Source organism: Neoarius graeffei, chromosome 7, assembly GCF_027579695.1.
Source record: "Neoarius graeffei isolate fNeoGra1 chromosome 7, fNeoGra1.pri, whole genome shotgun sequence".
In the NCBI taxonomy this organism is placed as follows: Eukaryota; Metazoa; Chordata; class Actinopteri; order Siluriformes; family Ariidae; genus Neoarius; species Neoarius graeffei.
The window spans coordinates 97,798,684-97,870,772 of NC_083575.1; the positions used below are offsets into that span (position 1 = coordinate 97,798,684).

Genomic DNA, 72,089 nt, shown 5'->3' on the forward strand with positions numbered 1-72,089 from the left:
GACCAGAAAGTAATTTTTAACTGAACAGAATAAATCCTTACAATTTTGTCACAAAATAAATTACTGCCTTCTTGGTCAAGAATAAATACTTACAATTATTTATCCTTACAAAGGAATAAAACCTTACAGGTACACTTCAACTATGAGAGACAGAATGGGGGGAAAGAATCCAGGAAATCACATTGTAGGATTTTTAATGAATTAATTGGTAAATTCCTCAGTAAAATAAGTATTTGGTCACCTACAGTGGTGCTTGAAAGTTTGTGAACCCTTTAGAATTTTCTATATTTCTGCATAAATATGACCTAAAACAACATCAGATTTTCACACAAGTCCTAAAAGTAGATAAAGAGAACCCAGTCAAACAAATGAGACAAAAATATTATACTTGGTCATTTATTTATTGAGGAAAATGATCCAATATTTCTTATCTGTGAGTGGCAAAAGTATGTGAACCTTTGCTTTCAGTATCGGGTGTGACCCCCTTGTGCAGCAATAACTGCATCTAAATGTTTGCGGTAACTGTTGATCAGTCCTGCACACCAGCTTGGAGGAATTTTAGCCCGTTCCTCCGTACAGAACAGCTTCAACTCTGGGATGTTGGTGGGTTTCCTCACATGAACTGCTCGCTTCAGGTCCTTCCACAACATTTCCATTGGATTAAGGTCAGGACTTTGACTTGGCCATTCCAAAACATTAACTTTATTCTTCTTTAACCATTCTTTGGTAGAATGACTTGTGTGCTTAGGGTCGTTGTCTTGCTGCATGACCCATCTTCTCTTGAGATTCAGTTCATGGACAGATGTCCTGACATTTTCCTTTAGAATTTGCTGGTATAATTCAGAATTCATTGTTCCATCAATGATGGCAAGCCGTCCTGGCCCAGATGCAGCAAAACAGGCCCAAACCGTGATACTACCACCACCATGTTTCACAGATGGGATAAGGTTCTTATGCTGGAATGCAGTGTTTTCCTTTCTCCAAACATAACGCTTCTCATTTAAACCAAAAAGTTCTATTTTGGTCTCATCCGTCCACAAAACATTTTTCCAATAGCCTTCTGGCTTGTCCATGAGATCTTTAGCAAACTGCAAACAAGCAGCGATGTTCTTTTTGGAGAGCAGTGGCTTTCTCCTTGCAACCCTGCCATGCACACTATTGTTGTTCAGTGTTCTCCTGATGGTGGACTCATGAACATTAACATTAGCCAATGTGAGAGAGGCCTTCAGTTGCTTAGAAGTTACCCTGGGGTCCTTTGTGACCTCACCGACTATTACACACCTTGCTTTTGGAGTGATCTTTGTTGGTTGACCACTCCTGGGGAGGGTAACAATGGTCTTGCATTTCTTCCATTTGTACACAATCTGTCTGACTGTGGATTGGTGGAGTCCAAACTCTTTAGAGATGGTTTTGTAACCTTTTCCAGCCTGATGAGCATCAACAACGCTTTTTCTGAGGTCCTCAGAAATCTCCTTTGTTCGTGCCATGATACACTTCCACAAACATGTGTTGTGAAGATCAGACTTTGATAGATCCCTGTTCTTTAAATAAAACAGGGTGCCCACTCACACCTGATTGTCATCCCATTGATTGAAAACACCTGACTCTAATTTCACCTTCAAATTAACTGCTAATCCTAGAGGTTCACATACTTTTGCCACTCACAGATATGTAATATTGGATCATTTTCCTCAATAAATAAATAGCCAAGTATAATATTTTTGTCTCATTTGTTTAACTGGGTTCTCTTTATCTACTTTTAAGACTTGTATGAAAATCTGATGATGTTTTAGGTCATATTTATGCAGAAATATAGAAAATTCTAAAGGGTTCACAAACTTTCAAGCACCACTGTAGAAACAAGCAAGATTTCTGGCTCTCACAGACCTGTAACAACTTCTTTAAGAGGCTTCTCTGTCCTCCACTCGTTACCTGTGTTAATGGCACCTGTTTGAACTCATTATCAGTATAAAAGACACCTGTCCACAACCTCAAACAGTCACACTCCAAACTCCACTATGGCCAAGACCAAAGAGCTGTCAAAGGACACCAGAAGCAAAATTGTAGACCTGCACCAGGCTGGGAAGACTGAATCTGCAATAGGTAAGCAGCTTGGTGTGAAGAAATCAACTGTGGGAGCAATTATTAGAAAATGGAAGACATACAAGACCACTGATAATCTCCCTCGATCTGGGGCTCCACGCAAGATCTCACCCCGTGGGGTCAAAATGATCACAAGAACGGTGAGCAAAAATCCCAGAACCACACGGGGGGACCTAGTGAATGACCTGCAGAGAGCTGGGACCAAAGTAACAAAGGCTACCATCAGTAACACACTACGCCGCCAGGGACTCAAATCCTGCAGTGCCAGACGTGTCCCCCTGCTTAAGCCAGTACATGTCCAGGCCCGTCTGAAGTTTGCTAGAGAGCATTTGGATGATCCAGAAGAGGATTGGGAGAATGTCATATGGTCAGATGAAACCAAAATAGAACTTTTTGGTAAAAACTCAACTTGTCGTGTTTGGAGGAGAAAGAATGCTGAGTTGCATCCAAAGAACACCATACCTACTGTGAAGCATGGGGGTGGAAACATCATGCTTTGGGGCTGTTTTTCTGCAAAGGGACCAGGACGACTGATCCGTGTAAAGGAAAGAATGAATGGGGCCATGTATCGTGAGATTTTGAGTGAAAAGCTCCTTCCATCAGCAAGGGCATTGAAGATGAAACGTGGCTGGGTCTTTCAGCATGACAATGATCCCAAACACACCGCCCGGGCAACAAAGGAGTGGCTTCATAAGAAGCATTTCAAGGTCCTGGAGTGGCCTAGCCAGTCTCCAGATCTCAACCCCACAGAAAATCTTTGGAGGGAGTTGAAAGTCCGTGTTGCCCAGTGACAGCCCCAAAACATCACTGCTCTAGAGGAGATCTGCATGGAGGAATGGGCCAAAATACCAGCAACAGTGTGTGAAAACCTTGTGAAGACTTACAGAAAACGTTTGACCTCTGTCATTGCCAACAAAGGGTATATAACAAAGTATTGAGATGAACTTTTGTTATTGACCAAATACTTATTTTCCACCATAATTTGCAAATAAATTCTTTAAAAATCCTACAATGTGATTTTCTGGATTTTTTTTCTCATTCTGTCTCTCATAGTTGAAGTGTACCTATGATGAAAATTACAGGCCTCTCTCATCTTTTTAAGTGGGAGAACTTGCACATTGGTGACTGACTAAATACTTTTTTGCCCCTGTGTGTGTGTGTGTGTGTGTGTGTATATATATATATATATATATATATATATATATATATATATATATATATATATATATATATGTGTGTGTGTGTGTGTCCGTCTCAGAAACTGGTCTCTCATTTGGGACATTATGGTCAAAAAATAAATTATCTAATTTTCCTTTTTTTTTTGCATTTGCTTAACACTCAATGTTTCTTTTGTCATGTTTAATAAGAATAAAGATAGTATCTTGCTTTATCTGGCCTCCACTATGGAAAATTTTAACGATGTTCTGAAGTTCACTCGCGTATAATGGAAACACGTATGCATTTAAAAATCTTCTTTAATAACCAAGGAATATCTTTTTCTGTACATATTTGTTTCTTTAAATGCAATTATTGGACAGAAAAACAAAAACATATTTATCATTATTTTTAAATTTTACTCCTTAGTTTCGAATGTTCATCAGTTATCATACATTTTATTAAACTTTCCTTTGTTGTGCCTGCAGGATGTCATGTAAATACACCCCTTATTATGTCCTGTAGATACACCCCTTCAGGTTTCTTTGGTATGCGGTAAAAGCTCTTGGGATCATTATTATCAAATCTGTATGTACAGCTGATAACATGACACTACCATAATTAATTAACGTATAAGTGTGAATGGCCCAATAACTCCAATCGGCCATTTATAAATACCCTCTTGCCAACCAAAACATCATGTGACCATTTGGTGATGTCACGCTGAACTTTCCTATAAGAATTGATATTAAACTGGACATGAACAAAAAAACTTAATTTTCCCTTTAGGGTGGACTTCTGCATTACTTTCAAATGAGCGAAAAAAATTTTCGGCAGCACTTCCCCTAGATTATTATCTTTCTCTCTTCTCCCTCTGACGGCGTTGCTTCTGGGGGTGTAAGCTTTGCCTTCGCCTGCCTCCACTTCTCTCTCTGCTCCTCTTTAGCAGCTCGAGTCAATCTAGGTTGCTCTGGCTGCTCTGCTTTTTTTCGGGCTCTCACCACCTGCATCCGAAGCCAGAGACAGAACCCCCTTTCCCCCTGTCCTCAGTTAGTCAATACTCCCCCACACTAAACTAATCTTAAATAGTTTCCAAACTATTGCCTTTTTAATTTCATTCACAAATATAAATTGAAGTCCGGCTAATCCCCTCCGGCTCATCCCAATTATCAATTAGCATCTAACTTAATTATCTACTGGGGAAAGAAATAAAAATACATCACTCACCTTACACAGTGCACATAAACTTCCAAGACCAAGCTTAAGGAATCAGGAAGCATGATCTGACAGCCAACAAAATACACAAACACTATGAAATATGAAAGTAAGATAAAAAAGAAACATTCTATTTCCTTATACTGCAAGACTAAAACAAAATAAAACTGTCAAAACTCACCTTTTCAGTGATAACATCCAAACAGATCACCCGCGTAACAGAAAGACCGCAAATGGAAGCACGATCAACTTCTAACTGTTGGAGTGGAAAATTCCATTCTACACATGCAGATTGTTAATGTGTGTCCTTCCCCGCACACAAATAACACGCTACGGTAAAAAATAGACCACAACTCATTTTATAGCTCAGAAATTCATACAAGACCAGCTACCATCGTAACATATTCTGTAAGAAACATATTCTATACCTAACTTTCAGCTTTCATTTTAAAAAAGAAAATCGCAGATTTATATCTAAATTTTTATATGGCGTAGTGATTTTAAGTTAGGCGGCACGGTGGTGTAGTGGTTAGCGCTGCCGCCTCACAGCAAGAAGGTCCGGGTTCGAGCCCCGTGGCCGGCGAGGGCCTTTCTGTGCGGAGTTTGCATGTTCTCCCTGTGTCCGCATGGGTTTCCTCCGGGTGCTCCGGTTTCCCCCACAGTCCAAAGACATGCAGGTTAGGTTAACTGGTGACTCTAAATTGAGCGTAGGTGTGAATGTGAGTGTGAATGGTTGTCTGTGTCTATGTGTCAGCCCTGTGATGACCTGGCGACTTGTCCAGGGTGAACCCCGCCTTTCGCCCGTAGTCAGCTGGGATAGGCTCCAGCTCGCCTGCGACCCTGTAGAACAGGATAAAGCGGCTAGAGATAATGAGATGAGATGAGATTTTAAGTTACTACTTTTGGTGAGATAGTGACCTTGATCCTGAGGCTTTCCGTTTAGATCAAAACACGCGATCGTATTGGTTTCGGGTATGCGGAAAATGGAGTTACAACGGTGATCAAATATTTTGCATGATGTTTTATTATGGTTAGTTTTATCTGTATTGTTTCTTTCATCATTTTATTTCAAATTAAAACCAACATCACCATTCAAAACCATATAGTTTATCAACTGTGAGTATATTTAGTGGGGTATCCCCACAGTACCCAGTTTCTGAGACAGACCCTTATATATATATATATATATATATATATATATATATATATATATATATATATATATATATATATATATATATATAATACATTTTTAATTTATAAGCAGAGCTTTGTAGAATTCTGGATTGTGATTGGTCAGAAAGTTAACTCCTCCTTGTCCTCTGGATACTTTCCCTCTTAGCTTCAAACAGGCCCACATCATGCCTCTGCTTAAAAAAAACCCAACCCACTTTAGACCCCTCTGTCATCCAGAACTACTGGCCCATTTCTCTTCTCCCCTTCCTGTCAAAGACACTTGAATGTGTCAACTCTCCTCTTTTCTTTCATGGAACAATCTCCTGGATCCTCACCAGTCTGGCTTTCAAGCTGGACACTCAACTGGGACTGCGCTTCTCTCCATTAGTGAGGCACTTCATGCAGCACGTGCTGCCTCCCTCTCCTCGGTCCTGATTCTCCTTGATCTTTCTGTTGCATTTGACACTGTTTATCACCCCATTCTCCTGTCATCCTTATCAGCTCTAGAGATCTGCAGGATCCCTAGATTGGTTCAAGTCCTACCACTCTGGTTGCTCCTTCCAGGTTACCTGATCTGGTACTGTATCAGCACTTATCACTGGTGTCTCTCAAGGTTCAGTCCTTGGTCCACTTCTCTTTTCCCTCTACACCCAGTCTCTCAGCATGATTCTCCCTGCTCATGGTCTATCCTACCACTGCTATGCTAATGACACCCAACTGTTTCTCTCTTTTCCTCCTTCTAACACAGATCTCCGCTCACACCTCTGCTTGCCTGTGTGTCAACCCAGGCAAGATGGAGGTAATCTACATTCCTGCTCCATCCTCTCCACCCCTGGACATTGTCATCTCCCTGGGGGACACCTCTAGGTCACATTCACCCAGTGCGAAGAACCTAGGTGTCGTGTTCAACAACAAACTCTCCTCCTCAGTGAACATCACTGCAGTGACCAGGATGTGTAGATTCCTCCTCTACAACAAGTACTACTTTACCTATCTGCCACATTCGATACCATTGACCACACCCTCCTTTTACAAAGATTACAGAATCGATATGGGATTACTGACAGAGTGTTAACATGGTTTCAATTGTACCTAACTAACAGAGAACAGTTAGCTGTGATCAGAAATGTCATCTCTTCTACTAAGACCTTGCAGTATGGTGTGCCCTAGGGTTCAGTTCTTGGACCACTGCTGTTTTCTCTTTATTTTGCGCCTCTGGAAGATCTGATTAGGGTGCATGGCACTGACTGTATGATGTATGCAGACAACACACAACTATATGTCACCATTGATTCAGCTAGGAACTGTTCTGCCGAAATAGCAAAACTAGAGCTCTGTGTTAAGGATATACTTATCTGGTGCACTGCAAACAAACTGGTATGTAATGCTAGCAAGACTGAAATTGTCCTTCTCTCGTCTAGGTTTAAACAGTGTGAGCTTATACCAAGTATTTCTATTAGTGACTGTTATTGTACCAGTCCCTGTCGCCCATGATCTGGGCATTGCTTTGGACAGCCACCTAAGGATGCACTCAAATATCAATAATATCTGCAAATCTGCAGCTTTTGCTATACGAAACATTGGCTGAATACGCAAATATTTAAACAAGGATGATTGTGAGAAGCTAGTACATGCCTTCGTCACATCCCGCCTAGACTTCTGTAATAGCATTCTATTTGGTCTTCCAGACTCTGATCTCTCTAAACTCCAGCGACTACAAAATACTGCTGCTCGGCTTGTTTCAAAATCAAAGAAATCTGATCACATCACACCTGCCTTGCAAAAACTCCACTGGCTTCTGGTTAAACTTCGAATCAACTACAAAGTTTTGCTATTGACTTACAAGGTACTAAACGGCATGTCTCCTGATTATATTTCTAGTCTACTCCATCCCTTCAAGCCTGCTCACACTCTCAGATCCTCTAACCAGAACCTATTAGCCATACCTAAAGTAAACACTGTAAGCTATGGTAACAGAGATTTTTCTGTCTGTGCTCCAAAACTCTGGAGAACTCTGCCTTTCCATATAGAGAAAAGCTGAGAATATTAATGTGTTTAAATCTAAACTTAAGACTTATTATTTTAATCAGTTCTTGCATTAAATTACAACCCTGATTCCAAAAAAGTTGGGACAAAGTACAAATTGTAAATAAAAACGGAATGCAATAATTTACAAATCTCAAAAACTGATATTGTATTCACAATAGAACATAGACAACATATCAAATGTCGAAAGTGAAACATTTTGAAATTTCATGCCAAATATTGGCTCAGTTAAAATTTCATGACAGCAACACATCTCAAAAAAGTTGGGACAGGGCAATAAGAGGCTGGAAAAGTTAAAGGTACAAAAAAGGAACAGCTGGAGGACCAAATTGCAACTCATTAGGTCAATTGGCAATAGGTCATTAACATGACTGGGTATAAAAAGAGCATCTTGGAGTGGCAGCGGCTCTCAGAAGTAAAGATGGGAAGAGGATCACCAATCCCCCTAATTCTGCACCGACAAATAGTGGAGCAATATCAGAAAGGAGTTCGACAGTGTAAAATTGCAAAGAGTTTGAACATATCATCATCTACAGTGCATAATATCATCAAAAGATTCAAAGAATCTGGAAGAATCTCTGCATGTAAGGGTCAAGGCCGGAAAACCATACTGGGTGCCCGTGATCTTCGGGCCCTTAGATGGCACTGCATCACATACAGGCATGCTTCTGTATTGGAAATCACAAAATGGGCTAAGGAATATTTCCAGAGAACATTATCTGTGAACACAATTCACCGTGCCATCCGCCGTTGCCAGCTAAAACTCTATAGTTCAAAGAAGAAGCTGTATCTAAACACGATCCAGAAGCACAGACGTCTTCTCTGGGCCAAGGCTCATTTAAAATGGACTGTGGCAAAGTGGAAAACTGTTTTGTGGTCAGACGAATCAAAATTTAAAGTTCTTTATGGAAATCAGGGACGCCGTGTCATTTGGACTAAAGAGGAGAAGGACGACCCGAGTTGTTATCAGCGCTCAGTTCAGAAGCCTGCATCTCTGATGGTATGGGGTTGCATTAGTGCATGTGGCATGGGCAGCTTACACATCTGGAAAGACACCATCAATGCTGAAAGGTATATCCAGGTTCTAGAGCAACATATGCTCCCATCCAGACGACGTCTCTTTCAGGGAAGACCTTGCATTTTCCAACATGACAATGCCAAACCACATACTGCATCAATTACAGCATCATGGCTGCGTAGAAGAAGGGTCCGGGTACTGAACTGGCCAGCCTGCAGTCCAGATCTTTCACCCATAGAAAACATTTGGTGCATCATAAAACGGAAGATACGACAAAAAAGACCTAAGGCAGTTGAGCAACTAGAATCCTACATTAGACAAGAATGGGTTAACATTCCTATCCCTAAACTTGAGCAGCTTGTCTCCTCAGTCCCCAGACGTTTACAGACTGTTGTAAAGAGAAAAGGGGATGTCTCACAGTGGGAAACATAGCCTTGTCCCAACTTTTTTGAGATGTGTTGTTGTCATGAAATTTAAAATCACCTAATTTTTCTCTTTAAATGATACATTTTCTCAGTTTAAACATTTGATATGTCATCTATGTTCTATTCTGAATAAAATATGGAATTTTGAAACTTCCACATCATTGCATTCCATTTTTATTTACAATTTGTACTTTGTCCCAACTTTTTTGGAATCGGGGTTGTATGTGTGTATTTGTTTTGTTTGTTAAATTTTTACGTTTTTAGTTCTATGGACTTGTAAGAGCATTAAGCTTAGATAATCCTCCTAAAATGTATATATTATTTTTATATTATTACAACATCTGAAGGATCTACCCTTTTCTTACCACCTACTCTACTCAGCTCCTGGTCCAAGCGCTGATCCTCTCTCACCTGGACTACTGCAACTCTCTCCTTGCTGGCCTTCCAGCTTGTGCCTCAGACCCCTGCAGCTCATCCAGAATGCTGCAGCTCACCTGGACTACCACCTCCCTTATTCTTCCCATGTCACCCCTCTGCTTGCTGACCTGCACTGGCTACCTATTGCAGTTCGCATCAAAATTAAGACACTGGTGTGAGCTTACCAGGCTGTCAAGAGGTTAGGACCAGCATACCTCCAGAGTCTGATCCACCCCTACATGCCAGCCAGATCCCTACGCTCCACTACTACTGGTCGCCTGGCCCTTCCTCCTCTCTGGTCCTGTCCAGCTCACTCAAAACTGCTGTCTGTCCTGGTTCCCTGTTGGTGGAATGACCTTCCCATTGAGGTCAGAACTGCCGACTCCCTGACCACCTTCAAGCGCAGACTGAAAACCCACCTCTTCAGGCTGCACCTCTCCTCTTCCTCCCTGCCCACTGTGTAACTGCGTTTTGGTCTTGGCCAACCCAGGCTGTGTCTGGTCTAGCCTGAGATTAACCATTTGCATTCTCTATTTAATTGTACTTTATATGGTTGGTTTGTTTCCTTGGCTGTTTGCTGAGTGTTGTTACTTTAACTGAATATTACACTAGGTGTTATTCTGTCACTTGTTCAGTTGGCACTAGAACTTTCTTGTCTAGAAGTTCAGCACTTCATGTACCTGACTGTTGTACCTGTTGTATGTCGCTCTGGATAAGAGCATCTGCTAAACGCCATGTAATGTAATGTAATGTAGTGTTGGTTAGTTTTCTGTAACAGCACTAATTCAAATCACAGGTTTACTTCAATGCACTTGTTCAAATACATTATCATTTCTATAGTAACAGCTCATTCATGGAGGATGCTCCATGAATAACACTATGTAACACAATATTTTAGTAAGCATTATTTTTCTAATTGTTTATGCCTGAATAGTATAGAAAATGGATATTAATCCCCTCAAACTTTCTTTTTGTAACCAGAACGCTGGTATTTCATAATTGACAGACTCGACTGTATTTCCTTGAGAAAATAGGCAGATTTGTGTCTTCTTGTTCACATAAAGTCAGGAAACAAACAACATATGAATCAAAATTAATTTTGATTTGCATTTATACCAAAGTTACATAAAAATGAGCACAAAAGATTTAGAAGTAAGCAGGTTTTTTTTTTTTTAAGATTTATGATTGTTGTAAATCACATTCATGAAGCGGCCCCCAAAATGTCATCTCCCATTATGTTCTCATTAGATCGTCCTTGGAATCTGCATTGAAAGTTCAGTATATCCTGGTGGAAGTTCTCGCCTTGCCCTTCTGAGTATGCTCTGTGTTCTTCTTGAATTTATCAAGATGAGCATCAAGGATATGAACTTTGAGACACATCCTGTAGTGTAGTTCTTCACCAGTCTCAACCAGCTCCACTGAATTTCCAGCTTTATGATTTCCCAGGAAGCCCTAAACCACTGCAACAAAGCTGTTCCAAGCCTCTTTCTCCTTTCTAGAGAGCATCTTGGAAAATTCCTTACACTCCAGGATCTTTTTATCTGTGGTTTGATGAAGAAGCTTTGAGTTTTGCCTTAGACAGCTGTATCTGTTCTAACCTGAGATTAGCCATTTGAGTTCTCTATTTAATTGTACTTTATTTTGTTGGTTTGTTTCCTTGGCTGTTTGCTTAAAGAAATCTTGAAGGTACTTGAAGGCTGCTGACACCTTATCTGCTGTCCATTACTTTGTTTCATTAAGCCCAATCTGAGATGCAGTGGTGGCATCAGCATGTTCACAGGGTCCACCAATGGCTCCTACTTGATGATGATCCTTACCACAGTGAATTCAGTCCACTGTTACCACCTGAACCAAGGCAGTTCTAGGGCCAGTTCAGAGCCAGTGCCTAATCTCAAACCAGTTCTTCAAGTTTCAAAAGCCAAAGAACTGACTCTCTGCCAGGAAAACTGGTTCCACTACTTACATCAAGACCTAGGGGCAGGATCATCATGACCAACAATGCCAGCTAAAACTTTGTTAGTTTTGGGCACCAACCTAGAACTATGTATGTACTGTATGTGGCGTATGTATGTGGCCAGCCCCGCCTTTGGCAGGGAGCCTTGATGTCCCAGAGGGAAACTTAATAGAACTTCTTTGGAGACTCATCAGGAATGCTTCAAGGAGTCCAACAATGTCTGGATGCTGTTGTAATCCTCTCTGAGGTCAGAATAAAACACATATATTGAAATGTACCTGCTTTTTTCCTGATTATGTGAATGAAACGATGCAAATTCACCTGTTTTCTCAATGAAAATAGGTTCATTTCAAAATATCAGTGTCTTGATCACAAAAGTAAAGTTTGACTGGATTAATAGCAGTTTTCTATACTTTTGTGGTCTAAGCAATTAGGAAATAACAATTGCTCCCTAAAAGCAAAAAAAAATGTTGCATTGTGTAATAAACAGGTTAGAAATGTGTAATGGTTAATATGGCAAAGTTTTCTATAAGGACGATGAATGTTTACTTAACACTCATGGAAGGAGTCTCCAGTGTCAGCGCTCAGTCACAGTCAGAAGTGAAGCTCGTAAATGCCTCAGTGTTGAACATTTTCTGTCATCTTCAAATCTTGATCTTAGAGGCTGTCATAGCTATAAATGAACACCAGATGGCAGCACTGCTATAACATCATCTGTGGTCACTGTTGTGGCTTGAATTGTTTCAGAGAGCAGCTGTTGTTGCAGTACTCTGATTCAGACAGCAGGTGGCAGAATTGATACACAGACTGCCTGCCATTTTATACTGACTGCCATTAAACACATAAAGGAGATTGAATTTGAGCAACACGACTAGAAAAACTTTGTTTTCATACTCAGTGTAGTTTAGAAGTGTGGCTCAATCAGGATTGTGGATTTAAAAATATTTTTACAAAATGTCTAAATCAGGATTTGTAAGCAAACACGAGATGAGATGGTAGGATTGTGTACTTAGAAATAATCTCTAAAAAAATCAAGGCGATAAATGTTTTTAGAAATTAGTCTTTTATTTTATTTGAAGTGGAACAATAGTAAAGTAATTTTTACTGCATGAATATTTAATCATTAGTGAGATTTTTTAAAAGGATAGATTTGATATTTAAGAATAAACCATTTAGTCAAGTTGCTGTAATAAATAATTATTAATTAATTAATTAATTAATTAATTAATTAATTAATTAGAGCAACTTGACTGAATAATTTCTTTATCTCACTTAATTAATAAGTGAACACTACAGATTGGCTATGTCCCAAATACACTCTCAGCGCCATCTTTGTATATGATACTTGCTATGCAAATAACACACACACATGTTAAAGTCTCTGAATGGACAATGAAAGATGTGTTTATCTTCTTAATGTGCCGATGAATAACCACACTGTCAACAAATCGATGAATAAAACAACAACTTAAAAAAAATTTAAATAGTTTGTTGCCTAAAAAAACCTTCTCATCTCTGACGTAGCTTTAGTACAGTACAATATCAACGTGAACAGCACTCACTTCTGAATTTATTATCAACCATATACTTCATTTTTAATACCATGTGAAATTTAGTCATGTGTTTCTGGATTTATACCAAATTTACCTTTAATTTTAAAAGTGAATTTCAGAAAACTGGGTTTCAGATGTTCACTTGCTCAAGATAAACAAACCTGAACAGTGAAAACTGAGTAAACCATTTCAGAGATGTTTCTCAGGTGACTGTGATGGAGGTTTCAGTCCTTACTGTAGGAAAAGAAAGGAAATATAACACCAGAACATGTATTTGGTTTTTATTTGTTTGCTTGTTTGTTTGCTTGTTTGTTTGTGTTTCTTTTCCATTTCTCCTGATGTTTCGTTATTGTCCGTTTCCTCAGTGTGTGAAGGTTCAGCATCACGCAGCTCATTGCGTCCTGTTCAGTGCTGATCTGTGAACAGACACCTGAGATTGGCTCACGTTTCTTTTGGCTCATTTTTCTTTTTGGAACTTCATTTAAAGTAAAAAAAATAAAAAAAATAAAAAGCTCAATCTTGGCTTCAGGACTTGTGTTATATTTCATACACCACCATAAAATGTTTTCACAGATGGGGATTTAAATAGCTTTCTAAACTGTCTGATTGACTTCACAAGTAAAATAATGACTACAGCTTTGTGAATCTGACCAACACAGTGCGGAAATCTGAGATCATAAAAAAAAAACACAAGTTACATCACCATCCTCACTCCATGATGAAGTACAACCAAGACTTATTTCTCATCTTGTCAAATTCATCCCTCCGATTGGGAATAAGTATTTGTTCCCTTTTGGACTGGAGTTGGACGTGTTCATGGCCCCATACCAGCTGGTTGAAGTTTCAGAAACATTCTGAGGAGACATTTAGTGGAGCTGCTGATGAAGATGTCGGTTAAATCACTCTAACCACCGCACACACTTCAGTAGGCTTCAGATTGAAGCTGAAATTATTCTTAAAATGTTCACTACTCTTAGAACACACACATTTGATTTGTTAAATAATTTTCTTTGGTGTCTTATGTATTTACTTGGCCAACACATGGACACACGTTAATATATACAGCACCTGTCGAGGGGTGGGGTGTATTAGGCAGTAGGAGATCAGTCAGTTGTTGAAGTTGATGTGTTGGAAGCAGGAAAAATGGGCGAGTGTGTGAGGATCTGAGCGACTTTGACGAGGGCCAAACTGTGACGGTGAGATGACTGGGTCTGAACATCTCCAAAATGGCCCGTCCTGTGGGGTGTTCCCGGTATGCAGTGGTTAGTATCGAACAAAAGTGGTCCAAAGAAGGACAACCGGTGAACCAGTTACAGGGTCATGGGTGTCGAAGGCTCACCGATTGGCATGGGGCACAAAGGCTTGCCCATATGGTCCAATCCCACAGAAGAGCTACTGTAGCACAAACTGCTGAAAAGGTTAATGACAGAAAGGAGTCAGAACACACAGTGCATCACAGCTTGCTGCGTCTGGAGCTGCGTAGCTGCAGAGCGGTCAGAGAACCCATACCGACCCTGCACACCTACAGTGGGGCACATGGGCATCAGAACTGGACCATGGAGCAAAGGAAGAAGGTGTCCTGGTCTGATGAATCACGTTTTCTTCTCCATCGTGTGGACAGCCGGGTGTATGTGTGTGTGTCGCTGACCTGAGGAAGAGATGGCACCAGGATGCACTATGGGAAGAAGGTGAGCCGGAGGAGGCAGTGTGATGCTCTGGGTAATGTTCCATTGGGAAACCTTGGTCCTGGTGTTCATGTGGATGTTACACAGTTCATTCCTTCATGGTAAGAGTATTCCCGAATGGCAGTGGCCTCTTTCAGCAGGAGAACGAACCCTGACACACTGCAGAATCTGTTCAGGAATGGTTTGAGGATCATGACAAAGGTCAAGGTGTTCACTTGACCTCCAAATTCCCCAGACCTCGATCCGAATGAGCATCTGTGGGATGTGCTGGACAAACATGTCTGATCCATGGAGCCTATAAGACCTCACAACCTGCAGGACTTAAAGGAGCCGCTGTTCACATCTTGGTGCCAGAAACCACAGCACACCTTCAGAAGTCTTGTTGGTGGAACCAGAAGAACCTACATAATATTCAGCAGGTGGTTGGAATGTAATGGCTGATCAGTGTGTGGGTGTGGTGTTTTTGCATTGTTCTGATAATTACGCTTTTCTGCACTCAGATTGATGATGTCATGCTGTGTATCTGCTCAAACGGCTTTTAAGGATTACAGGTTGTGACACTAAATGACTCTGTCACCACTGGGACATCAGTGGGTTTAACCTTCATTCTCTTGAACTCCTCCTTCCTGTAGAGTTAATATATCTAGAGAACCAGTGGATATAAAGTCCACTGGTGATGTGTGTGTGTGTGTGTGTGTGTGTGTGTTTTAAGATTGATCTAAAGGCTTGAAATCTGCTTTGTAGAAACAGAAGTTCTGTGCAGTCCAAGCTGCATTCAGTTGTCTCGTTCTGTTTGCATAAGGAAATGTGAGGAGCTGCTGGTGTGCAGCGCTGATCCCAGACTCGCTCCTCACTCCACTACACCTCCCTTTATTTACAACTGTGTGTTTTTTCCAGCATTGTACTTTATTTTATTGATTTTGTCTCACACATACACACACACAGATCTTTGCAATGATATCCTGTGAAGTTGATCTGATCTCCACAGTCACTCGGGATAAATCGAACACACACAGTGTTGGATGACTTGGAATGCAAAGTGACCGAAAAGCAGCTGAGGATTTCATTGCGCTCCTATGAGACTTCCAGTTTCATCAAAAATACTCAGAGAATATAAAACAGTTAACACTGGAGGGGTTTTTATCCCCCGCTGGCCGAAAGGCCCGAAAGGGGATTATGTCGTGGCGATGTCCGTCCGTTCCAGGAAGGGAATCACCTTCTGAAATCAACTCCTCTCATAGGTTTTGGAAGAATTTCATGAAACTTGGCAGAATTCTTTGTTCTATATCGGTAATACGTATATTGCATTTTCATTCAGTTCAGTCACATTTTACCAGAGTTATGGCCGAGTTGCCAGCGGGGGACATTGTGCTCTTAGAGCACTCTTGTTTTTTCCAGACACTTCTCTGTGTTTCAGCATCATTCTGTGTCTCTTTGGTCTCTTTCTCTTCAAATACCGCATCCAGTACAAAGTTATCCTGCTTGTCTACAAATCCCTACATAACCTGGCCCCTCCCTATTTATCAAATCTCCTAACTCCATATCAGCTACCTCTAAATCTTCGCTCCACAGATGTCCACCTATTAGCAGTCCCTTACTCTCGGTTCTGCTCTATGGGTGACGGGGCTTTCAGTGTTAATGGCCCTAAGCTGTGGAATGCCCTGCCACTAGCGTTGCGCCAATGCTCAACGCTGTCCACTTTCAAAAAACAGCTAAAAACACATCTCTTTAGCTTGGCCTTTTCTCTCTGATTTTTAATAACGTTGTTGTTGTTGTTGTTATTATTATTATTATTATTATTATTATTATTATTATTATTATTGATTTCTCATGATCTTATTATTGTTGTTCTTATCCTATTGTTTTGCTTTTTGTTTGTTTTTTACTGTTCGGTGTCCTTGGGTACCTTGAAAGGCACTTATAAATAAAATGTATTATTATTATTATTATTATTATTATTATTTGGGGAGTTTAGCCTTGTTACCAAAATTGGGAATGCAGTCAAAGAAAACACTTTTTACTCCAAATATTTCCTTGTCAATGTGGTAATAAAAATATTACCCATATGAGATGAGATGATGTAATCTCTATACTCCAGCTCAAATGTGTTTTGCTGTTGCCAGTTTTCTCCACATGCAGCTTTTGAATTGATTTAACTTTTAAAATAATTATTCAATAAATTGCAAAGTTATAACGAAGGTCAAATATCTGAAAAACTTCAATAATGAGTTTAATTAAAATTGTGCAAAAAGATAAAGAAATAAACAAACACTTTATAAACACCTTTCCTCAAATTATATTTTTCTGTTTTCTTTTTTTGTCAATGAACCAAGTGTTTTATTTTTAATCTCTTCACAAAAAAAGAAATGCAGTAGAACACAAAATAATACACCAATGGTGAAATTTAATTCTTTAACATAAAGCCTCAATAAACAGGTTTTGTTTTTTACAGAAACACACCAGAACACATTTCACACACAATCATGGAAAAACAGGAAATATCTCGTGAACCCAATCAACATGCACTGTTTTTTTTTAAATGTTGTTTCAGTAAAGATGATAAAAACGTTGGATCTTTTCAGAGTCAGTGAGGTGGAATGTGTGCTTCAAGTTGATAAAGTCAAGTCTTTTCAAATGCTGTTCCACTTCAGATGAGAGAAAGAGGAGGAAAAAAATCTAAATAAAAACATGTGACCTGAGATACTGCAATTATTTCCAGACGTGCAGCAAATAAGATTCACCTCCATGAGCTCAGGAAGTGTTCATTTACTTAAAAATAAAATAAAAAAAGTCAGCTGTAACAGTCTTTAAATAGTCTTGTAACTGCGTACAGTTTGGTCACAGGCAGCTGGGGTTTATTATTATTATTATTATTATTATTATTATTATTATTAATTTGTCTGTTTATTTTTAGCACCTTCATAGTTTTTAAATGGCAGAAACAAACCTGTCCATACAGGATGGATACGTCATGGGTCTCATGTAGCCGCCTGTTCCACCGCTGTTATGGATGTACGGATCATTCGCTATGTCCGCGGTGATGGGGGACGACCCCGTGACCCCAAGTCGCCCAGAGGGTATGTAGTTCTGCGTGCTGTTGTGCATGAACATGCCCTGAGCAGCCTGGCCGTACCCATGATTCCCAGCATTGGGATATGAGAAGGTGATGTGGTTGGAGTTGAGTGCGCATGATCCTCCTCCGTCTTGGTTGAAGTTGCGGCACGATGGCTGCGCCGGCGGTGTCTCCGGGGGACTGTGTGCCAAACCGCCAGACCCAATGATGGTGTTGATGCTGAACACACGAGACTGGGTTGAACCAAATCCGGTCGTAGATGGCGGATAGTACGGGGGAGAGATCTGCGGCGTGTATGTCGGGTACACCGATCCATAGACGGAGGAGGTGATCTGGACGGGAGAGAAAATAGGCGAGTCGTGATGGTATGATGAAGACGAGGAAGTGTAGGTGGTGAAATCACAACGTTTAAAGCGTTTGCGGCGGCGCAGGAAGCTTCCGCTCTCAAACATGTCTTCTGCATTCGGGTCCAGTGCCCAGTAGTTGCCCTTCCCAGGCCTCCCCGGTTCTCGGGGGATTTTGATGAAGCAGTCATTGAGCGTCAGATTGTGTCGGATTGAATTCTGCCATTTTTTGGAATTGTCCCGATAAAAAGGGAATCGGTCTGTGATGAACTTGTAGATGCCCCCGAGAGTGAGCTTGCGATCAGGAGAGCTTGCGATGGCCATGGAGATGAGAGCGATGTAGCTGTAGGGGGGTTTTCCCCTCTGCAGAGGCCTTTTCCTGCGTCGGCCTTTGGGAGGGTCGCCGTTCTGAGAGTCTGTCATTTCCACAGCCGTGTGAGCCGGAGCCTCGTCCTCCGCCTTAACCACAGGCATCTTCTTCTTCTTGCTTTGGAAGTCTCTGCAGCCTTCTGACTCACATCAAGGTGTGTCTGCTGGCATCTAATGTCGCAGTTTTGTTTGGCAAATGTTCAGTTTTGCTCCCTTGCAGATCAGAAGCGGCATCTATACACAGCGAATAATTTAATAAGTGATAAGCAAAATGCAGCCATGACGAAGCACTTACTGCAAAGTTCCCTTGTGTTACTCTCCTGAAAAAAAAGGCCGTAATCTTTATCTTCGTCTGTTAGCTCCAGGCTCCATCTGAGCTCAGCGCTAATGTAAACAGCATTTTTGTGAGGCTTAGTGTTTGAGAGCTGAGTGAGTGAGCTGTAATGAGTCACAAATCTGAGCTTACCTGCACACTAAAGCACCTGAGCAGTGTTTGGCCACGCCCCCTCCCCCATACACTCCATCAAGTGACGCTCAGTTCCAGACCATTATATCTCCATACAAATAGATAATTCTTATCAGATTTAAACAGATATGAGGTTTTTGACCTGAAAAGTGAAATAGATAAAAGTGATTAGATAAATGATTAGAAACTGCTGTCATGTAAACAATATTACAAATGTTTGTCTTTTTTTTTTTAAATCTCTCTGCTGTAACAATTTTTTCATCACAATAAAATAAAATAAAAATCTAAGAAATGTGTATTTAAATGAGAGGTTGTAAATGTGGAACATCATTCTGGCCTTCAGCGTTTGTAACTTACTCATTAATAAACATGTATCTCTCATGTATAAATAAAACTATAATCATAATTAAAAAGATAAATATCTGATGTGGATATTAGTGAAATGCCAAAAAATCACTCCAGGAATAAATAAATAAATAAATAATTTATAAATAACTATTTATATGTTTATAATGGGGCGGCACGGTGGTGTAGTGGTTAGCGCTGTCGCCTCACAGCAAGAAGGTCCTGGGTTCGAGCCCCGTGGCCGGCGAGGGCCCTTCTGTGTGGAGTTTGCATGTTCTCCCCGTGTCCGCGTGGGTTTCCTCCGGGTGCTCCGGTTTCCCCCACAGTCCAAAGACATGCAGGTTAGGTTAACTGGTGACTCTAAATTGAGCGTAGGTGTGAATGTGAGTGTGAATGGTTGTCTGTGTCTATGTGTCAGCCCTGTGATGACCTGGCGACTTGTCCAGGGTGAACCCCGCCTTTCGCCTGTAGTCAGCTGGGATAGGCTCCAGCTCGCCTGCGACCCTGTAGAACAGGATAAAGCGGCTACAGATAATGAGATGAGATGAGATATTTATAATGAAATATAAATCAGAAGCGATGTTTACAAACCCATGTGTGACTTTTATTTGTTTATGAAGAGAAATGCTTTTTATTTTACTGAATAATAATTTTCATTTTGTTCTAAAATTATTCTCAGTGTTTATTTAAGGAAACTTAAAGCCAAACTGGGATTTTTAGATTTTTGTCAGCGGGTCGGTTTAAACTCTTTATCTCCCCTCTGTCAGGATTGATTATTTATTTGTTTGTTTGTTTGCTTGTTTGTTTGTCATCTTGGCAGTGTTACTTTTTTGTGTAATCTGACTGATCTGATTTGAACTGAACACTCAGATTTACTCCGTCACTCCGAACACAAACTGATGTTTTTATTTAAAATAGAATTCACACTGTCATGAACTCTAAAATAAAATTTTAATTCAAATCTAAAAATTAATTTTGTTTAAAATAATTATAATAATTGATAGCAATTAATCTCATCTCATTATCTGTAGCCGCTTTATCCTGTTCTACAGGGTCGCAGGCGAGCTGGATCCTATCCCAGCTGACTACGGGTGAAAGGCGGGGTTCACCCTGGACAAGTCGCCAGGTCATCACAGGGCTGACACATAGACACAGACAACCATTCACACTCACATTCACACCTACGCTCAATTTAGAGTCACCAGTTAACCTAACCTGCATGTCTTTGGACTGTGGGGGAAACCGGAGCACCCGGAGGAAACCCACGCGGACACGGGGAGAACATGCAAACTCCACACAGAAAGGCCCTCGCCGGCCACGGGGCTCGAACCCGGACCTTCTTGCTGTGAGGCGACAGCGCTAACCACTACACCACCGTGCCGCCCCTGATAGCAATTAATACGAAGAAGAATATAAGTTTATTAAATATTTATCAAGAAGAACTTTATAATTATTTATAATGATTTATTATTTATAATATTTTAAAAAGCAGCTTTTTATTTATTTATTTATTTTAAATGAAGTGATTTTTATTTCGGTGGTGTAGTGGTTAGCACTGTTGCCTCACTGCGAGAAAGTTCTGGGTTCGAATCTCATTACTGACTGGAGTCTTTCTGTGTGGAGTTTGCATGTTCTCCCGGTGTGTGTGTGTGTGTGTGTTCCCTCTGGGTGCTGTGGTTTCCCCCTCAGTCCAAACACACGCAGATTCAGAACTAATTGTTGAACTTCTTGTCTGTCGCTGTGAAAAAGAGTCTCATAAATGTCTGTAATGTTATTTTTATTTTTCAAACTTTCATCACTGACCTTTTCTTGTATATTCAGTCAACCCCGTCACTTACTTTAGCATGACTTTATCTTCTTTTTTGTAGTCTTTCTTTCTGTCATTTATTCTTACTCTTTTTTAAATCATCGTTATTAAACTAATATTTTAAATAGTTTGTTTTCTGATGTAACTCTGAACAAGTTTACACACTGAAATGCCTTTTCTGTTTGACAGCTTTATCACACACACACACACACACACACACACACACACACACACACACACACTCACACACACACACACTCACACACACACACACTCTCTCACACACTCACACACACACACACACTCTCTCACACACACACACACACACACACACACACACACACACACACTCACACACACTCACACACACACACACACTCACACACACTCTCACACACACACACACACACACACTCACACACGCACTCTCTCTCACACACACACACACACACACACACACACACTCACTCACTCACTCACTCACACACACACACACGCACGCACACACTCACTCACACACACACACTCACTCTCTCTCTCTCTCTCTCTCTCTCGGCCATGTGTTTTCCTGTGTAATGTGATCAGGGTAACTGTGACTCAGAGGGTTCATGTAGAGATGCCTGTTTGAACAGTGACTTACCGACAACATTGACAACATTTTATTAAAGTGATTTACACCACGGGACGGATTTAAACTGCTCATTACACTAAAAGCTCTTAATTACAGGATCAGTTTCTCCTCAGCTGCCATTTTTCAGCACGATGTGTTTATTTGCTCCGTGTTCCAGTTTTATCTGATACGCAATTAACCCAATCTGTTTCATTTCAGTTATTTTAGTTTTAGTTTAAACACTAAAATGCAGTTAAGGATTTATGAACCAAATATTTTATTTATTTATTTGCTGCCAGTTTTCATGTTTAATCTCATCAGATTATTGGTAGTTTATTTATTTATGAGTTTAATATATAAATCTATAAGAATGAAGAAAATGAGAAATGGAAATGTAGATTTTATAACCTGTAAGTTATTCAGTTGCACAGTTACAGTCACAAATAAAATTATAAACAATGTGCATGATATACCGTACTGTGCAAAAGTCTTAGCCCCCTATTTTTTTATCCAAAGTTTGTTATAGATTTCTATTTTATGACTTCTACATTATCGAGTCAGTACAAAAACATTTTAGAGTCCAAATGTTCATTTTCTTTCAGTTTCCTTCCAACTGCAATAAACTTATTGAACTCTGATATCACCACTGTCTGAGATATGACACGTGCAATGGAGCACTTGCATGTGACGTCACAGCCGATCCAGATTGTGACAGACGCCATCTTGTCGGTCAAACGCCATATTCTGCCTTCTACTTCTACTTCTGGTTCTACTTCTGCTTTTACTTCTACCTTTTCTTCTGGAAAACCCTACTATATACAATTCTACTACAACGGCTGCGGCTACAAGCTCTCCCTACCTGTGCACGGTTTTTATGTTTTTTGTGTGTATTTTTGCGTGTTGTTCGTCTGTACCGGACTTCAATATCCACTACAACCGTATGGACTTACTGGACATTGGTTTCCAGCAGAAAATGACGGTTTGTAGCGATTTCCATCGCATGCACAACATTCCGGACGAGAAAAAAAAAAAAAACATTCCGGACAAGATAGCGAGACCAGCGGGGTCTCTGTGGATTGTTATCGGAAGCAAAGCGAAGGAGGCGGCGCCGGGAGCGGAAGCAAAAGCGAAGCTGCAGAGCCGGCCTGTTGACTAAGCTCAGAAAACAGCCACTCAAATCTCCACTGCCAAGCCTCTACCTCTCCAACGCCAGATCCATGTAAACAAGACGGATGATTTGGAATTACCTTATTCTATTCTATAATCGGCTGGTCAGTGCTATACTCAATACTTAAGTGACTTACCCATCCAATGAGGATTCTTGTTTACAAGATGCCGCATCTGAGTCGCTGACAAATCCTGAATTTCTGTAAAGATAACTGTGCAGAGATTTATAAGCACACAGTGCTTCACCACTGAACAGCGAGGGAAAGTTAATGAGGTAATTATACACGTCCGGGTATTCCGCTGGTAGTTCAAAATCCGGTCGTGAAAACTCCGTCCGGTAAGCCATAAGGGTCACAAATCTGTAGATCGTTTATTTTAGACATATATCTAGTTATCTGTTAATTAGAAAAATGAGCCGTGTAGTCCGTCGGTTGAAATTGATCCATTCTGTACACGACTGCAGCAGTATTCAGCGGTGTTTTTGACCGACAAGATGGCGGTTGTGTACTTTCCGGTCACGTGACTGCAAGATCTCTATACATTGTTTTTCTATTCAATCCATAACCTGTACATACTGCTTGATTTCCATATTGTTTCTGTTGTATGTATTTATGTTCATTTTTGTTTATATTATATTTAATTACTTATCACCTTTCTTAGCTCTCAGGGTTTTGTTTGTTTGTTTGTTTGTTTGTTTGTTTGTTTGTTTGCTTGCTTTTTGTCTTAACTTTTTGCAACTTTGGGACCAGCACAAAATAAATTTCATTGTGCCTTAACAGTGACAATAAAGTACTTTAACTTGAACTTCCAGCACAAAATGAAATGTTACAGAAAAAAACAAAGTTTGTATCTGAGCAGTATATTCCATAAGAGAGCACTTTTCCGCTTAAAAAATAAATCATACTGAAGGCTGCTGGGTTTTGGTGTAAAATGAAGAAGTGAGTGTGACAGTCAAAGTGTCCAGAAGAACTGTGGCTGGTTCTGTAAGATGCTCAGGAAAACCTACAGATCATTTCCACATAAAACTGCACTCACTGGACCTGAGACGGATTTATTTTTTTTTAAAGTAAAGGGTCGTCTCACACCGAATACTGACTCTGTTTCATTTATTATGGCTCACTGATTACTGTTTATAGTATTTTTTTTAATGCTGAAACATTTCATTTCATTTTATTATTTTAAAGCTGTTTTTGGTTGACAGAATTTCTTTACATGTGACTAAGACTTTTGCACAGGACTGTATGTGTATAAGATAATTTTAATATTTGTTAAATAAAACTTGTGATTATTATAAAATTATTGCTGCAGTAAAATGTGCTGTAGTGGATGTACATATGTAGAAGTGTTTTACATAGTTATAGATAAAATATACAGGCTGTAGTTAAACATATATCCAACATTTTAAACTGTAAATGTAAACATAACTGTAACTCACTTTTCTTTATTTATTTATCGTTGTTGTGATGTGGTTTATTTTTTCCAGAACAGGCTTCACCCCTAATGGTGCTGTTTAGTGGTAATGTGGAGGTGTGTGTGTGTGTGTGTGTGTGTGTGTGTGTGTGTGTGTGTGTCTGGTGGTTGCAGCTGTGTGAAAAGATGTAAATGTCACACTGTGCTGTTTTAACAGAATGCAAATCATTGACATTTCACATTTATTTTAAACAACACAGAAGGACACACACACACACACACACACACACACACACACACACACATACACACACTCGTCATAATAGTGTTGATTACAGTATTTTCCTCAGTTATTAAACGCTGATCTAAAACCAACACGTCCCTCGGCCCGGAGTCTGAGGACTGAGGAGTGTTTATTATTTAAAGAGCTGATTAATAATATTCCATGCTAAAGTTTTGTTTGTTTGTTTATTTAAATTAATTAATTAATTTATTTATTTATTTACAGATACTCTGTTTTCTCTCTCACACACTGTGTGATGTTCTGTGCTCCATGTGCACTGCATGTGACCATGTGTGTGTGTGTGTGTGTGTGTGTGTGTGTGTGTGTGTGTGTGTGTGTGTAGTTGCTTGTTTTTTGTCTGACTGTGTGAACTGTGTAGCGTCAGGTCAGTTTATTTGTCCAGCCCTTTTAACAACACACATTATTGCAAAGTAGCTTTACAGAAAAATAAAGACTTTTAAATATATGAACTAATAAATTTATCTCTGATGATGAAGCCTGAGGTGACGGTGTTGAGGAAAAACTCCCTCAGACGACACGAGGAAGAAACCTCGAGAGGAAGCAGACTCTAAAGGGAACCCATCCTCATCTGGGTGATAACAGATAGCGTGATTATAAATAACTCACTTCTATAACTGTGTCCTATAGAGTCACAAAATACAACTGTGTAACCAGGAAATTCATTACAGTTTAGCCTGAAGTCTGTTTTGTTGAAGTTATAAACTGTTCATTGATGGAGACTTGAGTGTAAAACTGTTCATGACAACTGCAGTCCTGTTATCATGGTGACTGTCATCCTAAACCATTGTAATATTACTGTAAGAGTCCAGAGCGTCTTCTAAGTGTGTCTTTAGACTGTCCATATGGGGCCGTCCTCCACAGGAGCGATGTGATGAGACTCCAGCCAGAAGTAGGGCATCAGGATGGATCAGGAAGGTCTGAGGAGCAGAAGAGGTTCAGCATCTCTGTCTCAGGATTGACATGTAACTCGTGACATACAGAGAGAGAGAGAGAGAGAGAGAATGAGGTTGTTGGGTTTACCCAGTGTCACCTAATGGTGAAGAACAGTATACATTTTGCACTGAGTGCAAGCAGGGACTCCAGCAAACCAAACTATGAAATCATAACTAAAAGTTGGATGTAACATTTATTTGGGTTTATTGTGTAGTTGTGTGCGTCATGTAGTTGTGTGTATTGTGTTTATTGTGTAATTGTGTGCGTTGTGTAGTTGTGTGTATTGTGTTTGTTGTGTAGTTGTGTGTATTGTGTTTATTGTGTAGTTGTGTGCGTCATGTAGTTGTGTGTATTGTGTTTGTGTAGTTGTGTGCGTTGTGTAGTTGTGTGTATTGTGTTTATTGTGTAGTTGTGTGTATTGTGTTTATTGTGTAGTTGTGTGTATTGTGTTTATTGTGTAGTTGTGTGTATTGTGTTTATTGTGTAGTTGTGTGTATTATGTTTATTGTGTAGTTGTGTGTATTGTGTTTATTGTGTAGTTGTGTGCGTCATGTAGTTGTGTGTATTGTTTGTGTAGTTGTGTGTGTTGTGTAATTGTGTGTATTGTGTTTGTGTAGTTGTGTGTATTGTGTTTGTGTAGTTGTGTGTGTTGTGTAGTCATGTGTATTGTGTTTATTGTGTAGTTGTGTGCGTCGTGTAGTCGTGTGTATTGTGTTTATTGTGTAGTTGTGTGCGTCGTGTAGTTGTGTGTATTGTGTTTATTGTGTAGTTGTGTGCGTTGTGTAGTTGTGTGTATTGTGTTTATTGCGTAGTTGTGTGTGTTGTGTAGTCGTGTGTATTGTGTTTATTGTGTAGTTGTGTGCGTCGTGTAGTCGTGTGTATTGTGTTTATTGTGTAGTTGTGTGTGTTGTGTAGTCGTGTGTATTGTGTAGTTGTGTGTTGTGTAGTCGTGTGTATTGTGTTTATTGTGTAGTTGTGTGTGTTGTGTAGTCGTGTGTATTGTGTAGTTGTGTGTGTTGTGTAGTCGTGTGTATTGTGTTTATTGTGTAGTTGTGTGCATCGTGTAGTTGTGTGTATTGTGTTTATTGTGTAGTTGTGTGTGTTGTGTAGTCGTGTGTATTGTGTTTATTGTGTAGTTGTGTGTGTTGTGTAGTCATGTGTATTGTGTTTATTGTGTAGTTGTGTGTATTGTGTTGTTTATGTTTTGTGTGTGTGTGTGTGTGTGTGTGTGTGTGTGTGTGTGTGTGTGTGTGTGTGTGTGATCTATTTGAATCTGTTTAGTTGAGTGTTTTTGCCTGAGAGAGGGACAGAAGAATTTCTAAAACATTAAATGTCCCATGAAACACCATGAGGTCCATCACTGATGATGGAGAAACTGGAGCACCACAGTGACGTCACCAAGAACAGGACGTCCCTCCAGAAGTGACACAAGAACAAGAAGAAAACTTCTCTTGGAGGCTGCTGAGGGACCGACAGCAACATTAAAGGGTATCCGGTCATTTCGCATTTTGTACTTTGTTTTTTGTATTTTGTTTGTTTGTTTTAAAAATTAACATTTTCCTTGTGTTTTTATGTGACATGCTTTTGTTTGTTTTTATTCCCTGAAAAAAGTGATCTTTTTAGACAAGTTTCCCGTTGCTGTGGCAATGGGATTGTTTACTAGTAACTGTGTCAGTACTGTATCTGTGTTACCTCGCTGAGGTTTAATTTCATAAAAGTGAAGTGTGTTGATTTGTGGATTTTGTTGCCAGTAAAAATCACATGATTACAGAAAATTTCTGGTTAGATTTTGAGAATTCAAAGCCTTTATTTGTCATATACACATTACAAACCTGGAAGTCAGCGATAGCTGAACTGGTGTACTGTGTTAATTTGTTTGGAGGTAGGATTGGTGATGAACATACAGGCTACATCAAACATGGCGGTTTCAAGATGGCGGAGTGGCGAAATGCAATCACTAATATTCGATTGGATTCTCAGGAACTTCCTTAAAAAATCCATTAAAACATCTTTAAACATGATCAGTAGGTATTTATAATAAAGATTAAATGTTCTTAGAACTTGTGCTTAAAGACTTTAAATTTATGCTAAATGATCTTATATTTGTGCTAAAATACTTGTGCAAAAAGACTTTTGTGCTAAATGACTGTAAACCCATTAAAGGAGCTGCAGGAACATCTGGTGAGTACTGATCACTCCATGCAGGAGATACCATCTCTCATATTCTTCACATGTCAATGCGGTGGGGAGGCACTTTCTCATGGAAAAAAACCAAACATCCAAGTTCTTCTACATCACCTCAAACCATGTGACAGAATGTGTTATGGTCTGATGAGACCAAGGTAGAACTTTCTGGGAAGAATTCCAAAAGATTTATTTGATGCAAAAACAAGACAGATTATCACCAAAAGAACACCATACCCATAGTGAAGCACGGTGGTGGCAGCATCATGCTGCTTATCTTCAACTGGAACTGGGGTTCTAGTCAGGATCAAGGGGATCATGGACACCAAATCCTGATCTACGTGTTTCAACACAAAACCTGCAGGCATCTGTTATACAGCTGAAGATGATGAAATGTTTCACAATAACGACCCAAAGCACAGTCCAAGTCAACAGAGGAACAGCTTCAGAAGAAGATGATCAGTGTTTTGGAGCAACGCAGTCCAGAGTCCAGATCTAAATCCTATCAGAGACCTGTGGAATGACTGGAAGAGGGCTGTGTTCAGGAGATCTGCTCTCTGTTTCATAGATCTGGAGCATTTCTGTGAAGAAGATTGGAATAAAATGACCAGATGAAGATGTGATAAGATGGTAGATTCTTTATGGATGTAAAACAGGAGGTGATTCACTCATCACCCATCCCTTTGTTGCTGAAAGTTTTGTTGAAGTGTTGGTGTTATAAATAATCACATTTTAGATGATTGTGTTGATACGATTGTATAATTTGGGGACTAAAATAATGAGCTGCTCTTTCACTTTTACATAGGAACCAAAGTCGTGGATGTTGTCTCCTCACAATAAATGTTTTGGGGACCTTGGGGTCGATGTCATCTGTCAGTCAGCGGTGTCCTTTCACTCCCGTTGGTACTCACTTCAATTGTGTCGCCTTGAAGTTGAGAGCAGTTTAACTCCGTACCTGCCCACTTCACATAATCAGCAGGTATTTCATACATTATCTCTATGTCGTTGACTTTCATCGACTTTACGTGGTCACTTATTGCCACCTTGCCACGAATCGTTGCGTGTGTATGACCTTTAACCCAAAAACACTGAGTGCTGAATTACAAGAAAAAGCTGCTTTAAAAAGGTATTAGTTAAAGGGTGTGTATACTTATGCAACCAGGTTATTGTGATTTTTTCATTTTCTTTTATCCCTTAAAATGTTTGTGATTGTTTCTCTCTTGAATGTTATTGGTTATTGTATCACATTAAAGGTGGAAAAAAGGTCAAACATGATTACCTCGCCTGGGGCGGAGTCCACCAGGGGGTGAGGTATTGTTTTCGGTCGGGTTTCTTTGTTGCTTTGTTTTTTGTTAATGATACCATGGGAAAATGGCTGGATCAATCTTCATGTAACTTTCAGGATAGATGGGCATTAGTCTCAAATAGAACCTCCAACATTTTGAGGATAATCCGGTCAAGGTCACCAAAAAGGTCAAGATCGTTTTTGTTGTGTCTACTGCCTCATATAGAGGCGCTAGCCACTCCGTCATCATGCTGTAAGAATGTAAGAGTGTAACAGTCGATCACTGTGCATGCACATACACCTGTTCCTATTAAAATGGCCGGTGAGTGTATACAGTTCGGGTCACCATTCGAAATAAATGGACTAGACTAAAGAAATGGCTTTCAGACATGTTTATGCTTATTCCAGAGGGAAAGTGCGTTCCACTGAGCTCTAGCACCGGGCCATTTCCGGGAAATAAGAGTTTGGGTCGTGGCAACAGCGTGTGTGTGTGTCAGTCTCGGTTCCGAGGTTTCAGTTTCGAAAACTGTAAGAGAGAAGAGTAGAATAATATAAAGTACAGACACTTGGTATATTTTACTTCTGTGATTTTTAAATTTTTTATTTTTGGGTTACGCTTTATTTTTGTGGCTACTGCCTCATAGAGTAAATATATATGCTGTATTTACTGTATGGACATGGGATCAGAAAACTATTTTATTTATCAACAGGAGCCACATGGACCCATAGGGGACCGATTTTTTTCATGATATCTTCCTTCATCATTAGTGCTACCGGGTGAGGTTTGTTTTGCCTGGAAACACTTGTTTATCTTGGTTTCATTTTTTACATCACAGAATCCTGCAGTTTTAATGGGGGGGGTAAACTTTTAGATATGCTGTAGATTCATATCTACACTTAAAGTACAGATGTTAGGAAATAACTTACTTTTGGTGTAAACCTGATTTCGCAGTATTTTTGGTTGTTTTGCAGAATTCAGCCAAAACGACGGGTTCACAGCCATAGTGACAGATTCATGACCATAATGATGGGTTCACAGCCATAACAATGAGTTCACGGCCATAACAACAGTTTCGCAATTATAATCAAGTTTCAAGTTTATTTGTATCGTGCTTTTAACAATAGACATTGTCGCAAAGCAGCTTTACAGAATTCGAATAACTTTAAACATGAGCTAATTTTATCCCTAATCTATCCCCAATGATGAAGCCTGTGGCAATGGTGGCAAGGAAAAACTCCCTCAGATGACACGAGGAAGAAACCTCGAGAGGAACCAGACTCAAAAGGGAACCCATCCTCATTTGGGTGATAACAGACAACATGATTATAACATTAATAGTTTTAACATGAAGTCAGTTTCGTTGATGTTATAACTCATAATATATAATGATGGGTTCGCAGCCGTTCCTCCTCTACAACAGCCAAAGGATCCGCCCTTTTCTTACAACCTACTCTACTCAGCTCCTGGTCCAAGCACTGATCATCTCTCGTGGACTACTGCAGCTCTCTCCTTGCTGGCCTTCCAGCTTCTGCCTCAGACCCCAACAGCTCATCCAGAATGCTGCAGCTCGCCTGGTCTACAACCTCCCTCGTTCTTCCTATGTCACCCCTCTGCTTGCCAACCTGTACTGGTTACCTGTCGCAGCTCACATCAAACTTAAGACATTGGTGCCAATTTCCTAGGCTCTCAAGGGATTAGGGCCAGCATACCTCCAGAGTCTGATCCGTCCCTACACACCAGCCAGATCCCTATGCTCTGCTACTACTGGTCGCCTGGCCCCTCCTCCTCTCCGCTCCTGCCCAGCCCACTCAAGACTGCTGTCTGTCCTGGTTCCCCGTTGGTGGAATGACCTTCCCATTGAGGTCAGAACTGCCGACTCCCTAACCACCTTCAAGCGCAGACTGAAAACCCACCTCTTCAGGCTGCACCTCTCCCCTTCCTCCCTGCCCACTGTGTAACTGCGTTTCGGTCTTGGCCAACCCAGGCTGTGTACTGCCTCGCCCAGGCTTAGCTGTTTTGAGTTCTTTAGTTGTACTTTATATATGGTTGGTTTGTTTCCTTGGCTGTTTGACTGTTGGTATTTCAACAGAATATTACACTAGGTATCGTTGTCACTTGTTCAGTTGGCACTAAAACTTTTATGTCTAGAAGTTCAGCACTTTGTGTACCTGACTTTTACACTCGTTGTACGTCACTCTGGATAAGAGCGTCTGCTAAATGCCATATAATGTAATGTAATGTAACGATGGGTTCCCCACCATAACGATGGGTTCACAGCCGTAGCGATGGGTTTTCCCATGATGATGCACACAGATACACTGCAGTAGTGCAGTCTGACTTTAACAGAACCTATAACCCCAAATGTACATCACACACACACACGCACGGGATGTGCTTTAATGGATTATGTAAACCAGAGTTTGTTGTCATAAGCCATGCAAAGAGCCACCTTTCTTCTTTACGCTGGAAAGGGAGCAGAGAGCACGCAAATGCCCTCTGTACAAAACATCTGCCCCACTACACACACACACACCTTTACTGTACTATAATAATCCAACACCCTCCTCAGATCCCTTCCTACTGTACCGCTGTGATATAAGAGCAAATCTTTATATTCTGAATAAAAAGTGTGTGTAACATTGCCTGGAAACAAATACAGAGTTAAAAAGTGATCGAGTTTTACAGAGATTAACAAAGAAACAAAAAAATTAGGGAGTAAAACTGAAGTTAAAACAGCAGCAACAACAACAACAGCATAATAATAATAATAATAATAATAATAATAATAATAATAATAATAATAATAATAATAATGTGGTTGTGTTCCTGCAATAAAGAAAGAAGTTTTTTGAATAGAAAAGTAAAACAGTAATAATAATAGTAATAATTATCAGTAGAAAAATTTTAGAACAATATACTATTCATACTATACTATTTTATTATTTTTTTAAAGTAATAAAAATAATTGAAACTTCCGCTTTAATATGTAAAAGACAATAACCTTCAAAAACAATTCATTTACTTTTGGTAATGATATATTTGTTTGTTTTCTTTTAAGTATTATAGATGTTAAATTTTGCATATTGTTATGGTAACATAATAACTACATAGAATCTGTGACTAAAGTCACAGTAATTTGCGCTGCTGTTACAAACCGGGACGTCTGGTCACTGTACCCTGTAGATCCGGAACAGTAAGAGATAGAGAATGACACTTAATGAGGAAAAAAATCCTGTTTTTCATGGATCATTACGGTTTGATGAGTCACGTTCATCAAACATCATGATCAAATCTTTCAGAAATACTTTCAAAATATTAGAGATGTTTATAGAAATATTATAGACATGGGCTTCCAAACCAACATGTTCCACAATATTTTGATGGCACATGTTGGCATCAGCTTCCCTCCTGAGGTGCATCAAATAACAAGAGCTGCCAGATTACAGTCGTCCTTTCCACCACCTTACTGAATCTAATAATGTTTATAAGTTCTCCTTTTATCCAAGGACAGTAGTAATGTGGAACAATTTACCAATAACTAATGAAGTAAACAAAAACAATTTTAAGGCTGTTGCCCTTTCAGCCATCAAGTCTTATAACTAATGAAGTCAAATTTTTAGAATCAAATTATAATTATATTATTATTGAACTGTAAATGGGAATATGTATATTTATTCATGATTTTACACTAGTATTTGTATTAAGACATATTTTATTTATGTGTGTATTTATGAATGTGTGCGCACGCATGTACAGGATTAGTCAAAATTATGTTAACACTAATGGAATATTTTTATTATTCTTATTTTTATTATTCTCTAAATGGTACTATTGCTCCCTGGTTTTTGTGTGTTGAACATGATGGTGAACAGGTTGAGATCATCCTGTAAATCAACTTGCAAATATGATGTATGTTTTGTGAATAAATGGTTTCTACCATTTACGTGTTAACATAATTTTGACTAACCCTGTATATATATGTATATCCTGTACAGGATAAGCAGTTACAGATAATGGATGGATACACACACACACACACACACACACACACATATATATATATTCATCCATTATCTGTAGCCGCTTATCCTGTACAGGGTTGCGGGTGGGCTGGAGCCTATCCCAGCTGGCTATATTTATATTATATTTAAAAATAAATAAATTTTATTTATATATATATATATATATTTTTTTTTTAAACATTTCCTCTTATTATAGTGTAAACTATTTTTGGAGTAATTTCATTAAAGGATAAAGTAGCACTAAAATATGACTATGAATCTGATCATTTTATTTTTTTTTAAACACAACTTTATGCAACTCTGTTTTTATAATAATAATAATAATAATAATAATAATAATGAGTGTAACTTGTATAGCACCTTTCTCTCTCTCACCCAAGGTCACGTTACAATGACTAAACAAATGGGGAGGTGTTTTTAATGTTTTTATTTAAACACTGATTTATAGAAATATAAAAGTAATTAATGAATTAATTAAAGCTGAATAAACACAGTACATTTAAAACAACAGCGGCTGGTGAAAACCCTCTCGGTGGTGTGTGAACAGGAACGATCAATGCTGATGATAAATTACTGTAAGTTATTATTTTAAAATGTTAAACAGTTTAAAGGTTTTGTTCTGTGGCTCTGAACATGAACACGCATCGTGGTGTGTCTGTGTGTGTGTGTGTGTGTGAGTTTGCATTTGCTCGACCCCCCTCAGTGACAATGCAAAGTGCCGTGCCGGTTGAGTGTCTCTCGGCCCTCAGCAGTTTACATAACTGAAGCAGTGGACTGGGCCCCTCAGCTAACGTTCACTACACAGCGACCCCCCTCCATCCTGCAGCCACCTGCGCAGGAGAAACTCTCCGGACTCCAGCACTCAGAGCCCTCAGGCGCGCAGCCACCCGTGCAGGAGAGCGCCTTCAAACCCTCAGCAACTCACGCTCCGGCACCCAGACATGCCCAACCTGCACAGCGGGAAGCTTTATTTCTGAAACTCCACGAGTTTGAGACCTGGGTTTAAAGGACCAGGAGGATTTTCAACTTAAAACTCTTTTCATACTAAAGATACAGAGTAATGCAAGGAAAGTTTGTTTCAAGATTCAAGATGTTTATTTGTCATATACACAATAACAGACACAGCGGTTTATTATTGGGTAATGAAATTCTTATTTTGCAACTGCCCGACCAAACTATGCTTACCAATATAAAAAGAAATATATATATATATATATATATATATATATATATATATATATATATATATATATATATATATATATATAAATATATATATAAAATATGAAATATAAAATATAAAGTGCATATGGAATGCAAAATATAAAAGTAGAATGAAAAATGAAGATAAAATAAAAAAAAAACCACAGTTTGTTTGTTTGTTGTTTGTCACATTTCATACCCAAGATGCTCTACATCACTAACAAAAAAAAAAGTCTGAGTGAAGGCAGAAAGTGATTCATTGTAACTGAGTATAAAATATACATTAAAGCATTAAAGTACAAAATAATGTTTAGATTTTAAAATATTAAAATATAAAAATTTAATGTAGGTTCAGTGCAAATGAGCCACTGTTCTATTTAGAAATAAAGACAACTATGTATTAACACAAAAACAAAATAAATCAACACATTTATATCATCAGAAGTGTAAGTAAATAAATTATTTAAATGTAAAAATAACATCTGCATTCATAACTCACTCACACACACTCACACACACACGGAGGTGAATATGACGGACGTTCATGTCTCCTCAGAGTTCCAGCAGGAATGCTCTGAGGTTGTGAAAGGAAACGAAGAAACGAGAGAGAAACGCAGCTGGTGTTTATTATTCAAAGTGTGTTTATTCAGGATCGTCTGGAGCTCGCAGTGAGGACCAGCACACAGGAACCACAAACACAACCAGGAGCTGGGATTACAACGCCAGGAAATTCACACGGAGAGTCTAACCACTACAGAGTCATTCATTACCATGGCAACACGGGAAACAGTAACAAAAATAACTTCGAATAAATAAATAAAAACAGACAAACAAACAACATCGTGGAGCTTTATTGTAGAAAAGTCAAAATAAACAGCACTTTCTGTCATCATCCAAATGGTAAAGTATGGAAGGATGATGGAAACAACATCTGTGTACTGATCCTCACATCTGTCTGATCATCATCATCATCATCATCATCACAGCACTGAGATCATGGAAAATATAAAAAGGGAAACACTGTACATGGGTCAGGTTTCCAAAATACACTTATATAGACGTGCGTGTGTTTGTTTGTTTGTTTGTTTGTTTGTTTGTTTGTTTGTTTGTTTGTTTGTTTGGAGTATCAGAGTCACTCTGCTATAAAATATACAACATTAATATTAAAATGCCATCAGTTTAAATTTCAGTGTAATTAATCAAGTGATCAAAAGAATAAATATCAGGTTAAAATAAACCTATACTTAACTATTAAAAGGAAAACTAAAAAATTATATACCTTTATATTTATCTTTACACGATAACAACTACACACACACACACACACACACGGTATTGTAAGATGGTTTAACATTAATCTGATTCAAAGAAAGAAAGAAAGTGTGTACAGTTGATTCTTGGACACGACAAAACAGTAAATATAAAAGGAACACACTGACGGGTTACAGTGGGATAAAGGGAACAGAACTAACACACTGACGGGTTACAGTGGGATAAAGGGAACAGAACTAACACACTGACGGGTTACAGTGGGATAAAGGGAACAGAACTAACACACTGACGGGTTACAGTGGGATAAAGGGAACAGAACTAACACACTGACGGGTTACAGTGGGATAAAGGGAACAGAACTAACACACTGACGGGTTACAGTGGGATAAAGGGAACAGAACTAACACACTGACGGGTTACAGTGGGATAAAGGGAACAGAACTAACACACTGACGGGTTACAGTGGGATAAAGGGAACAGAACTAACACACTGACGGGTTATAGTGGGATGAAGGGAACAGAACTAACACACTGATGGGTTATAGTGGGATGAAGGGAACAGAACTAACACACTGATGGGTTATAGTGGGATGAAGGGAACAGAACTAACACACTTATGGGTTATAGTGGGATGAAGGGAACAGAACTAACACACTGATGGGTTATAGTGGGATGAAGGGAACAGAACTAACACACTGACGGGTTATAGTGGGATGAAGGGAACAGAACTAACACACTGATGGGTTATAGTGGGATGAAGGGAACAGAACTAACACACTGACGGGTTATAGTGGGATAAAGGGAACAGAACTAACACACTGATGGGTTATAGTGGGATGAAGGGAACAGAACTAACACACTGACGGGTTATAGTGGGATGAAGGGAACAGAACTAACACACTGATGGGTTATAGTGGGATGAAGGGAACAGAACTAACACACTGACGGGTTATAGTGGGATGAAGGGAACAGAACTAACACACTGACGGGTTATAGTGGGATGAAGGGAACAGAACTAACACACTGACGGGTTATAGTGGGATGAAGGGAACAGAACTAACACACTGACGGGTTATAGTGGGATGAAGGGAACAGAACTAACACACTGACGGGTTATAGTGGGATAAAGGGAACAGAACTAACACACTGACGGGTTATAGTGGGATAAAGGGAACAGAACTAACACACTGACGGGTTATAGTGGGATAAAGGGAACAGAACTAACACACTGATGGGTTATAGTGGGATAAAGGGAACAGAACTAACACACTGATGGGTTATAGTGGGATGAAGGGAACATTGTACAGAATCCCAAACATTTCAACACACAGAGGAACTGAACACGTTTCACCAAACCAACACTTTACTTACAAAACCGCCTCTACAGGATCGGCCTTTCTTTATCAACACACACACAGTCTCTCTCTCTCCATCTCTCTCTCTATCTCTCTCTATCTCTGTCTCTCACACACATTCTGTCTCACTCTCACTCTCTCTGTCCGTCTCTCTGTCTCTCCACCCCTGTCTCTCTCTCTCTGTCTCTCTCTCTCTCTCTCTCTCCCTGTTTCTCCACCCCTGTCTCTCTCTCTCTCTCTCTCTGATTTCAGTATGTTTTTCTTTTGTCAAAGACATCTAACAAAAACTGTCTGAGGGAAAATATATTTATACACAGCACCAGTCAAGGGGTGGCACGGTGGTGTAGTGGTTAGCGCTGTCGCCTCACAGCAAGAAGGTCCGGGTTCGAGCCCCGGGGCCGGCGAGGGCCTTTCTGTGTGGAGTTTGCATGTTCTCCCCGTGTCCGCGTGGGTTTCCTCCGGGTGCTCCGGTTTCCCCCACAGTCCAAAGACATGCAGGTTAGGTTAACTGGTGACTCTAAATTGAGCGTAGGTGTGAATGTGAGTGTGAATGGTTGTCTGTGTCTATGTGTCAGCCCTGTGATGACCTGGCGACTTGTCCAGGGTGAACCCCGCCTTTCGCCCGTAGTCAGCTGGGATAGGATCCAGCTCGCCTGCGACCCTGTAGAACAGGATAAAGCGGCTACAGATAATGAGATGAGATGAGATGAGCACCAGTCAAAAGTTTGCACACCTCTTCTAATTCAGTGTTTATTTTTATGAATTAAAGTCACTTCCTGTCTTAAAGTAATGATGGATGTCATTTACAGAGTTGTTCAGTTCTTGATATAATACTGTATGGATTACTGCAGCTGTGGTGTTGAATTGGGTTATTTTATTTTTAGTATTTTTATTATTTACTATTTACTGTTTGATCTCAAATGCATTAAGAAGGTAAGAAACTCGTCCACTAATGACCTTTTGATGAGACTCAGCTGTTAATTGAAAATCATTCCAGGTGACTCCCTCAGGAAGCTGGGTAAGAGAATGACAATAGTGTACAAAGCGTCATCAAGGAGACACTGGATACACTGAAGAATCTAAAATATCAAACAGAGTTTTGTTGTTTAACATGTTTTTGTTTACCACAGAGAGAGAGACAGGGGTGGAGAGAGAGAGAGAGAGAGAGACGGGGTGGAGAGAAAGAGCTGGAGAGAGAGAAAGAGATGGGGTGGAGAGAGAGAGAGACAGGGAGAGAGAGAGAGAGAGAGAGAGACAGAGAGAGAGAGAGAGAGAGAGAGAGAGACAGGGGTGGAGAGAGAGAGAAAGAGACGGGGTGGGGAGAGAGAGAGAGAGACGGGGTGGAGAGAGAGAGCTGGAGAGAGAGAAAGAGACGGGGTGGAGAGAGAGAGAGAGAGAGAGAGAGACAGGGGTGGAGAGAGAGAGAGAGAGAAAGAGATGGGGTGGGGAGAGAGAGAGAGAGAGAGAGAGACAGGGGTGGAGAGAGAGAGAAAGAGATGGGGTGGGGAGAGAGAGAGAGAGAGAGAGAGAGACAGGGGTGGAGAGAGAGAGAGAAAGAGACGGGGTGGGGAGAGAGAGAGAGAGAGAGAGAGAGAGACGGGGTGGAGAGAGAGAGCTGGAGAGAGAAAAAGAGACGGGGTGGAGAGAGAGAGACAGGGAGAGAGAGAGACAGGGAGAGAGAGAGAGACAGGGAGAGAGAGAGAGAGCTGGAGAGAGAGAAAGAGACGGGGTGGAGAGAGAGAGAGACGGAGAGAGAGCGAGAGAGAGACAGGGAGAGAGAGAGAGAGAGAGAGAGAGAGACAGGGAGAGAAAGAGACAGGGAGAGAGAGAGAGAGACAGGGAGAGAGAGAGACAGGGAGAGAGAGAGAGAGACAGGGAGAGAGAGAGACAGGGAGAGAGAGAGAGAGAGAGAGAGAGAGACAGGGAGAGAGAGAGAGAGACAGGGAGAGAGAGAGACAGGGAGAGAGAGAGAGAGACAGGGAGAGAGAGAGACAGGGAGAGAGAGGTTCTCCCAGGGTTTAGTCCGTCTGATCTAAACAGTGTGACATTTTTCTGATTGTTATGATTTCTGAATGTGTTCAAACTTCATCCAGACGAGCCGACAGGAATGTAGAGGATTTACACACAGCCTGGAAACTAGCTTAGTTCTGACTGGTTTCAGACAGTGTGTGTGTGTGTGTGTGTGTGTGTGTGTGTGTGTGTGTGTGTGTGTGTGTGTGTGGGGCGCCGCTCCTCATTTTTTCCCCCTGTTTGCACCTGAATGGGTTGTTCTGTCTGAAAATGTGAGGATTCGGTGTGTCCTGTTCTCCGTCATTAGGAGACATTTTAATCTCTATCTACAGCTCTGACAGGCTGCGTGTGTGTGTGTGTGTGTGTGTGTGTGTGTGTGTGTGTGTGTGTGTGTGTGTGTGTGTGTGTGTGTGTTTCCTAGTTGTCAGTCACCGCCTCGTCTCTCACACAGTCCATATTTGTCAGAATTTCATGTTTAAACTGTTAAAAAGAAAACACACTTGTGTAACATCATACTGAAATGTGAGAACAATCTCTCAGACAAGCTGATAAACTGAAGTCATTTCATTTGTTTGGTGAAATGGAGGTCATGAGGCAGCGATAATGCCGTGTTTTTACATGTTTATGCTGTTGTGTTCGTAAGCTTCTCAAACACACACATCACACTTCTCCTCCTTTGTGTGTTTATCATGGTTATCTGTTTGAGTTCTTCCTGATCAAAAAAAACTTATTTTAAAATGTTTTAAAGGATAAGAGAATAAAACCCTAATAAACAAAATCTCACACATCTGAACAAACTTCAGTCTTCCTGAGGATTAATTTAGCAACAGGCAGAATTGATAAGCAGTCATGCTGTGTGTTTGCCAGCGTTCACCAACATTTATCATCTCATCTCATCTCATTATCTCTAGCCGCTTTATCCTGTTCTACAGGGTCGCAGGCGAGCTGGATCCTATCCCAGCTGACTACGGGTGAAAGGCGGGGTTCACCCTGGACAAGTCGCCAGGTCATCACAGGGCTGACACATAGACACAGACAACCATTCACACTCACATTCACACCTACGCTCAATTTAGAGTCACCAGTTAACCTAACCTGCATGTCTTTGGACTGTGGGGGAAACCGGAGCACGCGGAGGAAACCCACGCGGACACGGGGACAACATGCAAACTCCACACAGAAAGTCCCTCGCCGGCCACGGGGCTCAAACCCGGACCTTCTTGCTGTGAGGTGACAGCGCTAACCACTACACCACTGTGCCGCCGCGCAAGGCATTGTGGGATACAAATTTGAAACAGGAGAGAAAAATGGAGAAAGTGAGTGTGCAAATGAAACTACAGTGTGAAAGAAACATGAAAGAGCGACTACAGTAACAGAAAGTGAGAAGAAAAGACGTTATGTTATATACGAAGGAAAGGAAACGCAGGACCAAACTAATAAATATGGGCGCTCAGCGAGCACCTCAGTGTGATCAGCTGTTCGTTTAGCGACAGAATGATGGAATGCACCAAAGGGAAACCTGTAGATGGCAGTAATGCAACACTGTGGATGCCAGCTGCTGTAAAACCCAAAAGAAGAAGAAGAAGGTAAACCTGCACATGCGCACACGGACTTCCTCTGTCTGCTTGACTGCGCCAAGCGAGCGATTTCATGCACATTATTTGCTTTAATCCCCTCAAATTAAATAACTTCCCAGTCACAGAATGGCCTGATATTTTGTGAGATATTACAGAAATAAACAGATATCACAATCACCACATTTCAGAGGGAACTAAATTTCACCGATTTTATGAAATCGAAAGGCCGTCTCTCTATAACTCCCACAACATTTTCTAGTGGGCGGCATGGTGGTGTAGTGGTTAGCACTGTTGTCTCACAGCAAGAAGGCTCTGGGTTCGAGCCCAGTGGCTGACAGGGGCCTTTCTATGTGGAGTTTGCATGTTCTCCCCGTGTCTGTATGGGTTTCCTCCGGGTGCTCCGGTTTCCCCCACAGTCCAAAGATTGACCATAGGTGTGAATTGACCGTAGGTGTGAGTGTGAATGGTTGTTTGTCTCTATGTGTCAGCCCTACAATGACCTGGTGACTTCTCCAGGGTGTACCCCGCCTCTCGCCCATAATCAGCTGGGATAGGCTCCAGCTTGCCTGCGACCCTGCACATCATAACCAGTTATGGATAATGGATGGATGGAACATTTTCTAGTCTGTCCAGGAGAATGGAATGATCAGTGGTGTCAAAAGCTGCATTAAGTTCAAGCAATACAAGCAGCGAGACACAGCCCTGATCAGATGCCAACAGTAGGTCATTTACTACTTTAACCAGTGCTGTCTCTGTGCTATAATGTGGTGTAAATCCTGACTGATACATTTCATGGATGTTATTCCTATTTAAATATGAGCATAACTGCTGTGCCACAGCTTTTTCAAGGATCTTGGAGATAAAGGGGAGGTTTGATATTGGCCGATAATTGGACAGCTGACAGGGATCAAGGTCAGGTTTTTTAATCAGGGGTTTGATAACTGCTAGTTTAAAGGATTTGATTTCACAGGGTTTGGTAGCTTGCAGCCATACCTCAGGGTCACGGTGAACCCAGGGGAAAGTTTGGGGGAGGAGTACGGGCAAAGTACTTGTCAAGTACAAGTTGCACGCCTGACTTCCTTGAGGCGTGGGAAAAATTGCGCCATTAGCCTGTGGAAAGCGTATGTCTGATGCACGTGATCAGTGCATGTTCAGCAAGTGTGGAGTGCGTGTGACTTGCATTTTACCAGTTTCCTGTGCTAAGAGTATGGGCCGCATTTGTGAAGCATGTGTAACGCACATGATTAGCACGTGACAATCACTCATGACTTGCATTTGATGCAAGCCAGGAATGGGTATAAAACCAGTGTGTCTGCAGCATTCGACATCTGTCTTTCGGCTGAAGAACAATATCGCTTCATGCTGTTCCTCAGCTTCTATCATCTGCCTATAAGGGTCCAACTCCCTCAGTTGTTGCAGCAGTATGGCAACAGCCAACTTCTTCCCTTCTACAATGCTACACATTACATGATTAGTTCCTTGGTTCCTCCCCCAATATACCCAGAGTCTTGCCCCTCATATTGCCTGCGGGTCGCGTGCGCTGTGTGCAAGCCACACATAGGGGTAGAAAGTGAGATGTATTTCTGTCTTGGGGGCCGCACAAATAGCAAGTGTGGAGTACTTGTGTAGTACTTCTGAGGCACATCACTCATACAATGACCGTGCATCACTCGTGCGTCTTACTGTCATTGCAAAGCCCCTACTAACCACGCTGCTGACTTGGTTCAGGCGTACAAAAGGAGTACGGGTCCCATACATAGTGTAGGTATTCTTGATTTTTCGCAAGACCCTTAGAATTTGCATGTGTAGGACCAAAAGTCTCCACAGCCAGTCTGCGACCTTCTACGGCGCTGAACACACAGAAGTGTCATGCAAGTCTCAAGCACGGTTTTGCCAAATATTTTACAGCAGACCGCCCATAGTAGCATGTACGGCGGGTTGTGAGTGAGCCTTTAGTTTGGTTTCTCTATGGGGACTAAAACATTCTAATTGCTGATCTGATAAAGTTATATTGTTAACTACAGGGTTACTTTAACTACAGTATTCAGTAGGAATCTAGGATTATTTTTGTTATCTTCTAGTAGAGAGGAGAGATATGTTGATCTCGCAGCACTAAGAGCTTTTCTTATACTTCAGGAAGCTCTCCTTCCAAGCTAACTGGAATACTACTAATTTTGTTTGATGCCATTTACTTTCTAAATTTCAAGTTCTGCTTTAAAGTGTGAGTGTAATCGTTACACTAGGGTGGTAGGTTTTTTTTCTCTAATCATTTTTCTTTTAAGTGGAGCTACATTATCTAAAGTATAGCAGAACATTGACTCTAAGCATTCAGTTGCCTGATCAAGTTCTTACTTTTTATGGCTGGATATGTTATATGAGTATGAAGAACTTCAAATGTATTACATTATAACCAGGTTTTTGTCTTACACCTAGATAATCATTATAAATAACCGCGACGCCTCCTCCTCTGCCAGTTAGACGAGGCTGGTGTATATAACTGTATCCAGGAGGACTCACTTCATTTAATGCTATACAGTTAGGTCCATAAATATTTGGACAGAGACAACATTTTTCTAATTTTGGTTCTGTACATTACCACAGTGAATTTTGAACAAAACAATTCAGATGCAGTTGAAGTTCAGACTTTCAGCTTTAATTCAGTGGGTTGAACAAATTGATTGCATAAAAATGTGAGGAACTAAAGCATTTTTTAAACACAATCCCTTCATTTCAGGGGCTCAAAAGTAATTGGACAAATTAAATAATTGTAAATAAAATGTTCATTTCTAATACTTGGTTGAAAACCCTTTGTTGGCAATGACTGCCTGAAGTCTTGAACTCATGGACATCACCAGACGCTGTGTTTCCTCCTTTTTAATGCTCTGCCAGGCCTTTACTGCAGCGGGTTTCAGTTGCTGTTTGTTTGTGGGCCTTTCTGTCTGAAGTTTAGTCTTTAACAAGTGAAATGCTGCTCAATTGGGTTGAGATCAGGTGACTGACTTGGCCATTCAAGAATATTCCACTTCTTTGCTTTAATAAACTCCTGGGTTGCTTTGGCTTTATGTTTTGGGTCATTGTCCATCTGTATTATGAAACGCCGACCAATCAGTTTGGCTGCATTTGGCTCAATTTGAGCACACAGTATGTCTCTGAATACCTCAGAATTCATCCGGCTGCTTCTGTCCTGTGTCACATCATCAATAAACGCTAGTGACCCAGTGCCGCTGGCAGCCATGCATGCCCAAGCCATCACACTGCCTCCGCCATGTTTTACAGATGATGTGGTATGCTTTGGATCATGAGCTGTACCATGCCTTTGCCATACTTTTTTCTTTCCATCATTCTGGTAGAGGTTGATCTTGGTTTCATCTGTCCAAAAAATGTTCTTCCAGAACTGTGCTGGCTTTTTTAGATTTTTTTTTAGCAAAGTCCAATCTAGCCTTTTTATTCTTGAGGCTTATGAGTGGCTTGCACCGTGCAGTGAACCCTCTGTATTTACTTTCATGCAGTCTTCTCTTTATGGTAGATTTGGATATTGATACGCCTACCTCCTGGAGAGTGTTGTTCACTTGGTTGGCTGTTGTGAAGGGGTTTCTCTTCACCATGGAAATTATTCTGCGATCATCCACCACTGTTGTCTTCTGTGGGCGTCCAGGTCTTTTTGCATTGATGAGTTCACCAGTGCTTTCTTTCTTTCTCAGGATGTACCAAACTGTAGATTTTGCCACTCTTAATATTGTAGCAATTTCTCCTATGAGTTTTTTCTGTTTTCGCAGCTTAAGGATGGCTTGTTTCACCTGCATGGAGAGCTCCTTTGACCACATGTTTTCTTCACAGCAAAATCTTCCAAATGCAAGCACCACACCTCAAATCAACTCCAGGCCTTTTATCTGCTTAATTGAGAATGACATAACGAAGGAATTGCCCACACCTGCCCATGAAATAGCCTTTGAGTCAATTGTCCAATTACTTTTGGTCCCTTTAAAAACAGGGTGGCACATGTTAAGGAGCTGAAACTCCTAAACCCTTCATCCAATTTTAATGTGGATACCCTCAAATGAAAGCTGGAAGTCTGGACTTTATGTCCATGTCCATTATATAACTATAACCTGAATATGTTTCAGTAAACAGGTAAAAAATCAAAATTTGTGTCAGTGTCCAAATATATATGGACTTAACTGTATATTCATTTGGCTTAATCCATGTTTCAGTCAAACACAGTCCATTAAACTCCTGATCAGTAATGAGTTCATTAACCATTAGCACTTTAGATGTAAGAGATCTAATATTTAATAGCCCCACTTTTAGATCAAAGGTGCTGGCAGCGGCTGTACAGTCAGTATGATCTAATTTTATATTGATTAGGTTACTGGAACAAACTCTCTGAAAATTTCTACTTTTTTGTTGAGCTCGGGGAACAGACACAGTCTCGATGTAGTGGACCCTGAGTGACGACTCTGTGCAGCTAGCAGACAGTCGGTTTAGCCTGTTCGTCTGCTCCCTGGGCTTGGCTCTGGATTGTCAGAAGTTAATTAGGCCTGTTCTGAGACTATGACCTATGCTGCAAGAAATGAGAGCAGCACCTTCCCGAGTGGGATGGATCCCATCCCACCCTAACAGGCCAGCAGTGCCCTCAAAATTAGCCCAATCATCTATAAAGCCCGCACTGTTTTCAGAGCACCACCTGGACAACCAGCAGTTCAGCGACCATAACCTGCTAGCTATCAGTTTATCTCATCTCATCTCATCTCATTACCTGTAGCCGCTTTATCCTGTTCTACAGGGTCGCAGGCAAGCTGGAGCCTATCCTAGTTGACTACGGGTGAAAGGCGGGGTTCACCCTGGACAAGTTGCCAGGTCATCACAGGGCTGACACATAGACACAGACAACCATTCACACCTATGGTCAATTTAGAGTCACCAGTTAACCTAACCTGCATGTCTTTGGACTGTGGGGGAAACCGGAGCACCCGGAGGAAACCCACACGGACACTGGGAGAACATGCAAACTCCACACAGAAAGGCCCTCGCCGGCCACGGGGCTCGAACCCGGACCTTCTTGCTGTGAGGCGACAGCGCTAACCACTACACCACCGTGCCGCCGTTATCAGTTTATTTAATTGTATTTATCTTTCTGTTTATCTGTTTGTTTGTCTGTTTGTTTAGTCATCAGTTTGTTTTAATTTATTTATGTTTGTTATCTGTCCATTTATCTGTTTGTTTAGTTATCTGTCAGTTCGTTGCCTCCCCTGCTACATCTCAGTGTGGCTCTGAGTGGCAAATCTGTCTCTCTATATCTATCTGTGTGTGTGTGTCTCTCTCTCTCTCTCTCTCTCTCTCACACAGGCAGCTTTGATTCAGTGGTAATAAAGGGAAAATAAAGCGAAGGTAAACAGACATTGGAAGTTGGAATTCACCACCTGCGTGTCTGTTATCAGGGGATTTGTATCTTCTCCGTAACTGCCACTGCAGGATTACCTGTTCTTAAAGCACTGAGTCACCACAGGCCTTGGCTTGCACACACACACACACACAGAGAGAGAGAGAGAGAGAGAGACCACTTTTCATACGACAGAGGCAGGGATTTACCCTAACAGAGGAGTCTTTATCTTTTTCATGTCATGCTAATTTCCTGCTCTCCACAATACACAAATGATAATAAATGCTGCTAAAGGCTGTTAAATACCGGAAACACTGATAAACACTTGTAAAGTTTGAGAAATGCTGGTAAAGGTTAATAAATGTTTATAAAGGTGAGTAAAGGCTGGTAAACACTGGTAGAAGCTGGTGAAGGCTGGTAAATGCTTCTAAAGGGTGGTAAACACTTTTAAAAGCTGATAAAGGGTGATCAATGCTGCTAATTGCTGGTAGACACTTTTAAACAGAGATAAATGCTGGTAAAACCTGGTAAAGGTTGGAAAAACAGATAATGCCAGAAGCAGTTAAACCTCTTCTAAAAAATAATAAATCCTTCCCGTAGCACTGACTATGTACCCAAATCCTTTAAACTAGCAGTTATCAAACCCCTGATTAAAAAACCTGACCTTGATCCCTGTCAGCTGTCCAATTATCGGCCAATATCAAACCTCCCCTTTATCTCCAAGATCCTTGAAAAAGCTGTGGCACAGCAGTTATGCTCATATTTACATAGGAATAACATCCATGAAATGTATCAGTCAGGATTTAGACCTCATCATAGCACAGAGACAGCTCTGGTTAAAGTAGTAAACGACCTACAGTTGGCGTCTGATCAGGGCTGTGTCTCGCTGCTTGTGTTGCTTGACCTTAGTGCAGCATTTGATACCATTGATCATTCCATTCTTCTGGATAGACTAGAAAATGTTGTGGGAGTTAAGGGAACGGCCCTCTCCTGGCTCAGCTCTTATTTAACTGATCGCTATCAGTATGTTGATGTAAATGGTGATATTTCTAGACATACTGAGGTAAAGTTTGGTGTTCCACAAGGTTCTGTCTTGGGTCCACTGCTTTTTTCTTTATATATGTTCCCTCTGGGTGATATTATTTGTAAACATTGTATTAGTTTCCACTGTTATGCTGATGACACACAGTTGTATGTTTCTGCAAAACCTGATGAGAGACACCAGCTTAATAGAATTGAGGAATGTGTGAAGGACATTAGACACTGGAGGCTTATTAACTTCCTTCTGCTTAACTCTGACAAGACTGAAGTACTTGTACTCGGACCACATGCAGCTAGAAGTAAGTTTTCTGATTCCACAGTGACTCTGGATGGCCTTTCTGTTTCTTCACGTGCAGCAGTAAAAGACCTCGGAGTGATTATTGACCCCAGTCTTTCATTCGAAACTCACATTGATAACATTACCCGGATAGCTTTCTTTCATCGCAGAAATATTGCAAAGATAAGAAATTTAATGTCACTACATGATGCGGAAAAACTAGTTCATGCTTTTTTTTTTTACCTCTAGGTTGGATTATTGTAATGCCTTACTGTCTGGATGTTCCAGTAGGAGCATAAACAAGGTCCATTTAGTCTAGAATGCAGCTGCAGGAATCCTTACTAAAGCTAGAAGATATGACCCCATCACCCCTGTCATATCCACACTGCATTGGCTCCCAATCATATTTTGTATTGATTATAAAATATTACTATTGACCTTTAAAGCACTGAATGGTCTCACACCACAGTACCTGAGTGAACTTCTGGTCCTTTATGACCCGCCACGCCTACTTAGATCAAAACGTGCAGGCTATTTGCTGGTACCTCATATAGTGAAGGCTACATCAGTGGGCGGAGCCTTTTCTTACAAAGCCCCACAGTTATGGAACAGCCTTCCAAGTAGTGTTCGGGAATCAGACACAGTCTCACTGTTTAAGTGTTGGCTGAAAACATATCTGTTTAGTCAAGCCTTTTGTTAATAGTGTTATTAGGTAAAGGAGTAGATCTGGAAGATCCTCAGGCATAGAGTGTTTTGGTAAACTGGGATGTATGGATGCTGTGCCCCCCCCACACACACACTTGTTCACTTGGATTTGTTGATGGTGGAGTGGCTGCTTGTTTATGTCCCAGGGCTCCCTCATGTCTGTGTTACCTTCTGGCTCTCCTTTTTAGTTATGCTGTCATAGTTAGTCTTGGAGGAGTCGCCGCTTGCACTCAGTGCAAAATGTATACTGTTCTTATGCTTTATGTGACACCGGGCATACCTAACAACCTGTGTTCTCTCTCTCTCTCTCTCTCTTTCATTACATGTTGATCCTGAGACACCAGTAAGATGCTGACCTGTTCTGCTCCTCAGACCTGCCTGATCCATCCTGATGCCCTACTTCTGGCTGGAGTCTCATCACATCGCTCCTGTGGAGGATGGCCCCATATGGACAGTTGAAAGTCACACTTGGAAGACGGCTCTGGACACTTACAGTAATACATCGATGGGTGAGGACTGCAGTTGTCATGAACAGTTTTACACTCAAATCTCCATCAATGAACAGTTTATAACTTCAACAAAACAGACTTCCTGTTAAACTATAATGAATTTCCTGGTTACACAGTTGTATTTTGTGACTCTATAGGACACAGTTATAGAAGTGAGTTATTTATAATCACGCTATCTGTTATCACCCAGATGAGGATGGGTTCCCTTTAGAATGTGCTTCCTCTCGAGGTTTCTTCCTCATGTCGTCTGATGGAGTTTTTCCTCAACACCGTCACCTCAGGCTTCATCATCAGGGATAAATTTATTAGTTCATATATTTATAATTTATATTTTTCTGTAAAGTTGCTTTGTGACAATGTCTGTTGTTAAAAGTGCTATCGAATTGAAGATTGAATTGAACTAAACAGACAAATAACTATACAATAGATAAATAAATATAAACAGATGAACAAAATTAAAACTAACAGATAACTAAACAAACAGAGATAAACAAACAGATAAGCAACATTGACTGGGATACAGAGAAACAGACCAACTTTGTGTCACTCAGACCCACACTGAGATGTGGTAGTGGAAATAACAAACTGGCAGATAAACAAAGAAGTAAACAAAATAAAAACAAACAGAGAGAAAAAGAAACAAATAAACAGATAATCTAGTAAAGTAACAGATGACTGAATATTCAGAAAGATAAACAGACAGACAGACAGACAGGTTAAAATATGAGGACGGGGTCCTGACTAACACTCAGCACTAACTTACAAGTGTGTTTGCTTTGAACATGAAATTCTGACAAATATGGAGTGTGTGAAAGAAGAGGTAGTGACTGACACCCAGGTAAAGAAACACACACACACACACACACACACACACACACACACACACACACACACACGTTTTTAGAGTGTACAGTAATGATAGACAGGTTGATAGCTCCATGCTGTAGATGTGTATATAATGACATGTTTTCAGACATGATGATTCTTGTGAATTAAGCCATACCAGAACGCTGAACTCTGGATGATGTAGTGAATATTATGGGATGTGTATTGAGCTGGGCTGCAGGCGTTTGTTCTGTAAATGCTCAGGAGCAGCTGCTCGCCTGTTGCTTTACATGTGGCTCATTCTCGATTGTGTGTGTGGTGTGTATGTGGTTGTGTGTTAATGAAGAAAAAGACATCCATTTGACTAATATTGTGACTAAAGCCTAACCGAAGTGCTGTTTTCACCACCACTGCCAACTGGCAGGGGTGTGTGTGTGTGTGTGTGTGTGTGTGTGTGTGTGTGTGTGTGTGTGTGAGAGAGAGAGAGAGAGAGAGAGAGAGAGAGATGCTTGATCTATGAAGTTTCATAATCGAATAATGTGAACAATATAGTGTGTGGGTGGGATGTGCTGAACAAGTTGCAAAATGCATTATCTAAAGCACACACACACACACACACACACAGATGATTTTTTTTCAGCCTTTCTGCATTATTGTGTACATATAGTAGCTGAGGTTCAGCCTGGCCAAATATGCAAAAAAAATCTATCGTGCGTGCGTGCGTGTGTGTGTGTGTGTGTGTGTGTGTGTGTGAGACATCTCGCCCATGCATGCATGTGTGTATTACATAGTTTGAATATACTAAAATATTTGCACAACAAATGGAGCCTCGCTGGACTGATTTGCTTGCAGTGTGTGTGCTACTCTAGCTGACACTGACGGTGAGGAACAGCCGAATTTACACACGTCACTACACACACACACACACACACACACACACACACACACACACACACACACACACACACACAGAGCACACTCAAATTTTGCACTCTAGCACCTGTTGACCTGGACATTATATATAAAAGTGTGGATAGATAGATACACAGCAAATTCCTCAGTGTTGAATTAACACTTTCAGAGTTAATTTGTGTCCAATTGGACCTATATAAATACAGTAGGGTGTTAAATCAACACTCTGGGTGTTAATTCAACACTGGGGATTTTGGTGTGTAGATAGATAGATAGATAGATAGATAGATAGATAGATAGATAGATAGATAGATAGATAGATAGATAGATAGATAGATAGATAGATAGATAGATAGATACTTTGTTAATCCTTGCAGGAAATAATTTGTTACTACATGTTCAAATAAACTGACTTGACTTGACTGTTTGATGATCTCAAAAACATTAAGAAAGCAAGAAATTCCATGAATACATTTTTGCCAAGGCACACCTGTTAACTGAAAAACATTCCAGGTGACTACTGGAACTATATTAGATCAGTGATGAGAACATTTTGCTCCCCTTAGAGACACTGAACTAATTTCACTAATATCCTTGTCAAAATCTTCAATCTGTGTACTAGATCCCTTACCTACATGTCTATTCAAACAGATAATACCTGAAGTAATCGAACCGCTTCTAAAAATAATAAATTATTCTCTTACGATTGGCTATGTACCCAAATCCTTTAAACTAGCAGTTATCAAACCCCTGATTAAAAAACCTGACCTTGATCCCTGTCAGCTGTCCAATTATTGGCCAATATCAAACCTCCCCTGTATCTCCAAGATCCTTGAAAAAGCTGTGGCACAGCAGTTATGCTCATATTTACATAGGAATAACATCCATGAAATGTATCAGTCAGGATTTAGACCTCATCATAGCACAGAGACAGCTCTGGTTAAAGTAGTAAACGACCTACAGTTGGCGTCTGATCAGGGCTGTTTCCTTAGTTTGTATTGCTTGACATTAGTGCAGGTTTTAACACCAATGATCATTCCACTCTCACTAAAGTTTGGTGTTCCACAATATTCTATCTTAGGCCCACTGCTTTCTTTTTATATATGCCCCCTTTGGGTGATATTATTAATGAATGAATGAATTTTATTTGAATGAATGAATTTATTTATTTCGAACATTTCGAACATGTATAAAAATGTATGTAACTATTTATACATACAAAAGAAAGAAAATGAAAAAAGTGACAAAAAAAGAATAAATAAAATAATATAAAGAGCTAATACATTACAATACACCGCACATTGTTCGAAAAAGGAGTGGGAAGAAGTACAATACTTTTTTTAATTTCCCACCCCTTTTTAACTACCCCGAAATCCAAACTACATTAATACACTTATAAAAATATATACCACATATACACTTCATGATTATCCATATAAATATATAATTACAAAAATAAATATATACTACATACCATATCCATATACATATATATACATATACACATAACTATCTATATAAATATATAATTACAAAAAAAAAAAATATCTACTACATACTTATCCCTGTAAATATGAAGATATCTATCCCCATAAATAAATATATACCATATACTAAGCTAGTTCTAATATAACAATCAACCCTATTCTATTTATCCCTCATCATCCATTAAAAAGCATGGTATTAGTTTCCACTGTTATGCTGATGACACACAGTTGTATGTTTCTGCAAAATCAGAAAAGAGACACCAGATTAATAAAACTGAGGAATATATAAAGGACATTAGACACTGGATGCTCTGACAAGACTGAAGTACTTGTACTCGGACCACACACAGCTAGAAGTAAGTTTTCTGATTCCACAGTAACTCTGGATGGCCTTTCTGTTTCTTCACATGCAGCAGTAAAATACCTTGGTGTGATTATTAAAAGTCTTTCATTTGAAGTACATGTAGATAATATTACATGGCTAGCCATCTTTTATCTCAAAAATATTCTCATCTCATCTCATTACCTGTAGCCGCTTTATCCTGTTCTACAGGGTCGCAGGCAAGCTGGAGCCTATCCCAGCTGACTACGGGCGAAAGGCGGGGTTCACCCTGGACAAGTCGCCAGGTCATCACAGGGCTGACACATAGACACAGACAACCATTCACACTCACATTCACACCTACGGTCAATTTAGAGTCACCAGTTAACCTAACCTGCATGTCTTTGGACTGTGGGGGAAACTGGAGCACCCGGAGGAAACCCACGCGGACACGGGGAGAACATGCAAACTCCACACAGAAAGGCCCTCGCTGGCCACGGGGCTCGAACCCGGACCTTCTTGCTGTGAGGCAACAGCGCTAACCACTACACCACCGTGCCACCCTCAAAAATATTGCTAAGATAAAAATATAATGTCACTACATGATGCAGAAAAAATAGGTCATGCCTTTGTTACCTCTAGGTTGGATTATTGTAATGCCTTACTGTCTGAATGTTCCAGTAGGAGCATAAACAAGCTCCAGTTAGTTCAAAATGCAGCAGCAAGAGTCCTTACCAGAGCTAGAAGACATGACCACATCACCCCTGTTTTATCCACACTGCATTGGCTCCCAGTCAAATTTCACATTGATTATAAAATACTACTATTGACCTTAAAAGCACTGAATGGCCTCGCACCACAGTACCTGAGTGAACTTCTGGTCCTTTATGACCCACCACGCCTACTTAGATCAAAAGGTGCAGGCTATCTGCTGGTACCTCGTATAGTGAAGGCACATCATTGGGCAGAGCCTTTTCTTACAAAGCCCCACAGTTATGGAACAGCCTTCAAAGTAGTGTTCGGGAATCAGACACAGTCTCAGCGTTTAAGTATTGGCTGAAAACATATCTGTTTTGTCAAGCCTTTTGTTAATATTGTTTATGAGGTAAAGAAGTAGATCTGGAGGATCCTCAGAAATAGAGTGTTTTGGTAAACTGGGGTGTATGGATGTTGTCACCCTCCCACTCTCACTTACTCACTTGGGTTTGTTGATGGTGTAGTGGCTGCTGCTTTATGTCCCAGGGTTCCCTCATATCTGTGTTACCTTCTGGCTTTCCCTTTTAGTTACACTGTCATAGTTAGTCTTGGAGGAGTCCCTGCTTGCACTCAACACAAAATGTGCAATTTTTTTAACCATTCAGTGACACTGGGTATACCTAACAACTTGTGTTTCTCTCTCTTTCTCTCTCTCTCTCTGACACATGTCGATCCTGAGATACCTGTAATGCTGACCTCTCCTGTACTCCAGACCTGCCTGATCCATCCTGATGCTCTACTTATGGCTGAGGTTTTCATCACTTCACTCCTGTGGAGGATGGCCCCATAGGGACAGCCTTAGAAGATTTCTCTGGACAATTAATATAAACAGTTTTGCTATGATGGCTGAGGACTACAATTACCATGATAACTTTAAGTCAAGTCAAGTCAAGTTTATTTGTATAGCGCTTTTAACAATAAACATTGTCGCAAAGCAGCTTTACAGAATTTGAACGACTTAAAACATGAGCTAATTTTATCCCTAATCTATCCCCAATGAGCAAGCTTGTGACGACGGTGGCAAGGAAAAACTCCCTCAGACGACATGAGGAAGAAACCTCGAGAGGAACCAGACTCAAAAGGGAACCCATCCTCATTTGGGCAACAACAGACAGCCTGACTATAATATTAACAGTTTTAACATGAGGACAGTTTCGTTGATGTTATAACTCTTCATTGATGGAAAATTGAGTGCAAAACTGTTCATGATAGCTGCAGTCCTAAAGTTAGCAAGACAACTGTAGTCCTCAGCCATAAAAGCATTACTGTAAGAGTCAAGAGCATCCTCCAGGTATAACCCTCAGCTGTCCCCATGGGGCCATCCTCCACAGGAGCAGTGCGATAAAACTCCGACCAGACACAGGGCACCAGGACGGATCAAGCAGGTCCGAGGGGCAGAAGAGGCCAGCGTCTCAATCCCAGGACCAACATGCAACTCAGAGGGACAGATTGGGGGGGCGAGAGAGAGAGAGAAAGAAAACACATGTTGTTAGGTATGCCCTAAAAATGACACAAGTATTAAATCTGTGTGGTAGGCTCGCAGAGATGAGAGTCTTGACATCAGGCATAACACACAACAATGGCATGTTAATATGGTAAAATATATATCATGACCTGCTCTGGCTGGATGCTTGATTGGGTGATGGGAGCACACTCCTCAGCAATGATGAGATGCAGATGGGACCCTTAGGGCTGGCCAAGACAATTCAGTTACATTTCACCGGGTCTGGGACATGCGACAGAAAGTCTGACAGCCGATTCCCTGCAGGCTACGATAGCCAGTCGAGGTCTCCACCCTCTCCACCAAAAGATTTCCTGTTTACTCCATGTAACTCAGAGGGACAGATTTGGGGTGGGGGGGGGGAGGGAGGGAAAGAAAACACAGGTTGTTAGCTATGCCCAATGTCACCTGAATAAGTAGGAGCAGTATACATAATGCACCGAGTACAAGCAGGGACTCCGGCAACTAACTATGACAGCATAACTAAAAGGAGACTGCAGTTGTCATGAACAGATTTGCACTCAAGTCTCCATCAATGAACAGTTTATAACTTCGACAAAATAGATCTTCTGTTAAACTATAATGAATTTCCTGGTTACACAATTGCATTTTTTTACCTAATAGGACACACATATAGAAATGAGCTGTTTATTCTCACACTATCTGGTATCATCCAGATGAGGATGGATTCCCTTTTGAGTCTGGTTCCTCTCAAAGCTTCTTCATGTCATCTCTGGGAGTTTTTTCTTACCACCCTCACCCCAGGCTTTCTCACTGGGGATAAATTTATTAATTCATATGTTGAAAATCAATATTTTTCTGTCAAGCTGCTTTGTGACAATGTCTGTTTTCTGAAGAATTTAAAATATGAAATATTTTGGGGGTTTTTTTAACACTTTTTTCTTTACCATATTATTCCATATATGTTTCTGCGGGAGCTGGGGCATGGTCCCCATGTCCATCCCCATGTTCCATCAACCCCTTGTACCTCTGTGCCAATGCTACTGCTAACTCCCTCACTCTCTCCACAGATGGATCCATCCATGCTCACCAAGACCAGGACAAAGCCCAGGCAGGTCTGCAGATACTGTGGGAAAACCAGACATTTCTGGGATCAGTATCCCCTTAAGGAAGCAGAGATTCTGATCCGCATTCCTGATGCACTTCGGGCTTCCCCCTATTGAGCAGGAGCATACTGAGTGGCAGTGAGTGTTCAAGGGGGTACACATCAGGCTTTGTTGGACCCAGGTTGTAATCAGACCACAGTTCATCAAAGCCTGATTCAGTATGGGGCATTGGAAAATACACAGTTGTAGGTACAACACATCTCCACAACTATGTTTTCCATAATTCCCTCACTTCCTTCCCCGGACGATATCTGCTTCATCTCATCTTTCACTGTGCCATGATTGGCTCATCTCATCCTGCACTGCGTCACAATTGGGTAGTGTACTACTGTAAATCATGATGCAAGCTCATCCATAAATTGAATGATCTGAGCGAATTTCGCTCTCTCTTTGACTCTTTCTGGATCAGCGTGATTAGACACAACTTGCCACTCTCTCTCTGCATCTCACAGCTGCAGACATGCCTCGCACTCTCTGGCCTCATGCTCTCTGCCTCTGGTATCTTCTTGGACTGGTGCACAGATCTGCCATGCTAATCTGGCTTCTCCTATTGGACTGCCGCATTCTCTCTCATTGACACACGATTGGTATTTAAAAAGAGATACTACAGCTACAGACGGAGGTGAAGAACAAAGGGACAAAACATGTGGCTGTACTGACCCACTGGCTATTGGTAAGATTAGAGGCAAACGGCTCCCTCCACATCTTCAACCAATGAACTTCCAACCAAGGACGTTCTGGATCATGAGATCCCACCTGGGAAGGACTTTTGCAACACAACAAAGCTGATTTAAACTACAGCAAAATGGTTCCACTCTTCTAGCAGAGTACACCCAATGAAGAATCACTGACGACCTCCTTCACGCTGCCACACAAGAGTGGTCCCAAGTAAGGTTGGCATTTTGGGCAACATTAGTCTTAGCTTAATTAGTTTATGTGAAAAATGTTACTTAAACCTAAGGTTGTATCAAGTGTGCGCACAATAATCACATAGTTTTGGTTTGATCATGTTATTGTATTTCTCAGTTTTACTCTGATAGATAGATTTTGCATGCTTTAGCTCTTTTATCTTTCTCTCTGGGCGGCACGGTGGTGTAGTGGTTAGCGCTGTCGCCTCACAGCAAGAAGGTCTGGGTTCAAGCCCCGTGGCCGGCGAGGGCCTTTCTGTGCGGAGTTTGCATGTTCTCCCCGTGTCTGCGTGGGTTTCCTCCGGGTGCTCCGGTTTCCCCCACAGTCCAAAGACATGCAGGTTAGGTTAACTGGTGACTCTAAATTGACCGTAGGTGTGAATGTGAGTGTGAATGGTTGTCTGTGTCTATGTGTCAGCCCTGTGATGACCTGGCGACTTGTTCAGGGTGTACCCCGCCTTTCGCCCGTAGTCAGCTGGGATAGGCTCCAGCTTGCCTGTGACCCTGTAGAATAGGATAAAGCGGCTAGAGATGATGAGATGAGATGAGATCTTTCTCTCTCTCTTACACTATTATACACATCTGACTATTCAGACGGTAGTAAACTAAGGGTTGGTTAGACTGTGGTGCTGAGCTTGTGGGTTTGATCCTCGCATGGGCCAAAGATTATTTATGTGCCTTTGTTAGAATCCTTTGTCTAATCAGTCACATAGAGCACCTACGCCCCCCACCTTTTTCGCATGCAAACAATTGTAGGTACAGTCCGTCTAAGAACCACAACAGTCCCTTTAAGGACTACATTTCCCATCACCAGCTTCCGCGTTGACCTGCATCACTCGGGGGCGGGATCACCAACGTCACATCCACCATGAAGGCATAAGTAACGGAATTTCCACTTCCTCCTCTCTCGTCTGGATTTCAAGCCATCCAGACACAAAGATATTTGCTCCGCCGAGCAAACCCAAGAACAGACATCTTTTCTTTTCTTTTCCTCAAGAATCAGAGTTTCGCGCTTTTCTTTGTTTACCTTTGGCCACGGTAGACTCTAAGATCGCGTGATTTCAAACTCATATATATATATATACAACCCCGATTCCAAAAAAGTTGGGACAAAGTACAAATTGTAAATAAAAATGGAATGCAATGATGTGGAAGTTTCAAAATTCCATATTTTATTCAGAATAGAACATAGATGACATATCAAATGTTTAAACTGAGAAAATGTATCATTTAAAGAGAAAAATTAGGTGATTTTAAATTTCATGACAACAACACATCTCAAAAAAGTTGGGACAAGGCCATGTTTACCACTGTGAGACATCCCCTTTTCTCTTTACAACAGTCTGTAAACGTCTGGGGACTGAGGAGACAAGTTGCTCAAGTTTAGGGATAGGAATGTTAACCCATTCTTGTCTAATGTTGGATTCTAGTTGCTCAACTGTCTTGGGTCTTTTTTGTCGTATCTTCCATTTTATGACGCGCCAAATGTTTTCTATGGGTGAAAGCTCTGGACTGCAGGCTGGCCAGTTCAGTACCCGGACCCTTCTTCTACGCAGCCATGATGCTGTAATTGATGCAGTATGTGGTTTGGCATTGTCATGTTGGAAAATGCAAGGTCTTCCCTGAAAGAGACGTCGTCTGGATGGGAGCATATGTTGCTCTAGAACCTGGATATACCTTTCAGCATTGATTGTGTCTTTCCAGATGTGTAAGCTGCCCATGCCACACGCACTAATGCAACCCCATACCATCAGAGATGCAGGCTTCTGAACTGAGCGCTGATAACAACTTGGGTCGTCCTTCTCCTCTTTAGTCCGAATGACATGGCGTCCCTGATTTCCATAAAGAACTTCAAATTTTGATTTGTCTGACCACAGAACAGTTTTCCACTTTGCCACAGTCCATTTTAAATGAGCCTTGGCCCAGAGAAGACGTCTGCGCTTCTGGATCATGTTTAGATACGGCTTCTTCTTTGAACTATAGAGTTTTAGCTGGCAACGGCGGATGGCACGGTGAATTGTGTTCACAGATAATGTTCTCTGGAAATATTCCTGAGCCCATTTTGTGATTTCCAATACAGAAGCATGCCTGTATGTGATGCAGTGCCGTCTAAGGTCCCGAAGATCACGGGCACCCAGTATGGTTTTCCGGCCTTGACCCTTACGCACAGAGATTCTTCCAGATTCTATGAATCTTTTGATGATATTATGCACTGTAGATGATGATATGTTCAAACTCTTTGCAATTTTACACTGTCGAACTCCTTTCCGATATTGCTCCACTATTTGTCGGCGCAGAATTAGGGGGATTGGTGATCCTCTTCTCATCTTTACTTCTGAGAGCCGTTGCCCTCCAAGATGCTCTTTTTATACCCAGTCATGTTAATGACCTATTGCCAATTGACCTAATGAGTTGCAATTTGGTCCTCCAGCTGTTCCTTTTTTGTACCTTTAACTTTTCCAGCCTCTTATTGCCCTTGTCCCAACTTTTTTGAGATGTGTTGCTGTCATGAAATTTCAAATGAGCCAGTATTTGGCATGAAATTTCAAAATGTCTCACTTTCGACATTTGATATGTTGTCTATGTTCTATTGTGAATACAATATCAGTTTTTGAAATTTGTAAATTATTGCATTCCATTTTTATTTACAATTTGTACTTTGTCCCAACTTTTTTGGAATCAGGATTGTATGTGTGTATACACACATATATATATATATATCTCATCTCATTATCTCTAGCCGCTTTATCCTTCTCTACAGGATCGCAGGCAAGCTGGAGCCTATCCCAGCTGACTATGGGTGAAAGGCGGGGTACACCCTGGACAAGTCACCAGGTCATCACAGGGCTGACACATAGACACAGACAACCATTCACACTCACACCTACGGTCAATTTAGAGTCACCAGTTAACCTAACCTGCATGTCTTTGGACTGTGGGGGAAACCGGAGCACCCGGAGGAAACCCACGCGAACACGGGGAGAACATGCAAACTCCGCACAGAAAGGCCCTCGCCGTCCCCGGGGCTCGAACCCAGGACCTTCTTGCTGTAAGGCAACAGCGCTAACCACTACACCACCGTGCCACCCCACATATATATCTATAATATTATAACCTCATATCACCATTTTGTGCCTTGGTTTGTTAAACTGCTGCTAGTATTATTGAATGTACCTGATCACTATTCTTCTCATTTGATTTTGTCATTTTAATAAATTAAATATTTACAAGAAACTGTGTCTTGTCTGTTGTACTGTAGTATTACTTGAAGATATCCTCTGCCAGCAAAGAATTCGCTTTGCCTTCAATGATTTAATGTGTCACTGGAGTAATTCATGCATTAATTTAATAATTAATAGAAATATTGATTAGTAAAATTAATGAACTGCTATTTTATGAGACCGTTTTAATAATGTAACTGCACCCACATCATTTTGGTGCCTCATGTGAGGACCTGTATTGCACCTACATAATTTTGGTGCATCGTGTGAAGAGTGCAATTGCACCTACATAATTTTGGTGCACCGGGTGAGGCATGGTACTATTGTACCTACAGAGTTGGTGAAGGTGAAGTGTGCATACTTGTGGATGTTCACAATTATCTACTGGTGCCCATCATAATCCAGTTCAGGGGCAAAAAGCATAATGTGGAGGCAGTGTTAAATCCTCACCTCAGTCATCCACAAATCCTGGGGACAAATTGGCCAGGGTTTAAAACATTAATAAAGCACTTATTTGTGGATGGATCCTGCTGTAGTGCCCCACAGGGGGATTCTGATGTAGCATTATCTGGGAAGGCGGTCCTAGGGCTGTCTATGTCAGCTCTGTGTCATGGGGGTATGAAGAATGGGGAGTGTTCTGCCTCTCTGCAAGGATTTCCCTTCCAGATTATCCATTGGAGCAGAAGCAAGATGAAGCTCTGACACATGCTTATGATCAAGTGAGCATAATCGATGGTCAAAACCTTCAGCCTAATGTTGCACTCTCCTATCCATATTTTTCTGTTATTAAAGATAGGCTATATTGAGTGACACAGGACACTCAAATAGGAAAGGAAACAACCCAGTTGCTCATCCCAAAGAGCCATAGGGAACTTTTGTTCCATGTGGCTCATCATAATCCCATGGCAGGGCATGTAGGTTAGGATAAAACCCTGAACTGACTCATGGTCCATTTCTATTAACTGGGCATTTGCAGTCACACTTGGAAGACGCTCTGGACACTTACAGTAATGCTTTTATGGCTGAGGACTACAGTTGACTTGCTAACTTTAGGACTGCAGTTGTCATGAACAGTTTTGCACTCAAGTTTCCATTAATGAAGAGTTAATAACATCAACGAAACTGACTTCATGTTAAAACTGTTAATGTTATAGTCATGTTGTCTGTTGTTGTCCAGGTGAGGATGGGTTCCTTTTTGGGTCCGGTTCCTCTCGAGGTTTCTTCCTCGTGTCATCTGGGGGAGTTTTTCCTTGCCGCCGTCGCCACAGGCTTGGTCATTGGGAATAGATTAAGGATAAAATTGGCTCATGTCTTGGGTCATTCAGATTCTGTAAAGCTGCTTTGGGACAATGTCTATTGTTAAAGTGCTACACAAACAAACTTGACTTGACTTGACTTCGCAGCAATTTATGCAGATGGTGCGTGGCATGTTGCAAATGTCAGCTGGTGAATCCGCTGGCCACCCCAAAAGCACTGTTGCGCCCTTTACCTTTGATCAAGATCCCCTACAAAAGAATTGGCATGGATCTCATTGGGCCATTAGATCAATCTGCACAAGGATATCGCTTTGTGTGAGTCTTAGTGGATTACGCAATATGATACACAGAAGCAGTGCTTCTACACAGCATTTTTGCATGCAGTGATGCAGAAGCACTCTTCTGTGTTATCTCCTGAGTCAGGATTCCAAAAGAGAGCCTGACTGATCAAGGCACAATGTTTAAATCACACACATTTTGCAAACTGTATGAATTACTGAGGAGTAAATGGATTTGTACCAGTGTTTACCATCCACAAATGGATGGGCTGGTCAAAATATTTAATCAAACACTTAAAAGCATGATTCATAAGGTTGTTCATGGAGACACTTGAAATTGGAAAAAAATGGCTCAACTCCCTTTTATTTGCAGAGCGAGAGGTCATGCAAGCCTTCACAGGGTTTTCCCCATTCAAATTATTGTATGGTCGCAAACCTCATGGTGTCCTAGACACCATCATGGAAAATTGGGAGAAGGGACCTTCTAATAGCAAAAGTGAAATTCAGTATGTTCTTGACCTGAGAACAAAACTCCACACTCTGAGTCACCTAATCCAGGAGAATTTGCTACAGGTGCAAGAATGGCAATTCCAGCTGTAAAATAGGTGGACACAGCTCCATGAATTTGTGCCAGGAAATGAAATGCTCATTTTACTGTGCATGTCAAGGTCTAAATTACTCTCTAGGAAGGACTAGCAAGGACCCTTTGAGGTCACATAGGTAGTTGGATAAAAGTGATGCACTTCAAATTTACCACCTCAATCTCCTGAAACCATGGAGAGAGGAGGTTCCTGTGGCTCTGGTGATGGTGGTCCCACAGAAGGAGGAGCTGGGACTGGAGGTAAGTTTATAAAGTGCAGCCCAATTCACCCTGGTCCCCTATGGAGACCACCTCTTGCTGTCCCAGAGAGCACAGGTTGTCTTGTTGCAGAAGGACTTCTGTGATGTACTTTCACCCCTGCCCAGTCACATTAATCTCATAGAGCACCACATTGAGACTCCTCCAGGGGTGGTGGTGCACAGCTACCCATATCGGCTCCTCAGACACAAGAAAAATGTGGTTCAGGATGAACTCAAGGCTACACTTGACAGGGGAATAATTGAGGAGTCCCACAGTGACTGAAGCATCTTGGTGGTTTTGGTCCCCAAAACCAACAGGTCAATCTGGTTCTGTGTGTACTTGAGAAAATTCAGTGCAGTGTCTAAATTTGATGCATATCTGATGCCTTGCATTGATAAACTGCTCAGTTGGTTAGGCATGGCTCGCTTTTATTTGACACTGGATTTGACTAAGGGATACTGGCAGATACCCTTGACACCACTATCCTCTGAAAAAAATGACCTTTTCCACTCCATTTGGATTACACCAGTTTGTCACCCTTCCATTTGGGTTGTTTGGAGCCCCAACAACATTTCAGTGTCTCATGAACAGACTGCTCTGCCCACACAGTGGAAGCAACTTCGCATATATGTAGAACCACAGCTAGATAAATACCAATTTGCTTATATAAAAAATTGGAGTACAAATGATGCTATAGACCCCTTTCACTGATGTCACCCGAAACCGGAAGTAAACAGACCCTGCGCCATTTTGGAAGACCAACAAACTCGTGATTAGGGGAAAATAACAGCAGCAGTATGTGAACTCACGAGAATAAAGTGGAGTGGCAAATGACTTAAACAAACAAATCTGAGCTGTTTTATTTATGATTTATTGGCCCAACAGTAGACTTGAAAGAAACCTGTGTGAGACTTGGCAAAAAACTGTGGATATAATGGATAAGTCTGTGCATGATCTGCGGATACTTTGAGGTAAGCAAACACAAGAAATTCAGATTTAAAACATGCTAAATTGGCCCAAAGTTGATAACTGTATGAGGAGCAAGCCTCCCAGACTTCTACAATTTAATAATAATAATAATTTAGGATGGTTTGGGGCTTGCTCGCTGCTGCCAGGTTGGTTGTTGAGTAGCCTGACTGTTTTTTTTTTTCTTGCGTGTAGTATCATTGTTGACGCGAGGTTGTTTTTTGAACATGCCAATGTGGACACGATTTCCCCTGATGAGTTATGACTTCAGACACGATGCATGTGTGGAGGTGTGGAGTCCGCGTGATATGTGCGTAAGATAGGCTTCTCATGTGTTTGGAGATCCGCGCTCTGAGACAAGCACAAGCGCCCCCCCAAGGGAAAAAAAGGGACCCCCCGAAAATATCGGCATAGTTTGAACACTGAGTGTAGGCACTGGGTGTAAACAACAAATAGTTTACAATGTCTGGGTAGCAAACAGATGGCAGAATTGGTGTCCGGTCCTCCTTATGTTTCCATTCTCCCTTGCCGCGAGTCTTATCATATGGGTCAAACCCATCAATCACAGCCAGTTTCTCCACATACCGTGCCCTTTCTGCAGCTGGTAATGTACTCATATAACCAGAATTATCATCCATTGTGTCACTTTACTCTCGCTCGTACTTTGTTTTATATTGTGAGTGCATGTACTTGGTCTTCCAATATGGCACCTAACAAAATCTCACGGCGCGGTGACGTCATGTGAAAGGGGTCTATATTGACAATAATGCACCTTATATTGAGACACTTGGAGAGTCCTGCTGCATATGCTAAACTCCTTTTTATTGATTTTAGTTCTGCTTTTAATTTAATTCAGCCACATATCCTTCTCAGGAAGTTAATTAAATTGAATGTAAATCCTTTTCTAATTAGGTGGTATCACTCCTTTTTGTCTAATAGACCACAGCAAGTAAAATTTAATGCAGCTCTCTCAGATATTACAGAGAGCTGTATAGGCACCCCTCAGGGGTGTGTTAGCTCACCTTTTTTGTTTATACTTTATACAAATTATTGTATCAGCTCTGATCCAAATCAGTTTATAGTGAAATACTCTGATGACACTGTTATCTTAAGCTTACTTACAAAAAACAGTAATTCTTGTATCCACCAAGCGGCGGTGGACAAGTTTGTGGTCTGGTGTGATTCACATGAACTTCACATTAATACAAGTAAGACTGTGGAAATGATTATTGATCCTAGATCAGTGGGTGACAAAATGCCAGTGGTCATCCATGGTCAAGATATAAAACAGGTGACCACCTTCAAATACTTAGGTATTTATATTGACAGTAACCTGAGTTGGAGAACACAGGTGTCTAGCGTATGTGCCAGAGTTCACCAGCGCCTCCATTTCTTGCGTAGACTTTGTCTGTTTGGTGTTTGTAAACATATCATGTTGATTTTCTTCAGAGCAACAATAGAATCAATTCTCTGTTACGGTATTTCCAGTTGGTTTGGAAATCTAACAGTAAAGTCGAAGGCTCAGATTTTTTGTTTGGTTAAGACAGCAGGTAAGATCATGGGAACTCCCGCCCCTCTGAATCCGCAGGAGCTTTTTGAGCAATCGGTAATTAGTCAGGCTAAAGGTATTTTATCTGACAGTTCCCATGCGCGGCGGCACGGTGGTGTAGTGGTTAGCGCTGTCGCCTCACAGCAAGAAGGTCCGGGTTCGAGCCCTGTGGCCAGCGAGGGCCTTTCTGTGTGGAGTTTTCATGTTCTCCCCGTGTCCGCGTGGGTTTCCTCCGGGTGCTCCGGTTTCCCCCACAGTCCAAAGACATGCAGGTTAGGTTAACTGGTGACTCTAAATTGACCGTAGGTGTGAATGTGAGTGTGAATGGTTGTCTGTGTCTATGTGTCAGCCCTGTGATGACCTGGCGACTTGTCCAGGGTGTACCCCGCCTTTCGCCCGTAGTCAGCTGGGATAGGCTCCAGCTTGCCTGCGACCCTGTAGAACAGGATAAAGCGGCTAGAGATAATGAGATGAGATGAGGTAATTAGTCAGGCTAAAGGTATTTTATCTGACAGTTCCCATGCGCGGCGGCACGGTGGTGTAGTGGTTAGCGCTGTCGCCTCACAGCAAGAAGGTCCGGGTTTGAGCCCTGTGGCCAGCGAGGGCCTTTCTGTGTGGAGTTTTCATGTTCTCCCCGTGTCCGCGTGGGTTTCCTCCGGGTGCTCCGGTTTCCCCCACAGTCCAAAGACATGCAGGTTAGGTTAACTGGTGACTCTAAATTGAGCGTAGGTGTGAGTGTGAATGGTTGTCTGTGTCTATGTGTCAGCCCTGTGATGACCTGGTGACTTGTCCAGGGTGAACCCCGCCTTTCGCCCGTAGTCAGCTGGGATAGGCTCCAGCTTGCCTGCGACCCTGTAGATCAGGATAAAGCGGCTAGAGATAATGAGATGAATGAGTTCCCATGCGCTTTATTCTGAATATATACTTTTACACTCAGGGAGGAGATATAGTGTCCCTTTATGTAAACATAACAGGTATAAACATTCATTCATCCCTCTTTCAATTAAGTGTCTGAATGATCAGAGGTGAATGTATGTGGGCTAATAAATGGATGGTGTATGTATGCATAGATAGAAGACTAGAATGTGTTATCTTTCTTTGGCTATTTTGCACAGGTTATTTAGAACTATGGTTCTTTTGTACATGTATGGAAATGTATGAATGTAATTTATATATATGACTGTAGGAATGGGCGGCACGGTGGTGTAGTGGTTAGCGCTGTCGCCTCACAGCAAGAAGGTCCTGGGTTCGAGCCCCGGGGCCGGCGAGGGCCTTTCTGTGTGGAGTTTGCATGTTCTCCCCGTGTCCGCGTGGGTTTCCTCCGGGTGCTCCGGTTTCCCCCAAAGACATGCAGGTTAGGTTAACTGGTGACTCTAAATTGACCGTAGGTGTGAATGTGAGTGTGAATGGTTGTCTGTGTCTATGTGTCAGCCCTGTGATGACCTGGCGACTTGTCCAGGGTGTACCCCGCCTTTCGCCCGTAGTCAGCTGGGATAGGCTCCAGCTTGCCTGCGACCCTGTAAAAGGATAAAGCGGCTAGAGATGATGAGATGAGATGAGACTGTAGGAATGGTATTAATTTTTGTGAGAGATCTAGGAATGTATAGATGTTATTGATTGGATGTATGGATAGGTATGTATGTATGGATATTATTTGAGTGGATGTTAGGTAGGTATGTTTGTATGTATGTATGAATGTATTAATGGTACTTGTTTGAATTGTTTGTATGTATCAATGTTAGGATTTTTAATTTGCACAGTTCACCTGGAGCAAAAATGCCGGATTGCACATATGTTCTTTTAGTTAATTAGATGTGTGTTTGTGTCTTTTTCTTGATACAGCAATGTTCCCTGACTCTAAGCTAAATTTCTCCCTAGGGAGACCAATAAAGTTACTTTACTTTACTTTTACTTTACTTTACAGTGCATATGCCACTGCCTATTTAGATGACATATTTACAGTAATGATTGGCAGCAGCATTTACAACATCTAAGAGCTGTCCTGAGATTGCTGAGATGCACAGGACTCACAGAAAACTCAAGGAAGTGTGTAATTGAGTGGATGGAAGTACAGCATCTGGGCTTCACGTGCGTCATGGGCAGATGCGTCCCCAAATTCATAAGATTGCAGTGATTGCAGGCTGCCCAAAAAGGGGGTGAGACAGTTCCTGGGGCTGATTGGCTATTACAGAAGGTTTGTACCTAATTTTTTGGATGTCACCAGTCTGCTGGCTGACCTCACTCAAAAGAGGGCAACAGATCTGGTCCAGTGGATGGAGCCATCTGAAATATGAAATTAGATAAAAAATTAAAATTAATCTTGAGTTGTTGAGCCTGTCTCTCTGTTCTTCATTCCCTGAGCTGTTATAGTGTTACAGTTCTAGATGCTATTTCATAGTTTTGATGTCTCCAGTACTGTTCTACAATGTAGAAAACAGTCACACCGGGTGTCACGGTGGTGTAGTGGTTAGCACGGACGCCTCACAGCAAGAAGGTTCTGGGTTCGAACCCAGCGGCTGGCGAGGGCCTTTCTGTGTGGAGTTTGCATGTTCTCCTCATGTCTGTGTGGGTTTCCTCTGGGTGCTCCAGTTTCCCCCACAATCCAAAGACATGCAGTTAGGTTGACGTGGGGTGGCCTTGGGCTGAGGTGCCCTTGAGCAAGGTACTGAACCCCTGACTGCTCCCTTGGTGCTCTGGTGTGGCTGCCCACTGCTCTGGGTGTCCTTCATGTCACCCATATCTTTATCCCATGAAAGAAGAGCACATTAGTTACTTTTAAGATAAAATGAAGTGCATATGAATAAGCCTGTATGTGTTTATTCCTTTTTGGATTTATAGATATATTTAATATATTTTTGTCATAAATCCTATGTATCCATGTGTCATGAACTGTATGAATTCTCATCTCATCTCATCTCATCTCATCTCATTATCTGTAGCCGCTTTATCCTGTTCTACAGGGTCGCAGGAAAGCTGGAGCCTATCCCAGCTGACTATGGGCGAGAGGCGGGGTACACCCTGGACAAGTCGCCAGGTCATCACAGGGCTGACACATAGACACAGACAACCATACACACATTCACACCTACGGTCAATTTAGAGTCACCAGTTAACCTAACCTGCATGTCTTTGGACTGTGGGGGAAACCGGAGCACCCAGAGGAAACCCACGCGGACACGGGGAGAACATGCAAACTCCGCACAGAAAGGCCCTTGCCGGCCACGGGGCTCGAACCCGGACCTTCTTGCTGTGAGGCGACAGTGCTAACCACTACACCACCGTGCTGCCCCTGTATGAATTTATTTATTTATTTATTTTGCAAATAATCTATGGTCAACTAAATTAATGACTAGGACGCAGTGACCAGGGCTACACCCTCCCCTCCTAAAGGTGTGTACGTCCTGTTACACCCACATGACTATGGACTGTCCTAGGTGCTGCTTGAGGAACATCTGCATAGCCATGATTCTGGAGCACATCTGTAAAGGTGAGGTTGAGGCCCTGAAAAAGTGACTAGACTATAGACAGTAAGGGATTTCCCAGCTGACTGTACTGTAGTCTTTCAGGTTGCTCTCTTTGCCTCTGGGAACATCTGGGGATAGTATCTCTCTTATCCATGATGACTGGAGACTGTCTTCCTTCAGACATACCAGGTGCTGTCCCTTCATAGACCCTGTGTACTCATGGTTCCTTAGGGGGTTCATTGACTAGGCATTCCGGATCTCCACTGCTGTCACCGAATGACAGGTCAGACAAAACAGGAAGGCTCTCATTCATCACATCAGGTTCAGAGGGAGACTCCATCATACTTTTTGGGGAACCTGTTTCTCTGTGCTCTGAGATGTGCATGGCCTCTGACTCAACAACACCTGAGCATTCTCTCCACTGAGAAAAACTGGCTGATCCCTTAGGATGTAGCTCATTTGAGGTGCTATCGCAGAGGGTTATCGGTTCCTCTGGTTTTGATTAAATAAGCTCCACTGAAAGCTCCGCTGCCTCTTTTTCAGATGCATATCTCTTTTCCTTATCTTGATTGCCAATTACAGAGGTTTCCATCTTATCATCCAGACCGGCAGGAGCAGAGAGCGTACCCACTGGAGTCTGGGTTGGTTGATTTGTCTCTCTGGCCTGTTCCTCCCTGGGAGGTACTGTCTCTGGCCAGGTCAAGACTCTTGTTTCAATCAGGTCATCTCCCTACCTGGGTAGTAATAATAGTCATCATCTTCTGAATCTGAGTTATTATCTGCTACCTGAGACTCATCTGTAACATTCATTCTGGACTGCCTCCTTGTTCTAGGTCTATTGATAGTTTGTCTTGGAACTTCTTCTGATTCGGCCACAGGTAGGAACCCGCATGGCAGCAAAAGGTCACAATGTAGGGTGCGCAGTGGACCATCTTTACCCTCTGGTTTGACAGTATACACGGGTAAGTTGCCAGCACGTTTGACCACTATGTGAACATCTGATTCCGATTTGTCAGCCAGCTTATGTTTTCCTCGCAGCTGAACATTCCTTACAAGAAGCCGGACACCCACTTCAAGAGTGGATTCAACAACTCTTCTTTCAAAGCAGAGTTTATTGCGCTCAGCTATCTTCTTAGTGTTCTCAGTGGCCATCCAGTAGCTCTCCTCTAGGCGGCCTTTCAAGTCATGCACATACTGTGAATGTGCCTTAGGTTGTCTGCTTGCAGGTAGGCCAAATGCCAAATCAACTGGTAACCGAGGTTGTCTACTGAGCATCAGTTTGTAGGGACTGAACCCCATCACATCACTCCGTGTGCAATTATAGGCATGAACAAGAGGCTTAACAAACTCTTTCCAATGACACTTGTCCTTATTTTCCAAGGTGCCCAACATCTGGAGGAGGGTCCAATTGAATCGTTCCACTGGATTCCCCCTGGGATGATATGGGGTGGTCCTGACCTTTTGAATACCAGTGAGGGAACATAGCTCTTTTATTGTGTGAGATTCAAAATCGGGGCCCTGGTCACTCAGAAGTTTTTCTGGAAAGCTGTAGTGCACCAGAAAGTTCTCCCATAAACACTTGGCCACAGTCTGCACCTTCTGGTTTTGAGTGGGCCCAGCAACTGCGTACTTAGTGAAATGGTCTGTCAGGACTAATATATCTTTTGTGTTGCTCCGGTCAGGCTCCAATGAGAGAAAGTCCATGCAGACCAACTCCAATGGTCTGTTGGTCTTGATATTTAACAAGGGAGCTGCTCTCTCAGTTGGGGCCTTCCATCGCACACAACGTTCACACAATTTGATCTTCTGCTCTACACATGTGGACATTTTAGGCCAATAAAATCTTGATCTCACTAGGTCAAGAGTCCGCTCTGTGCCCAGGTGACCCAAATCGTCATGTAGGCTTCTCAAGGCTGTGGCTCTCAGTTCACTTGGTAGCACTAGCTGATGTGTGACTTGCCCACGTTCTTGTCGCCTTCTGTATAACACCATTCCTCATCTCTAACTGCTTCCATTCTCGAGGCCATAAAGCAAGATCTGGGAGCTCTTGTCTCAAGGAGGAAGAAGGCATGTCTCCAGACTCCTTGTGCTCAATGACCACCCTGAGATCTGGGTCAGCGCTTTGCTTTTCTCTCATCTCCTCTTCAGTCCATTGACTGATTACAGGGAGTCCATGGTCATCTTCCTGCTGGAAGCCACTGGGCAGAGCATTAGAATGAATAGCAAGAGACTCCACAAGTGTGACAGATGGAGTACGGCATGTGGAACCTTCAAGTGACCAATCAACATCATGCCTATCACAGATGGCCTTCACAGCATCAGGGAGAACAACATCTTGGGTCTCCTGATCCTTGAGGTAATGTAGAGTGAACTGTTCAATTCTTTCATGCTCTTTTCTTGACACAGCATCATCCTGGAGCTCCCCATGGGGTTGACTGGGACTTCCTGGTTTACGCACTTCCTGCTTCCTGAGCTGTTCGCGCCGAGTCCTTTTTTCCCGCGAGTGCCGGCGTTAATTACTAATCCTTTTTTAACTTTATTCTACAAATAAATTTCCAGTATCCTCTTCATTTTTATTGTACTGTCGCTTTCATTTTTGTACTTTTCACTTTCGCTTTCCTTTTTCTGTTTTTTTTTCCCGTTTTTTCTCTTTCTATTTTCGGAAGAACGCTGAGACCGGAAGCTTTCTTTTTCTCTCCTCCTGTGTAAAGACCACAAACGGAGGCCATCCACATCTGATCTGCTTTAATATCAACAGATCTTCATTTAAGGTACGTGAATCTTTTCATCATGGCACACTTTCTGCCTGTTCAGTGTGCTGAGTGCAGGATGTTTAGTCATTCTTCCTCCGTCACTAGCGATAGCTTTATTAGCTTTATTTGTGATAAGTGCAGATTAGTTAGCTCTCTGACGGAGAAGATTACAGTGCTAGAAGCACGTGTCCAGGCTTTAGAGCAGGTTAGTGAGCGTGAGAACAGTGTAGTTTCTGTTAGGGAAGGTCTGGATGCCCTAGGTGGAGTTAGCAATCCCCCAACTCCGGCATTAGAGCCCTTACAGCGGGGCGAATGGGTGACGGCTCGGCGGCATAAGCGTAGAGCCAAAGCTACCACTGAGGCTCGCCCACGGGAGCACCACTCCTCTCCGCGTCACGTGTCGAACAGGTTTGCTCTCGTTAGTGATGCACCCACTGAGAAACCTGAAAGAGCTCTGGTTATAGGGGACTCTATCATATGGCACGTGAAATTAGCTCAGCCTTTAGGGGCACCAGCAGCTTTAGTCAGGTGTATACCGGGAGCCAGGGCGCCGGACATAGCAGGTAATCTTAGGGTCCTAGGCAAGCACAGGTTCTCAAAGATAGTTATCCATACAGGAGCTAATGATATACACCTTCGTCAGTCTGAGGTTACTAAGTGTAACTTTGTAGAGGTGTTTAAATTAGTGAAGGCGATGTCCGATGCTGTAGTATGCTCTGGCCCCATCCCAATGCGGCGTGGCGATGTAGCTTACAGCAGGTTATGGTCGCTGAACTGCTGGCTGTCCAGGTGGTGCTCTGAAAACAGTGTGGGCTTTATAGATAATTGGGCTAATTTTGAGGGCACTGCTGGCCTGTTAGGGCGGGACGGTATCCATCCCACTCGGGAAGGTGCTGCTCTCATTTCCTGCAGCATAGGTCATAGTCTCAGAACAGGCCTAGTTAATTTCTGACAATCCAGAGCCAAGGCCAGGGAGCAGACGAACAGGCTAAACCGACTGTCTGCTAGCTGCACAGAGTCGTCACTCAGGGCCCACTACATCGAGACTGTGTCTGTTCCCCGAGCTCAACAAAAAGGTAGAAATTTTCAGAGAGTTTGTTCCAGTAACCTAATCAATATAAAATTAGATCATACTGACTGTACAGCTGCTGCCAGCACCTTTGATCTAAAGGTGGGGCTATTAAATATTAGATCTCTTACATCTAAAGCGCTAATGGTTAATGAACTCATTACTGATCAGGAGTTTAATGTACTGTGTTTAACAGAAACATGGATTAAGCCAAATGAATATATAGCATTAAATGAAGCGAATCCTCCTAGATACAGTTATATACACCAGCCTCGTCTAACTGGCAGAGGAGGAGGCGTCGCGGTTATTTATAACGATTATCTAGGTGTAACACAAAAACCTGGTTATAAATTTAATACATTTGAAGTTCTTCATACTCATATAATGTATGTAGCCTCGAAAAATAAGTCTACCCAGTTAATTCCATTGTTTATTATTTACAGGCCCCCGGGGCCATA

At 41.5% G+C, this 72,089-nt stretch overlaps 1 protein-coding gene and 1 long non-coding RNA gene across 2 annotated transcripts; one reads left to right on the plus strand and one right to left on the minus strand.

Annotated features, from left to right (window-relative positions):
- Positions 1-17,131: 17,131 nt before the first annotated feature.
- Positions 17,132-18,996, minus strand: foxe1 (forkhead box E1). The gene has a single exon (XM_060924900.1). It carries the CDS (start codon positions 18,636-18,638, stop codon positions 17,676-17,678), a length of 963 nt encoding a protein of 320 aa, XP_060780883.1. The 5' UTR covers positions 18,639-18,996; the 3' UTR covers positions 17,132-17,675.
- A 7,877-nt stretch (positions 18,997-26,873) lies between these two features.
- On the plus strand, positions 26,874-31,791 carry LOC132888804 (uncharacterized). Its single transcript, XR_009654977.1, has 3 exons — positions 26,874-27,063; positions 27,462-27,599; positions 28,565-31,791. It is a non-coding gene; the product is annotated as an uncharacterized LOC132888804 (long non-coding RNA).
- Positions 31,792-72,089: the final 40,298 nt, after the last annotated feature.

Bases quoted from the DNA above. Each gene is read 5' to 3' on its own strand.
- foxe1 (XM_060924900.1), bottom strand. From the start codon at position 18,638: ATGCCTGTGGTTAAGGCGGAGGACGAGGCTCCGGCTCACACGGCTGTG.